Below are 72,089 nucleotides of genomic sequence, written 5' to 3'. Positions count from 1 at the left end.
AACTTACAAAATAAACTCTAATCAACTCAACTAGGCATAAAACATAACAAAAAACATAATATGGAAGGAATAAAAATATATAAATTACACTCTTATCAAATTCCCCCACACTTAGCTTTTGCACGTCCTCGGGCAAACTAATTCAAACACTGAAAAAACTACACTCAAGTCATATCAAGAACACCATCATGATGCATAAGTAACACTATTTAATCCTTGCATATTCATACCTAACTTAGGAAGCAACAAAATAAAATAAAGTATAGTTAAGGACATTCATCTCTCTTCATTATTTTCCACAATTACTCTCAATCAGTTAATGCAAACAAGGAAACTAATCACAACCAAGTCATGTACAACTCCCCTCTCAACTTTTTCCTCAACTATTTCTCTTTACTACAACAAACTGGGTAGCAAACTATAATTTTTTTTTTCTTGTTTTTTTTTTTCTGTTTTGAAAAAAATGAGTGCATTTTATGCTCCATCTCATTTCATGGTTGTGTTTATGAGTGAATGCGTCTTACGCTCCATCTCGACTCATCACATACCTTTCTTTTTTTTTTTTTTCTTTTTCCTATTTGCTTAAACCCAAATTTAGGACTACCTTAAGAGAAACAATTTTTCTTTTTTTTCTTTTAAGGGTTGTTATACACTCCTCAATCATGCTTCGTCACCAACTTCACACAACTTATCAACCTTACTAACCTAACTACTAAATTGTATATAGGGTAAGCAAGGGTCGATCCCATAGGGAATGATTCGATTAAATCCTATAGTCTATGCCAATAACCACAACAAAGACAACAGGAAAATAAAATAAAATCCTAAACAGTAAACACAACAGCAGAATAATGAAAGGGGTTGTAATCAATGCAATCTAAAGTGAAACAAATAAATCTCCAATGGTAGAAAATATCAAATTAAAAACAACCAGTTCTCGATTCAAGATCCACCTAAACATGCGTTGGACATGAACTAACCGTAACATTATTCTATCTCGTTATTGTTGAATTATTTACCCTAGGACACAACAAGCTCTGTTACCCGAATTTTCCCTTAATTGTCACTGCTGAAATAAGCTCTACAACTAGATCCTAACCCTTGAACAACCTAGAATAAGCTCACTAAGTTTAATTCAATAGCAGCCTTAAGAATTAGGAAAATAGATCAATCCAAGCAACAATCATGCAAGATCGGATTATTTAACGTAGGTTATGTTATTCAAGGTGACAGATTGAAAACTTGTCTGTAATCATCTATCATCATGTGTTACTCATTGAATAGAAATAGGACAATTATGTATCACAATTCCTAATTCTAACAGATAAAATTCTGACTAAACAATTTAGCAGGCCATTACTAAATCACCCAAACAAAATTCATAAACAATTAAAACAGAATAACATAAACAATTCTAATAAGAACGAGATTAAGAACAATGTTACTGAAGTTAAGTTACACCAATGACATGAATTCAGGCTTCAAAATCCCCTTGAACTGAAGAAGAAAGATCAGCCACACATATTGACGTACAAAGTAAAAAAAAACTAAAAACTAAACTCTAGTGCTATTCTCCGTTGAAGCTAACAACTCATAAATAAATAATGTGTTTTTTTCCTTAATTCTGCCAGGAATCACGGAAATTACTTTCCTAGATCTTTGCTAAACAATATACTTCCAAAACTATCAAAATCTTATCAAGTCTGGAAAACAGAATTCGTAATCCAGCTTGCACCAGGATTCTCACATTGTAATAGAACTTTTCTGGGCTTGGTCACTTCATAATATTTGTAGTCCTGGATGTGTAGATGAATTTGGGCTTTTGAATCACCTGCTTTCGATATCTGAAGCTCCAGTTAGGCCCATTCGAATACTCAATACTCAGCCAGGAAATCCTTCCATGAATAGGATTCTAGGTCCGGTTTTGCAACAAGTAATGAGGGCCCAAACGAACTCAGATTCTCTCCCATAATACTTTCTTGGAATGCTTGATTTGTCTACTTTATTTTTCTGAAGAACACTTTTGCAATTGAGAAATTTGACTCCATGGAAAACCTGAAAAATGCAGCACTGGTCAGAATAACAAAAATCTGGAATTTCCTAATCTTTCTCAATTATTTCATAAAGTCTATCCAAGTATGCCAAACTTACAAAATAAACTCTAATCAACTCAACTACGCATAAAACATAACAAAAAAACATAATATGGAAGGAATAAAAAATATATAAATTGCACTCTTATCAAATTCCTGCACACTTAGCTTTTTGCACGTCCTCGGGCAAACTAATTCAAACACTAAAAAAAAAACTACATTCAAGTCATATCAAGAACACCATCATGATGCATAAGCAACAATATTTTATCCATGCATATTCATACCTGACTTAGGAAGCAACAAAATAAAATAAAGTAGAGTTAAGGACATTCATCTCTCTTCATCATTTTCCACAATTACTCTCAATCAGTCAATGCGAACAAGGGAACTAATCACAACCAATTCATGTACAACTCACCTCTCAACTTTTTTCTCAACTGTTTCTCTTTTCTACTACAAACTGAGTAGCAAACTAGGGAAATTTTTTTTTTATATATATTTTTCTGTTTTGAACAAATGAGTGCATTTTACGCTCCATCTCGACCCATCACATACCTTTTTTTTTTTTTTTCCCTATTTACTTAAACCCAAATTTAGGACTAGCTTAAGAGAAACAATTTTTTTCTTTTTTCTTTTTTTAGGGGTTGTTATACACTCATCAATCATGCTTCGTCACCAAGTTCACACAACTTATCAAGACATATTGTTTCAAAACTGCAAAGATTCAAATCTGATTAACTCTATTTTATGAAATATTGCTAACATCCTAAGTCAAGGAATATGCTCAAAAACAAGGTCAAGTTACTATTTCATGCATCACTAGACGTTCAAAAACATGACTTAAAGCATAAACCTTCCTGAAAACAAAAACGCCTTTTTTTTTTTTAAACATGCACCTAAAGCCTAACTTCTCCCCCACACTTAAAACTTACATTGTCCCCAATGTAAAACCCAAATGTAGAGACAGGCAAATAAAACAAAAAGAAAAAAAAAATATGGGAAAACTAAAAAAAAACTAAAGTCAAGGGAAAAGAAAATCAAATCTGAATTCTTGGGTTGCCTCCCAAGCAGCGCCTTTGGTTAAAGTCGTTAGCCCGACTCCTTCAATTCTTCACTGGGCTCTATCTCTCATTTCTCCTTTGATTCCATATGTTTGGTAAGGGCAACCTCTAACTCATCTGCATTATTTAGCTCAAAGATCTCTTGTGCTATGGAATCAACAGAACCAACAACATCAATAGCAAAAATAGATTGAACATCAGTTGGGTATTTCATGGCATCAAAAATATTAAAACGAATTACTTCACCATCAAATTCCATTGTGAGGGTACCATCATAAACATTTATTTTTGTCTGAGCTATATTTAGGAATGGTCTTCCCAGTAAGATAGGTGTGGGGTCAAGAGAAGGAGAATCATCCATATCCAGAATGTAGAAATCAGCAGGAAACACTAACTCATTAACCTGCACAAGAACATCTTCAACTACCCCTTCAAGGTATGCATTAGTGTGATCAGCCAATTGGATAATAATGCCAGTATCTTTCATAGGACCTAGATTTAATGAAGCATAAATAGATCGTGGCATAACATTAATCGAAGCTCCTAAATCTAACATAGCTCTCTCAATTCTGGTGTTGCCTATCTTACAAGGAATTGTAAACATATTTGGATCCTTGCACTTGGCAGGAAGTTTTCTTCGGAAAACTGCTGACACATTTTCTCCCATTATTATCTTCTCATCACCGTTCAACTTCCGCTTATTGGTGCATAGCTCCTAAAGAAATTTTGCATACCTTGGCACTTGCTTAATTGCATCCAACAGAGGTATATTCACTTCCACCTTGCAAAACATCTCCAAAATTTCTTTATCCTTCTCTTCTTTCTTTGACTTCGCGAATCTGCTAAGAAAAGGTAAAGTATGAGATTGAAGTTGAATTGAAGGGTTAGGAATTACCTTTGATTCAGTTGTAGCCTCTTCTTTCTCAATTTTATCTTCAATTTTTGCTTCCTTTGCTACATTTGGAATGTTCAACTTTGGTTCTTCCACTCTCTTGCCACTTCTTAGCGTCACTGCATTCACATTTTCCTTTGGATTCACCACTGTTTGAGAAGGCAACTTCCCTCCAACTTGAGCCTCTAAACGACTTATAGAGTTGCCATTTGACCCATCTGATTCCCCAGACTTTGAATACTAGATCTTGTATCTTGTTGAAACTGTTTGGTATTCAAAGCAAGGGACTTAACTATATCTTCCGAGGATGAGTTTGAACTTTGTGAAGCAGGTTGCTTCGGTTGGAAACCTTGTTGTTGTTGTTGTCTATTCTGGAAGAAATTATGTCCACCTCTTACTTGTCTATTTCCTTCATAACTAAAATTTGGATGATCCCTCCAACCTGGATTGTACGTGTTCGAGTAAGGATCATAATGCCTCGGTTGTCCAGGAAAGTTTCCTGCTGCATTAACCTACTTAGCCCCTTCCTTTTAAAGTGTTAGGCACATGTACGTTTGGTGTCCCATTGTCAAAAATATCCCACAAGCTTTTACCTGTTGTGCATTCCCTACAGCCAACTGTCTAACAAGGGAGGTAAGATCAGATAGTTGTTGTTCAATGGAAGATGTACTTACCTCATTCACCCTTTTGGGTGGTGCATCATGTCTTGTACCAAACTGTTAGGAATTGGTAGCCATGTTTGAGATTAACTGTTTGGTAGCTCAGGAGTTTTATCCACCAACGCACCTCCACTTGCTGCATCTATCATGTTTCTTTCCATAGGCAGCAATCCTTCATAGAGATACTGAATTAACAACTGATCACTTATTTGGTGGTGAGGACAGCTTGCACATAGCTTCTTGAATCGCTCCCAATATTCATACAATGTCTCCCCATTATATTGCCTTATACCACATATCTCTTTCCTGATGGTGGCAGCTTTGGAGGTTAGGAAATATCTTTCTAAAAACAGCCTTTTCATCTCATTCCATGTTGCGACTGTCCCCGATGGTAGATAATAGAGCCAATCCTTTGCATCATCCCCCAATGAAAAAGGAAAAGCTCGCAACTAATCTGCTCCTCTGTCACCCCCATTGGTTTCACGCTTGAACAGACTACGTGGAACTCTTTTAGATGTTTATTTGGATTTTCACCTGCACAACCACGAAATATAGGCAACAAGTGAATTAGACCAAACTTAAGTTCAAAAGCAACATCTAAAGTAGGGTATTGAATACACAAAGGTTGCTGATTAAAATCAAGAGCAGCCAACTCCTTTAATGTTCTGCCAGTAGCCATCTCTTCTTCTATTTCTAAATATGGATCACTAGACAAACTGTGGGATGCTGAACCAAGGGCTATATTGAGACCAGGAGATGAAGAACTTGCTTGACGTGCCTCTTTTCGCAACCTCTGTAAACTGCGTTCGATTTCTGGATCAAATTCCAACTCTCTTGTAGAGTTGGATTGAGTTATAAACCACTAAAATCACCAAATTAAGCCTAAATAAATAAAAACTAATTAAAAATTAAAAAATAATGTTTTTTTCTTGACAGAAACTAAAATTGGCCAAAAACAGTACTAAATGATCGAATTTGACAACGAGATGGTGGGGCTAGAAAATCTTTTCTAGACTTGCTCAGAATTTTGTTTTCTTCGAAATGGGCACTCGCAGCACTCCTAATTCAACCAAAATTTCTCTTATGAATAGTACTACTGTTCATTCAGAACAGTACTACTGTTCACAAATTTTTTTTCTTTTTCAAGAACCTAAAAAAAAAAATCACAGTTGAACAATTGAAATAAAAAAAAACAAAAAAAACACAACTAAACACTAATTAAATGAAATAACACCAGAACATAGAACATAAAAAATAATCGACAAAGAACATTCCCCGGCAACAGCGCCAAAATTTGGTAGCGTGCCGTATGCTCCAAATTAATAACCTTACTGACCTAACTACTAAATTGCATATAGGGTAAGCAAGGGTTGATCGCACAGGGAATGATTCGATTAATTCCGATATTCTATCCAATAACCACAACGAAAACAACAGAAAAATAAAATAAAATAAAATCATAAACAGTAAACATGACAACAAAATAATGAAAGGGGTTGTAGAAAATGGAATCTAAAGTGAAATGAATAAATCTCCAGTGGTAGAAAATATCAGATTAAAAACAACCAGTTCTCAGTTCAAGATCCACCTAAACATGCATTGGACATGAACTAAGCGTAACATTATTCTATCTCGTTATTATGGAATTATTGACCCTAGAAAACAACAGGCTCTGTTACCCGAATTTTCCCTTAATAGTCACTACTGAAATAAGCTCTTCAATGAGATCCTAACCCTTGAACAACCTAGAATAAGCTCTCTAAGTTTAATTCAATGGCAGCCTTAAGAATTTGGAAAATAGATCAATCCAAGCAATAATCACGCAAGATCGGATTATTTAACTTAGGTTATGTTATTCAAGGTGACAGACTGAAAACTTGTCCGTAATCATCTATCATCACGTGTTACTCATTGAATAGAAAGAGGACAATTGCGTATCGCAATTCCTAATTCTAACAGATAAAATTTCGATTACACAATTTAGCAGGCCATTACTAAATCACCCAAACAAGAATCATAAACAATTAAAACAGAATAACATAAACAATTCCAATAAGAACGAGATTGAGAACAATGTTACTGAAGTTAAGTTACACCAACGACATGAATTCAAGCTTCAAAATCCCCTTGAACTGAAGAAGAAAGATCAGCCGCACATATTGACGTAGAAGGTAAAAAACTAAGAAAAACTCCACTGCCGTCTTCTCCCGTTTAACCTAACAACTCCTAAATAAATAATGTGTTTTTTTCTTTAATTCTCTCCCATGAAAAGCGAAAATTACTTCCCTAGATCTTTGCTAAACGATCGACTTCCAAAACTATCAAAATCTTATCAGATATGGAAAATAGAATTCGTAATCCAGCTTGCACCAGGATTCTTGTAATGTAAAAGAACTATTCTAGGCTTGGTCACTTAATAAAAGTTTTAGTCCTGGATGTGTAGATGAATTTGGGCTTTTGAATCACTTGCTTTTGATAGCTGAAGCTCCAGTTAGGCCCACTCGAATTCTCAATACTCAGCCAAGAAATCCTTCCGCGAATAGGATTCTAGGTCCGGTTTTGCAACAACTAATGAGGGGCCAAACAAACTCAGATTCTTGCCCATAATACCTTCCTAGAAGGCTTGATTCGTCTACTTTACTTTTTCTGAAGAACACTTTTGCAATCGAGATATTTGACTCTATGAAAAACCTGAAAAACGTAACACTAGTCAGAATAACAAAAATATGGAATTTCCTAATCTTTTCTCAATTATTTCATAAAGTCTATCCAAATATGCCAAACTTACAAAATAAACTCTAATCAACTCAACTAGGCATAAAACATAACAAAAAACATAATATGGAAGGAATAAAAACTCCCCGAAAACGGCGCCAAAATTTGGTGGCTTGTCGAATGCGCCAAATTAATTAACCTTACTAACCTAACTACTAATTTGTATATAGGGTGAGCAAGGGTTGATTCCACAGGGAATGGTTCGATTAAATCCTATATTCTATGCCAATAACCACAATGAAGACAACAGGAAAATAAAATAAAATCCTAGACAGTAAATACGACAGCAGAATAATGAAAGGGCTTGTAATCAATGCAATCTAAAGTGAAACAAATAAATCTCCAATGGTAGAAAATATCAAATTAGAAACAACCAGTTCTCGGTTCAAGATCCACCTAAACATGCATTGGATATGAACTAACTATAACACTATTCTATCTCGTTATTATGGAATTATTGACCCTAGGAAACAACAAGCTCTGTTACTCGAATTTTCCCTTAATAGTCACTACTAAAATAAGCTCTTTAACTAGATCCTAACCCTTGAATAACCTAGAATAAGCTCTCTAAATTTAATTCAATGGCAGCCTTAAGCATTAGGAAAATAGATTAATCCAAGCAACAATCACGCAAGATCGGATTATTTAACTTAGGTTATGTTATTCAAGGTGACAGACTGAAAACTTGTCCATAATCTTCTATCATCATGTGTTACTCATTGAATAGAAATAGGACAATTACGTATCACAATTCCTAATTCTAACAGATAAAATTCTAATTAAACAATTTAACAGGCCATTACTAAATCACCCAAACAAAATTCATAAACAATTAAAACAAAATAACATAAACAATTCCAATGAGAACGAGATTAAGAACAATGTTACTGAAGTTAAGTTACAACAATGACATGAATTCAGGCTTCAAAATCCCCTTGAACTGAAGAAGAAAGATCAGCTGCACATATTGACGTAGAAGGTAAAAAAAACTAAGAAAAACTCCACTGCCGTCTTCCCCCTCTTTAACCTAACAACTCATAAATAAATGACATATTTTTTTTCCTCAATTCTACCATAGGAAAAACAAAAATTACTTTCCTAGACCTTTCCTAAAAGATAGACTTCCAAAACTGTCAATCCTTATAAGATATGGAAAACAGAATTCGTAATCCAGCTTGCAATAGGATTCTCGCAATGTAAAAGAACTTTTCTGGGCTTGGTCACTTCATAAAAGTTGTAGTCCTGGATGTGTAGATGAATTTGGGCTTTTGAATCACCTGTTGTCGATATCTGAATCTCCAGTTAGGCCCATTCGAAAACTCAATACTCAACCAAGAAATCCTTCCGCGAATATGATTCCAGGTTCGGTTTTGCAACAACTAATGATGTCCCAAACAAACTCAGATTCTCACCCATAATACCTTCCTGGGAAGTTAGATTCATCTACTTTACTTTTTCTGAAGAATACTTTTGCAATCAAGAAATCTAACTCCATGAAAACCTTGAAAAATGTAGCACTGGTTAGAATAACAAAAAATCTGGAATTTCCTAATCTTTTCTCAATTATTTCCTAAAGTTTATCCAAATATGCCAAACCTACAAAATAAACTCTAATCAACTCAACTAGGCATAAAACATAACAAAAAACATAATATGGAAGGAATAAAAATATATAAATTACACTCTTATCACAAACTTTTTATGAATCCCCAGCTCATCGCAAAACTGCTTGAATTTCTCATTGTCGAATTGTTTTCCATTATTAGAGATGAGTGTATGAGGAATCCTGTAACGGCACATTATATTCTTGAAGACAAAGTCATTGAGCTTTTTGGTAGTGATCACGGTTAAAGGCTCAACTTCTACCCACTCAGTGAAATAATCCACTGCGACCACTGCATACTTGATGCCCCCTTTACCAGTCGGCATGGGCCCGATGAGATCAATTCCCCACATAGAGAATGGCCAAGGAGTGCTCATTGTTGTTAGCTGGTGGGAAGGAGCTCGTGGAACATTTGAGAACCTCTAGCACTTATCACACTTCTTCACAAAGTTGATCGTGTCCTTGTGAAGTAGAGGCCAATAATATCCCTGACAGACAATTTTATTGGTGAGAGACCATGCGGCAGTGTGATTACTGCAGATCCGTTTATGTATCTCCCACATGATGTAGTATGTTTCATCGTCGATTACACATTGGAGGAGATGAGTGCTAAACCCTCGCTTGTTCAACTGATTCCCGATAAGTGTGTAACGAGTAGCTCTAGTTTACAGGATTTTTGCCTCAGTTTTATCACTGGGCAGAGTCTCATCCCAAAGATACTGAATAATTGGAGTCATCTAGAAAGTAGATTCGGCTGTAGCTATGACTTGCTCGGGCAAGCTGATGCTGGGAACCTCCATGTATCAAACTAAAATACTGTCCGGGACATCAGAGTCCAGCGAGGAGGCTATTTTTGCCAAAGCATCCGCAATATAATTACTATCTCTTGGAATTTAATTGATCATATAATGCTTGAAAGGCTCGAGCTCGACCTTAGCTTTCCTTAGATAGTTGATCATGTTCTCTTCTTTAGCTTGATATTCTCCCAAGATCTAATTAATGACCAGCTGGGAGTCGCTATAGATGTCGATTATTTTCGACCCCATTTCTCTTGTTAATCGTAAACCAGCAAGTAGAGATTCATATTTGGTCTCATTATTCGTAGCTTTGAATCTAAACCTAAGGATTCCATGCATTCGAGTCCCTTCGGGACTAAGGAGTAGAATACCAGCTTCGACTCTTCTTCTGTTCGAAGGCCCATCAACATAGAGGTTCCAAGTTGATAAGTTTCGAACAGTTTCCTGGTTGGCTGTTCAGGTTCTCAATCTGGCTAATAAGAGAACTCCGAAATAAAATTAGCAACAGCCTGCCCTTTGACTGTTGTCATAGGTCCGTAATGTAGATCGAATTGGCTTAATTCCATAACCCATTTAAGTAACTTACCCGAAGCCTCCAGCTTCTGAAGAACTTGCCTGAGTGGATAGTTGGTTAGAACATGGATGGTATGGGCATGGAAATAAGGTCGTAGCTTCCTGAAAGTGATCAGCAGGACATAGGCTAATCGTTCCATCTCTAGATATTGTGTCTTAACATCCAGAAGTCGCTTGCTTGTATAATACCTGGCCATTGAACTCTGCCCTCTTCCCGAATGAGAGTTGTGCTGACCATAGACTGGGAGACGAACAGGTAGATAAATAAGATCTCCTTGGGAAGAGGCTTAGATAGAAGAGGCCGCTTTTTGAGATGTTCTTTTATGCTTTGGAAGCCTCACTTACATTCCGAAGTCCATTCAAACTTCTTCTTGGCCCTCAGTATATTAAAGAACGGTAAGCAATGATCTGTTACTCTGGATATGAAGCGAATGAGAGCCGTTATCTTCCCATTCAAGCTCTGAACTTGCTTTCGATTTGCGGGACTTGCCATATCTAGGAGAGCTCGGATCTTTTCAAGGTTGATCTCAATCCCTAGATGGTTAACCATATACCCTAGGAATTTCCCTGAGGATACTCTGAACGAACATTTAAGAGGATTAAGCTTCATTCTATACCTTCGGAGTACGTCGAACATCTCAGCGCGATGTGCTATGTGATCTGAAGCGACATGCGACTTAACCAGCATGTCATCGACATAGACTTCCATTGATTTCCTGATCTACTTGAAAAACATACGGTTAACCAAACGCTGGTAGGTTGTCCCAGTGTTCCTTAGACCAAAGGGCATGACCTTATAACAGTACATTCCCCGATCTGTGATGAACGAGGTATGCTCCTTGTTGGGCTCATACATCAGGATCTAATTATACCCTGAGTAGGTGTCCATGAAGCTTAACAGCTCGTGCCTAGAGGTGGCATCGACGAGCTGATCAATCCTAGGCAAAGGGAAACTATCCTTCGACAGGATTGGTTGAGGTCAGAGAAATCAAAGCAAGTTCGTCACTTGCTGTTGGGTTTCTTCACCAAAACTGGATTGGCAACCCAACTCAGGTAATGAGCTTCCCGAATGAACCCGTTTGAGAGGAGCTTATCCACCTCAACTTTAAGGGTAGCATAGCGCTCCGGGTCCATGGCTCTTCTCTTCTAACGAACCAGTTTGACTACGCTGTTGATGTTAAGTACATGACATATTATATTTGGGCTGATCCCGACCATATCAACATGAGTCCATGCAAAAACATCGATATTCTATCTGAGGAAGCTCGTTAAATTTGTAGTAAGTTATGGGCTGAGATTACTCCTGATTCTCAACACTCGCGTCGACTCATTCTGGTCGACAGAGACTCAACCAACCCACTATGGGAATACTCCTCCTGAACATGAGGATCTATGCAATCTTCCACTAGACCTGGCTATGGCTCGATCTTGCTAATCGTCATTGCCTGCTCGGGAATGCCCACAGGCTTCCCTTTCCCTTTGCATGCCATCTACACTGCCTTTAAATAGTAGTCACGAGACTCGCTCTGAGACCCTTTCATTTTCCCACTCCCCGTCAGAGTGGGAAACTTCATCTTCAGATGATAAATTGAGGTGACGGCCTTGAAACTTCATAGTAGAGGTCATCCCAGAATGTCATAAAAGCGGACAGACAGACTACCACTAAGAATTTCGTCATTTTAGTCACTTTGTTGGTCCCACCCAAAGTGATGGAAAGTGCGATTGTTCCCTTGGAATCATATGATCCCTAGTAAAACCATAGAGAGGGATATAGGCAAGCTTCAAATCTGCCTCGTCTAACTGCATCTTCTCAAAAACTCGTTGAAATAAGATGTTCATAGCGTTGCCATTGCTCACCAATATCCTGTGGATTTCGCACCGACCTATTTCAAGCGCAATGATGAGTACATCCTCATAGGGATGATGCAATCGCACCACGTCTTTCTCTGAGAAGGTAATCTCTTCTTCTCTGTGAACCTTAGCAAGTCGCAATGCCATGCTTATCACACTCACGGGGTCATGGCGAGCCTCTAGAGCGTACCTTTCTTGAGCACCTCGAGAATTCACCGCGAGGTGTAGTCCTCCAAAGATGATCCCCATGAAGTAGAGACTCTTATGACCACGGTGTTTCTTCCCATGTTCCTCTTTATCTTTCTCTCAAACGGGAGTCGGACCATCAACATACTCCTTGAAATGTCCCTGCTTGATGTGATCTTCAATTGCTTGCTTGAGAGCCCGACACTTATCAGTGTGGTGCCCATTATCCTGATGATAATGGCAATATTTCTTCATGTTTCTTACTGAAGGGGGATTGTTCATGGGCATCAGCTCTCCGAGCAGGCTGACCTCTTCTAACTTGTCTAGAACAGCCGATACTGACGTGTTCAAAAGAGTACACTGATTCTTGTCATGATCGCGACGAGGAACCTGGGCATAGGATTTCTTGGGCTCAAACCACTGCTTCTTTCCCTTTCACTGATCGTTATTAGCCCACCTGCGATCAGCTTTTTTACTACCCTTCACCTGGTTAGGAACACTGGTCGAATGATCGAGGTTGTGGTGATTGAGAGCGGCCATGGAATTCTCTATTCGGAGGTACTTCTCTATAAGGTCGTAGAAGTGGGTAAGGGAAATGTTGTCCTCGAATTGTAGCTTCTTCCACAGGTCGGTCTGCGGGCGAACTCCCACAATAATGAGAATCCGAATAGATTATTCAAGTGTGTTAGCCACCTTGTGCAGCTCCCTGTGGAACCTGTCAATGTAGGACTGGAGGGATTCATTCTTTTTCTGCTGTATGTTGCTCAAATAGCTTAACGACATTGAGAACTTCCTATTCGCTTGGAAGTGTCTCAAGAATAACGAGCTCATCTGTTGTCATGAGTTAATAGATCCTGGTGGAAGCGATCTAAACCAGCGCTTGGCGTGGGCAGTTAGGGTCACTGCCAAATAGCAACATTTGGCCAAGTTGGAAACTTGGTAAAGCTCCATGAGGTCGTTAAACCCATAAAGGTGATCCTGCGGATCAGAATTCCCATTGAATGCTCGTATATCAGGCTTTCTAAATAGTTAGAATAACTTTTTGCAACGTGGGTTCGACCCTTACGATTATGGTTGAGGAAAGACTGTAGATCGTACTCTTTCTCGCCTTGGCTGAAGGCTCCAGCATATCTTGAAACATGTTGATTGGAGCCGTGTGAAGGCAATGAAAGGTTCGGGAAGTTAGCCCAACCTTCGTGGTGGTCAGAACCGACATGCAGTTGCTGGTTTCCCTGCTTGCACTCTTGTGGGGCTGCCCATGCGATGTGGTATGGGACGGTTCATGATGGGACATGTCAACAAGTCGTAACGCCACAAGTATTCTACCTGTTTTGCAACCGGTATTTGCTAGTCCCTTAGAGCCCTTCGGCCTATTATCTGCCACTTATTTTCCCTTGTCTTTACGCGTTGTAGTGCACGCGGCATGGGCCTTCGCCCATTTCTGTGCTTTAGTGCGACTGACAGGCATTTTTGGCAATGGCACCGCTTGTTAGACTCTAGTGGTACGACCTGATCTAAACGGTCTAACCTTCGATTAACCATTTGGAGAGTATTATTTAACCTCTCCAGGTAATCCATCACAACTGAGTCAAGTTATGAGCTTGAGGGGATGTCCGTCGCGGTATTATGCTGAATCGGGGGCTCTTCGGGAGAAGTGTCATCTTGTACCCGAGGGACCTCCTCGTTGTTGGAGCTAGCTCACTCGGTTTTGAAACCACGGGTCATTTGCTAGCGAACAGACTCGATTGATCAGAGATTCTTGATGAAGAGCGGATAGTAAATCAGGCCCTCCTTCTAGCATCAAACTGTTGATGCTCGATTTTAACACTAACTATTCGCACGTACAAAGCGCTAAGCAAACTTAGAAATTACATGTGAATTGGAAAATGAAACAAATAAAAGGGAGATGATTTTTAAAGTGGTTCGGATGCTCAAAGCGAATCCTATGTCAACTGTCTTTTTATTTATGAAAGGTTACAATCAGGTCGCATGTAGCGATCAGAGAGAACAGAGATATAGAGAGGGAGAGAGAAAGAGAGAGTTTATATTATCAAGATTGGAATCCCCCAAAAATAAGAGGGGAGCTATTTATTTATAGTAAGAGGTTTCTAGGTAATGATCACGGGTCTGCCAACGAGCGGGTGTCGTACAGTTTCTACCTTGCTTCCCATTGGCCAGTTGTACGGAAGATATCTTTAAATTACACAGGGCTTGAGCAGGTGGGTGACTCCTAGCCACTCACTCACTCACCAAGCCTTTACCTGCCAAATTGATGACAGCCTTACTTCTTCTGTCCTTGGACAACGTGCTAGCGCTTGGACGTCATAATGTCTTCCTGAACTCTGATTAGTCCTCGCTGGTGCACGCCTGTGTCAACCCTGATTTTTTAGGCATAACAGCAATCAACCAAAACCATATATCATTGAATAGTTTGGGGTCATGCTTGTAGACAGGACTCAGGAGTAAGAGTTTGATAATAAGATGAGTCGACATTTTGAAAAGAAACGACGTTCGGTGTAATACACGATGACCAATGACATCCTTCAAATGGAAACAAACTCCATCGTTCTGGTGGCGACCTAACACGTCGTGGTCTTGATGGTAAATATTAAGTAGATCCATGACAAATCCTACAAATAGGGCCTTTGTATAATTACCAACACACTGAGTATTGAACATATATTTACCAAAAGGACAACATGTAGTTCAATTCACATGTCGTGGATACAAAAGGCGTCGTTTTGATTGCTCAAAAACGACCTTGTTTTAATATGGGAGACAAAACACCGTTGTTCAAGGAGGTGATCCGTCATCATTTGCATCCCCTTAAATACGTAATGGTAAATATTAATTAGATCCACGAGAAATCTTAAAAATAGGGGTTTTTTTTTTAAAAAAAAAAATTTACTAACATGGTGAGGGGTGAACAATATTTACCAAAAGGACAAGATGTAGTTTGATTATTGACGACACGTTGTCTAATAGAAAAGAACGACATTGTTTTCCTTTGTATCACACGACTTCGTTTATTGTGGAAACAAGATACGCTGTCGTTTAAATTTTTTGATTGTAAATATTAATTAGATCCATAAGAAGTCCTTAAAGTAGCAGCTTTTATGATATTCACCAAGACTTTGTGGAGCGAAAAGAAATTTATCAAACGCACGACTTGTAGTCCGATTACTAACTGACTTGTCGTTTTGTAATGTATAATGATGTCGTTTAGTGACCTAAAACGATGTCGTTCTTTGAATGAAAAAGACAATGTTTCTTATTAGAAAACGACGTCATGTTTCTTATCAGAACGACAACATTTACTACTACATAAACGGCATCATTTTCTTTGTTAAAATGTAGTCATTTTGGTTATAACAGCCTCTTTTGGTTAAAAAGATCCTATTTTTAGGTATCTGAATGGACCTAAAGGAAATTTACCATATTTCGTGGTCCTACGACTACTTTGCCACTGTAACGACCTGTGTCATAGTTTGTTCTGGAGAAGGAGATGGAGATTCTGGATTACATTCCTTCAACATCAGAAACGCACCAAATCTAAGCTTAGCCAAGGACTTGTATTTGACAGCCGTTTCAAATATCACAGACAAAGCTGTAATCGAAAAGCTCTACCGGCACTTGCCAGATGATGAAGATACCAGGTCTAAGATCGCCGGAAATGTGGCCAAAAAATCAACTGCCGCCGCCGCTGCCGCTGTTCTAGAGGGACTTAAATTCGTCCCTGATGTGGTGTACTTTTCGTATTACTAATTAATTTGTTTTTTTTATTTTTTTATTATATGTTTGTTTTAATCAAAATTCATTTGAGCTTATATGGAATATGGGTAATCTTTTTATAAGTAGGATTTTTCGTTGAGAAATGACAACTTTTAAAATAGTGATAATTAACTGATGTTGTTTCTCTATTACATGTAACCCTAAAATTCCATACTGTCCAAATTATGTACTGAAATTTTCAAACAAAAAGGATAATGTGTTAGTAACCATTTTGTTAATATTCTAAATTGGATTGCTACTGCATTTGAGGTGGATTGACAGTATATAACATTGTTTATGATCACTCAGTAATGGCTAGAAGTCCAAGGACCATAAATAAGATTTGCGGGATGAAGAATGGAGAAGGAACTTGGTGATTATAGATAATTACTTGAGCCCAATCAGGGAACTAGATTCTATCAAAAACGGGAAGACGTGATCAGAATTTTCACGATGACAGAATTTGTGGGTAAGCATTTGTTGGATGATCTAATAGTTTCTGGCCAACGAAATGGTCTCCAAGCAACTGTTTGGGTCCATGCTTTATGTGATTATGTTTTCTTGTGCTTGAGATGCTGCTATGTCTTAATAATATGTAATCTCCTGTGTTCTTGCTTTAACTCAACTGTACTGAGGATGGTACATATTTGTCGAGAAAAGACAAAGTATTTTGAATGAACCTATCATCTTATGTTATAAAGTCAACATACCCTAACTTATCATCTTATGTTAACATAGGATATGTTTGGTTATGCAAAACTGTCTAGAATTGATCTTTCAAAGAGATTGCTTCTCAGATTAAAAGCAATCTGCAAATAAACTGGCAGAAATGGAATAAGGTCATTTTGTTGATTTTCGCCAAGTTGGAGTTTTATTAAAGAACTCGTGTTCATAATAAAGTCGGGTATCGGACCACTGAGATAAATGTATTGTAAGTTTGTCGCTAGGAATGGAACCTTGAAAATAACTCCGACTGAGATTCAAACTTTTGAGATTAACTAATACATCCAAAGAAGAATGTAAAATAAACTTATGAGTTTACTACAAAATGAGATGACACATGATATCAATAAAATAGCTGGTTATGAAACTGATTAGATAAGTATTTCTTGTTCTAAAATAATTAAATTAGTTGAGCCCGTATTTTCGGCCCATTCCTTGTGCCCGCTGGCATTAAGCCAGCCCAATTTAAATCTCCAACCTTAAGTCGCATAAACCGACGGCGCTTTGAAGTGCAAACCCTAATATAAAACTTCTCAAATATGCTTAAACAACGAGCGGCTACAATGCTACGTAAACATTTCTCTCGCCTTAACTCTTCACTTCACTACTCAAATTTCTCGACTCCAAAAGCCCCCAATACGAAGAGCTTTATTATTAACTGCAACACCCAGATAACCTTAAATGGAAGAAACGGAAACATCAAAGAAGCTGAATCAATATTCAATCGCATGATCTGCAAAAGTACAGTTTCCTGGACTGCAATGCTCACTGCGTACGGGCAGAATGGCCTAATTGAAAAGGCCGAGAAACTGTTCGATGAAATTCCTCAAAGAAACACCGCTTCGTATAATGCGATGATCACTGCTTACATTAAGAACAATTGTGATGTTGATAAAGCATATCAATTGTTTGAGAGGATGCCACAGCGTAATGAGGTGTCTTACGCGGCGATGGTCACGGGTTTTGTTCGGAGTGGGAAGTTTGATAAGGCGGAGATGTTGTATGTTAATATGCCTGCTAAGTTGCGTGACCCGGTTTGTTCAAATGCTTTGATTGGTGGGTATTTTAAGACGGGAAGATTTGAAGAGGCAGTTAAGGTTTTTAAGGGTATGGTAGTGAGAGATGTGGTTTCTTGGAGCTTAATTGTTGATGGGTATTGTAAGGAGGGAAGGGTTGTTGAGGCTAGAGAAGTTTTTGATATGATGCCGGAGAAAAATGTGGTTACTTGGACGACAATGATTGACGGATATATGAAAGTTAAATGTTTTGAAGATGGGTTTGGCTTGTTTTTGAGTATGAGAAGAGGAGTTGTGGCGGTCAATTCGACTACGTTGACTGTAATGTTTGAGGCTTGTGGTAGTTTTTGTCGACAGTGGGAGGGACTGCAGATGCATGGGTTATTTTTGCGCTTGGGATTTGACTTTGATATCTTTCTAGGAAATTCTATTATTACAATGTATTGTAGATTCGGTATGGTTCATGAAGCTAATAAAATGTTTTGCTTAATGAATAAGAAAGATGTGGTTTCTTGGAATGCGTTAATTGCAGGTTATGTTCACAATGATGAAATTGAAGAAGCTTGTAGACTTTTTGAAATGATGCCAGGGAAGGATATAGTTTCTTGGACAACTATGATTGCTGGATTTTCTAACGAAGGGAATATTGAGAGATCCATTGAGTTGTTCAGAATGATGCCACAGAAAGATCATATAGCTTGGACTGCTGTCATTTCAGGTTTTCTTAATAATGGGGAGTATGAGGAGGCTTTCCGCTGGTTTATTGAGATGCTTCAAAAGGGAATAAGGCCAAACGAGATGACTTTCAGCGCTGTCCTCAGTGCTTCAGCTGGTTTGGCGACATTAAATCAAGGGTCACAGATTCATGGTTATGTGGTAAAACTGGATATGGAATTTTTTTTGTCTATTCAAAATTCCTTAGTTTCAATGTATTCAAAGTGTGGGAGTTTGACTGATGCGTATAGGATATTTTTAAATATCAAGGCACCAAATATTTTTTCTTTTAACGCAATGATTACTGGCTTTGCACAGAATGGCTTCGGGGATGAAGCTCTTTATTTGTTTAGGAAGATGGAAAATGAAGGGCTAGAGCCAAATCAAGTCACCTTTCTTGGTGTTCTATCAGCTTGCGCACATGTAGGATTAGTAGATGAAGGATTAAACTATTTTAAATCCATGAAATCTTTATATAATATTGAACCAGGGCCTGACCACTATGCATGCATGGTTGATATCCTTGGTCGAGCTGGATCACTTGATGATGCTATTGATTTGATCTACAAGTGATGCTATTGATTTGATCTATTCAATGCCTTTTAAGCCACATGCTGGGGTCTGGGGGGCTCTTCTTGGTGCTAGCAGAACCCATTTACGTCTTGATCTTGCAAAGCTTGCAGCACAACAACTTATTGAGTTACAGCCTGATAATGCGACCCCTTATGTGGTCTTGTCTAGCTTATATTCTATCATGGGAAAAAAGAAAGATGGGGACCGGGTAAGAATGGCTAAGAAATCAAAAGGGATAAGGAAGAGTCCAGGTTGCAGCTGGATTATTGTTAAAGACAGAGTTCATTTGTTTCTTGCTGGAGAAAAATGCCACATGAACTTGGAAGAGATTGAAGATACACTAAAGATAATTTCAAAGGAAATGAGAGAGTCGGATTGCCCTAGGTATGACTGGTTTCCTTTGACCAATGTGTCATAAAATTTTTGAGGTCTTTGCCATCATTTTCTTTTTCTTGGTGAAGATGTATGGAAGCCATATATCTTAATCATTGGACGGAAGGAGTTTGTCAAGTTGAAGTAAATGCTTTTCTGAGGTTCTGCCTTCTCAATGCATTTTGATGGCTAGAAGATTGTGTTCAATAGGATTTGTCAGTTAATAGAGATGGCTTTTGGTTTATTTATAAGTTATCTTTTAGATTGAGAGGGCTATGTTTACTTTTAAGCTGCCAGCGAGAGTGTGATGTGATATTCAGGTAAATTCCAAATTGCAGGGATTTTTGCACCAGTCAGAAGCATTATTGCGTAACCTGTATGTACCGTGCCTCGTTTCTCTTCTTAATACTTGAACCCCTGTTATTATATTTGGCTAGAGGGTCCTTGTTCCTGAATTTATCATGAGTAAACTGCACATCCTTTTTTAATAAAGTATATCTTTATACTCTACCAGGATAAGGTCACTTGAAGCTTGATGCCTGGCATCTCTTCCATCAAACCTTCAAAGGGGGTTTTTCTCTTCGTCTTCTATTCTTTACTTCACTCAGTGTAGATTAAAAGGTTTTATACTATTGCTTGACATTTAACCATCCTGTGTCATTTTGTTCTTCCCAGTTTTCTTTACTCATGCCCGTCAAAATATTACAGTGAAAAATCCAGCACTAACGTTTCTTTCTTTTTGTCAGGTTTTTGATAAATTTTCTTTAATATTGCATGCCCTGTACAAAAAGAATTATTTTTCAAATCTTAGTGAAGAATGTTTTCTCAACTTTTCTTCTTTGAACATTTTCCTCTTGCTATTCCTAATTAATAGATATGGTGGATTTTCAATTGTTGTATTTAAATTTATATATTCTTTATGTATGGTTAGAAAAAGAATTACCTGAGAGCGTCTTATCATGTATTAATTTTTTTGTCATTGGAAAGTGACCTTCCATCTGTTAGATCAACTTAATAAGACCCTAGTATTGAATTTTGTGAAAATTGGGATTCTGCCGATATCATATTTCTTTATTTTCTTTTGATCTTGAGAGAAACAGCTCCAATTTTGGGTGCTAATTTTCTCTGTGTATGGTTTTATCAACAGTATTGTACCTTTTATGAGCTTTGCATTTATTGACTCTGCCAAATCTTTTATTGATGCTCCTTTTTCCATGATATTCTATAACTGACCTATCTTTGTTATTTGCGGTTGCTTTTTGCAGATTATCTCTAGTTAAAGAAGTTGTATTTATCTGCTTACAATGACAATTGCAATCAATCAAGGTCTGTTAATACCCTTAACGTTGTATGCTCAGTAAATTTTAGAAGTATTTAAAGTTACAATTGGTATTATTGCTATTCTCACATGGAAAGAAAGGAAATGAGACATGGAGAACGCATCAATCAATATACTGGATTCTGGAACAAATATGTATAAAAGTATAGTAAGTTTCTCTTCCTTAAAGTCTCGGAACAAACTTGTATAATTTTTACTTACAATAGGTTTATTATTCCCACAATCTTATTCTATACCATTTATGTAGGTTGGGATCACAATTTAAGAAATGTCAATATCGTGCCTGATAGGGTACAAGCACTTGGGGGAAAACCAAAATGAAGAAAATCAACAAGTTTTGCCACAGCTTTTATTTATATATAAAAAAACAGTTGCTGCATAACTTAACATCCCCCAAAACCACCACCACAGCCACCACTGCTTTCACCACCACCCCTGAAACTGCCACCACCACCACTTGCACAGCTGCCTCCCCCTCCGCCATTGCTTAAGCAAAGCTGCAGTAGCTGTAGTGGTTACAGCAGCTAGTGCCACTCCAGCTTGTTCTGCCATCTTTTGCGCCACTACTGCCCTGAAATTGAATCCTTTTAACTTCAGGGTATGTACGGTAAGGTGCACTGTTAGCTCTATTATTCACAGGTGTGGGAAGTTTAACATCTTTCTTTTTGCGGCCTACTTTGCAGAGACAAAATATAAGTAGAATTGCTGTAACCGCATAGCCGCAGGCAATCAATGCAATAGCATATGCCTTCATCTTTCATCTGGTACAGAAACAAAGACTCTCAGGGCTTGCATTTATGGAAGCAATTGCGGTGCAAATATTGTAATGGAGGGAGTTTTGCGGAAGCCTACTTGGGAAATTGGAGAACCGCGGGAGGTTTGACTGGAGTTTTGCTTGTGGACTTTGTTGTGCCAAATGAATTTGCTGAGCAAATTTGTAAGTCAACTGACAATTATTATTATTTTATTTATTTCTTTATTTCTTTTGATATATAAGGAAACTTCAAAGAGAAGAAATTATCCATAGGTGCTTCATGGTATTAATTCTATTATTCTTATGTTTTCTTTTTTTATTTATTTCATAAGGAATTCTATTTATTTCATGTTTTCTTTTTTTATTGACAATAGGTCACTGATTGTCCAGCTGCTCCAATCGAATTTTTATATATCGTTTTACTTTTCTCTCTTAGAGTTCCTACAAATTAAGTTTTAAAAATAAGTTTGATTTTAACAAAATTGTTACATTTGATATAAATAAATAAAAAATGGGAAGAGAATAAGAAGGGAAGGGTAAATTTTAGAATTACATATGCTACATATGCAAATTAAATAATTAAACTCTTGTAGATAAAAGAGATGTAAAATAACCCTTTGTTTCGACTTCTTATACATAATTATTCATTCTTGTCAGATCAATTTGTATATATAAATCTGTTATAAGAAGTTTGTATATCTTGTTTTATTCTACAACTATTTAGGTGCGTTTGGTTCGGAGAATATTTTATTGTTCAAAAGATAGGATTACCTCCGAAATATATTACCTTGAAGATTACGGGAGAATGTTATACTAATATGGTTGATTAGATTAGTGGGTATAAATAATTAAGATGTTTGGTTGGGGAAAATAAAATATTATCAATAGAGGCTTTTACTGAATTGCCCTTCCTTTTTAATAATAATATTATTATTATATTGTTATTATTATTATTTAAATAAACTCCTTTAACCCCCTATATTTGAGAATTTAGCTAAAACACTCTCAACAACAAAGTTTAAATTTTAATGAAATACCTCCAGCCACCTAAGACCACCATCGACTGCAAGCCACTGGCGTTAGTCATCAAATGGCACACGACCGACGAGATAAGGCTAGTCGTGTGCCGTTTTGGCTGTTTTTAGCTAGATCGAAGGCCGAAAATAGCTAGATCATTGTGGACTTGGTTGAAAACGGCCAGATTGAAGGCCGAAAACAACTTGATCGTCATGGATCTGGTTGAAAATGGCCACAAATGATCGATCTATTCTAGTCGTTTCTATCCAGATCCACGGGGATCTGGCTTTTTTCGGCCTTCAATCTAGTCGGAAATAACCAAATCAGTGCACGATCGGCGAGATCTCGTCTGTCGTGCGTCAATATGGTGACTATTTCCGATGGCCAACGGTGGTGGTTGGTGGTTGGCAATGGCCTTGGTGGTTGGGGAATTTTATTTTAACTTTTAAACTTTTTGTGGCTATAGTGTTTTACTAAATTCTAAAATGTTAGGGGTTTAAGTTTTGTTATTTGGTAGACATTTGAGAACAATTGTGTCCAGAATGGTATTTAATTAAGGGAAAATTAGGTATAAAATTAATACCACCCCTTGATGAGGTAATTTGATTACTCCCTATTTAACCTACAGTAATCACTATTGGTATTGAAAGATTACCGAAATTTTTTATTACTTGACAACCAAACAAAAGAATGTCTAGAATTAAAGATAGATTATCGAAGTTATCTTTCCAAAACCCTAACCAAACACATCTTTTGTATTGATCAACATTCCGTTGAATTATGATCTTTAAATATAGATTTATTAGACACTTATACATGAATATTCATAAGTATTTCAACAGTGTATGTGAAAGTGAAACTTTCTACAAAAATTACATTACTCATTTTAAAGTAAAATGGGAGTAGAAAGAGGAAAATGAAAGAACAAAATTATCGTAGATATTATTTATAGAATGCCCATATTGGATTTATTATAAACAAGGTTTTAAAACCCAAACCAGACCGGTTAGTTCAACTGGGAACTAGCCCTTTCTCCGGTTCGGGGACACTCTAAACCTAATTTCAAAAATTATGTGGATTGACCCGGGTTTGAACCGACGTAATAGTACGTAACCGCCAGGTCAATCGGACCGATGGCTAAACGAGTCAATAAAATCCCTAAAAACAAAACCTCTATTTCACTTCTAATTCTTCAAAATTCTTCGTTCCTTCCGTCCTTTGATCGACCTACTCAAGCTGCTCTGCTTCTCGACTCCACCGTCTACGCATTTGTCGTCTCCACCGTCTGCGCATTTATTGTCAGCCGCACTTCACTCGACCTTCGCTCGTCGATATTATTGTTAAGGTAGTCTATAAATGTTGCCAAATCTTGTTTAGATTTCGTCTCACTTGAACCTTTACAATTTAGCTTGGTTTGATGATCTAACCTACTGGAAATTGTGATATTGGAACTAGACCTGGGCATTTGGGAATGGTCCCAAAAACCCGGCCCAAAGGACTGGTCCTAGGACCGATCCCTTGATTAAGCCCTCTTCCAAGGCCTAATTTTAAAACAGTCCTTTGTAAAATATCCAAAAACTCTTGATAATTTTAAATTGACAAAAATATTAAGGGTTAAATTGATAGTTTACAAAAAAAAAAAAAAAAACAATTAATACAGTACATGGCCGTTGGCTGCCAACGGTCCTACACTATAAATAATCCCTCACACTTCCAATTTTTTTCACACCAACTCTTAATCTCTCATTCTCTAAATCTCTCTACTCCAATCTTATTCTTATTCATATTTTCTTCAATTCAATTTATATTTATATTTATAATTTATAATTTATTCATATTATTCAATTTTTTCTATTTTTCAATATCATCTCTTATTCATATTATTATTTAATTTTTTTAATTTTAATTATTTATTATTTTTATCATAAATTCATAATGGAATGGTCAAATGAGTTTTACGTCCCATCAATCGAAGAAATGAAAAGGTTCAATCCATTTTCCCCATATCCAAAGGCAGCAGCTGCAATTCAACAACAATCACATTCAGCCGGGACGAGGTGCAACCAAACACAAGTGAGCTGCGACTCCATATCCCAACACCCCCGACCATCAAAGAGGGTCGTGTCCGATGTATGGCGACACTTCACTAAATCAAAACGGGAAAGGCAAATAGGGAAAGGGAAGAATCGTGCGGGTATGTAATTTCTGTGGAACCGTTATCGGCGCTAAGAATGAGACTTCGACGATGCGACGACATTTGGAGAAGAAGCACCCCTAAATAATGAAGCTGTTTGGTTTATCTTCAACTAAACCAAGTAAGCAAATTCAAACTCAACTTAATTTTAATCCACAATCCTCAACTTTGTCAATATGACAATACAATACACTCCAAGCACGAGAGGAAATAACAAAATACATAGTTGCTACAGACTCTCCCCTTTCTTTATCTAAAAATCCTTTTTTTATTAATTTCATTAAAACTATTTTTTGTTCCAACATATACCCCTGTTAGTAGAAGTACAAGTAGAAGAGACATACTAAAACTTCGTAACCAAATAAATATTCAACTTTAAAATGAATTTCAAAATTTTAGGAATATATCTATTGCACTTACTTCAAATATATGAGCTTGTAGATCAAAAAACAACTTTTATTAACTATCACAATACAGTACTTAGATCATGGTTGGGGTTTACAACAAAAAATGATAGGTTTTAGACCATTATATACTGCATATAATGATGACACTATTTATTTTACAATACTTGAAGTTTTGCAAAAATATGTATTAACTGATAAAGTTGTAGTGCTAACGCTAGATAATGCAACTGCTAACACCGCGACTATGTCTTTATTTGAAAAGAGATTGGATCCGCGTGGTGAAGACAAATTTTTTTCATCAGAGATGTGCTTGCCACATCATCAATTTGATTGTTAAAGCAGATTTAAAAGCTATAAATTCGAATATTGAAAAGGTGCACGCGGCTATCGGATTCATCGTTGCAGTAGCAATAAAAGATTGCAAGAATACATCAAATATTGTAAGCAAAAGGATCCACTGGTTCGACCTTTGAAGTTATATACAGAGATGCCTATCTGTTGGAACTCCACCTACTTGATGTTGGAAAAAGTTTTGTCAAACGCAAGACAAATTACAGATTTCGTCAACCGGAAGAATCTGCAGGAAGTTGTCAACTATGATAATTGGACGGTTTGTGAACTTTTTTATTCATTTCTTAAAGTTTTTTATGATGCTACTAATATATTAAGTGGTATTTATTATCCTACTACTAATTTAGCGATATATATTTTACTTCAAATTTCTAAAACTTTTACTAAATATAGATATAATGATGTCTTAATGAAAATTGTTTCAAAGATGGAAAAAATACGAGAAATATTAGTTAGATATTCGATTCTTATATGGATTAGGCCTTGTTGTAAATCCTAGATTTAAATTACGCGTATTTAATTGTATAGTTACTGAGATAAGCCAGCATTTAGGACATGATTATACGTATTATTTGATTAACTTTAAGCAAAAATTGGAAAGCCTTTGTTTTTTTTTTTTTTTTTTTTTTTTTTTGTATCAGAGCAGGTACAATGGAACTAGAACATCTAGTAGAGATGACCAACATGACCTTAATGAAGACAACTATCAAAAATCGAGCATGTGGACGTATATGGAACATGACGGCGGAAGTAGCAGCTCCAGTGTGTACATACATGGACCAAATGAGCTGAATCGCTACCTACAAATGGACATGTCCTACATGACGAAGAAGAAGAAACGTCAGATGGATGTGCTTCAACGGTGGAAGCAACATCAAAGTCGATTCCCCATTGTAGCCCAAATGGCACGTGACATTTTATCTGTACTAGTTTCTACAATTGCATCCGAGTTAGCATTCTCAACGAGTGGCCGGTTTGTTAAAGACAAAAGATGCTCTTTAACCAATGAGATGATTGAAGTGATAACGTGTTTACAAGATTGGACTCATGTAGAGAGAAGACTACAGCAACAGTATGAAGATCCTGAACTACTCAAACTCTTTAGAAACACAAATTTAAACGATGTAAATATTGTTGAAGATGAATAATTTAATAAAAATAAATTTATTTAATTGTTTATTTGTGAAGTGTGAATGTATGATTGTGTGAATATTACATTTGTGTTAAAACTAATTAATTAAATTATCTCTTTAAAGTTTAAATTTAAATCCCTATATTTATAAATTATTATTTATTATAATTAAACATTAATTAATTTATTATTTTTTTAAATTAATTAAAAATTTACTGATCTCGCTAGGTGGAAATAAATTTTCCAAGCCCCTAAAAATTACATAAACCCCCCTACATAATTCTTTTTGGCCCCCTAAATATTAAAAAAAAAATTGGGGGGTGAAAAATAATTTTTCAGGCTCATAAGACCGGTCCTAGGGGCCCAAGACCAGTCTTAGGGACCGGTCCAGGTCTTGAAATTTTTCATGGGCTTGGGATCGATCCTAGGCCCGTGAGTGACTAGTCCCAATCAGGCCCAGACCCAGGCCCAGTTGGGACTAGTCCCTGCCTAGGTCTAATTGGAACTGATATTTTCTAGTATTCGGCTTTGTTTAAGTGTCATTTTTTTATCGAAATGTGATATTGAACTTCGTCATTTACGCATATACGATACCTATTTGTTTCTGGCTTACATTTACATAATGCAATCTTATGTTTACCTTGAATGACTTTCTACCCATTTAGTTCTTTTAGTCTTTCCGAAATGAAGGTTGTGTTGTTGCTAGAATCAGTGGAGGTTTATATTAATTAATTTAAATTTGCATCTCAAAGCCATCTATAAGGATGAGAAATTTGGTGTAAATTTTGATATGATTTTGTTTAGTATTTCTGTCCAATCTTTCTATGCAATATAATAATATGAAATTTGTTCAATTATATATATTTTCAATGAACCAAAATATCTATGGTTGTTTTTGGACATAATCTATGAAAATTAAATTTGTTACCAAAGAGTTGTATATTCTGATTGTATCTCTACTCTTTGTTCTTTGAATTTCAGATCCAAAGAGAACAAACGACTATTCATCATGATGGAACACCCGTTCCAAGAAATTATGACACCGTTCCAACTGCTCATTCATCATTCTGGAATTTTTAAAATTTTATTATGTCAACATGACATCACCAATCCAACCCTCCATCCGATCGATCAAACCGCCCAACCCAAGGACTGGCCTTTTGATTGGGTCAAGGCCTAGGTCGAGTATTAAAACATTGATTATAAATAGAGGCACTTTAGCCCTATACATTTTAGAACTTTATTTTGGAACAATTTATATGTGAAAAGTTGCCAGTCAAAATATTCAAACATCCACCACCACCACCGAGGGGTGTAAACAAGCTAAGCTAAGCCGAGCTAAGTATTGGGCTGCTCGAGCTCAACTCAGCTGCTACAGTGTAGAGCTCAACCTCGAGCTTGGTACAAAAAAGGCAAGCTTGAGCTCAAGCTCGGTCGAAGCTCGAGCAAGTGTTCACAAGAGCTGCCTAAAATTCGGTCGTTTCTGGCGTGACTGTTTGTTCTCAAGCCAAATTCTAGTCGTTTTGACATGCAAAATCCCACTTGTCACCACCATCAGCATCAACGTCTTCTTCTTATCAAAACCCCTTACACCCCAACCTTTTGGCAGTGGCTGGGTGGGTGAGGTTTTTCGTCAAATAGGTGGAGTGCGACGTGAAAAGGCAAGTGTGTGAAAGGGGTGGATATGGCAGAAAACTCCCAAATCTTCTACAAACAAAATCAGTCAATCGCTTCTATCAAAAACAAACATCAAACAATACAAAAACAAGCATCAAACTTCCACAAATCAACAGCATAACTACTTCTCCCCAGCCAAACATGCAAGCAATCAACACTTCTCTAGCCAACGGTGGCAAAAGCAGGCGGGATGGGTGAGATGGTGAGGATCGACAAGTGAGGGATGATAGGGGGTAGATGGGGGTGGCTGTAGACAGTGGAGTGGCTAGGTGCAATTAGTTATAGTCATGAGGCTTCGCGACGCGAAGGAGAAGAGAGTCGTTAGGGCTGCGACTCGACGAAAAAGACATCAAAGGTGGGTTCGGGTTTAAGGTTTAGGGTTTCGGATTTCTTTGTCATTTTTATAAACTGATAAATTACATATACCCCCATAATGGTTGCAAAACTAACATATATCCCCTTCGGAAATTCGAGCTCACTGAAACTCGCCAGTTGGTTGAATCGAGTATCAGGAAGCTAGAACTCGACTTGAATTCAGCATGTGAGTCGCTCGCGAACGACTCGACTTGACTTCAGCAGGCAAGTCGCTCACGAACAGCTCGGCTCGGCTGACACCTTTACCACCACAACCAACACCACCACCACATCCGTTGCCACCATCACAACCACTACTAATACTAGCAAGAGCAGCTCCTACAAAATAAACAGTCCATCATCTTTTGTGCCATTGCTTTTGGTTATTTACTCTCCCTTTTCCACATCACCTTCAATTGTCAATATGTTGTACAGACAACAAGGATTGGGACTATACAAACACAAGAAGCTAAACTATAAGAGCGATGGCCAGGCTTTCATCTTTCTTTGAAACTTTACAGGTAAATATGAAAAAAAAAAAAAAAAAAAAAGGAATCTTTAAGAATATAAACAATAGAGCTAAGCGAAAAACAAAACAAAAAACGAAAAAAGAAATAAAATCTTCTTGTTTTGTCTTTAGGATAATTGGTTATACGCGATATTACTCAAATGGGAAACTAAATCCTATTAAGATAGATAAATTAAATTATATTAGGATATGAAAACATAATCTCAATTCAAAATAGGTACAATATAATATTTTTCCAAGAGGGAATTATATTTTCTATTTTTAATAGGAAAGGATGAATATCAATTTAACAACACTAATTGACCATGTTTTTTTCGATAATACTAGATGTACAAACTAAATTATTGATAATTTGTATTGTCGGACTTCAAATTTTAGATATTAGATCTTTTAAATGGTTGAGATTCATTTTATTAGCAAATTTGAGGGTCTAAGTGACAATTTGCGCTAAAGCTTCCACATAATTTTGATAATATATGAACTTTTATACAAACTCATCTATATGAACGGAAGTATTTTAATATGATTATGAAACTTTAAATTAGAGATAAATAAAAATAAACTAAAGTGGATAATGTGACAAGCATAACAAAAGTTTCTATGTCTAATTATATATATTCTAATAATGTTACATATACAAACTTTCTATACAAATGATTCTTTACAAACTAATAGGACAATCTTTTTTTATATATAATATCTTTTGTTTTGCTTAATTTATCTTTAATGTAAGTCATCCAATCATGTTATTACACTTCAAATTGTACTATATTAGTCTTATCTTTAAATGTAACTTATCCGGTCATATTATAACAAAGACTCTCAGAGTTTGCATTTATGGAAGAAGATTGCGTGGCCCGGAAGGTAGCTGTATAAATATTCTAATGGAGGGAGTTTTGCATAAGCTTGATTACTTGAGGAATCTTGAGAACCGCGGGAGGTTTGACTGGAGTTTTTCTTGTGGACCTTGTTGTTTCAAATGAAATGGCTGATGAGCAAGGCGAAGCTTAAAACTCCACAACTTTAGCAATTTAATCCTACATTCTTACAACCATTAGTATTTTAAAATTTATTTTGATATATAAACTTCAAAAGAATGTATTACAAATTCATTAACACAAACTAATATGGCATAATAACGTGCATTACTTAAAAATAAAGGTAAATTAAATAAAAATAACAGAGATGATATGTGAAATATATATGCATAGTTAACATATCTGTATGTGCGGAATAATTTTATATAATTAGTTTATATATGTAACATTACTAACATTATTCATTATCTACAAATGATTTATGGTGTTAATTTGTTATTCAGGTTTTTTTTTTTTTTTTTTTTTTTGGGTGACAATAGGTCACTAATCTCCGATTAGTCGAATTGAATTTTTGTATATTTATCCTTGTTTTTTCTCTCCAAAAGTTTCTACAAATTAAGTTAGAAAACTAATCACAAAGGTCCTTACATATAAACTTCTGTAGTGGAAGAAAAGCAAGATATACATTTAAAATAAGTAGTTAAAGACACTTTTTCCCCTGAGGTTGGGGTAATAACATTTTAACCCAGTAGAATGTTTTACGAACGTATGCACCCCTATTATTTGTATCTGACAACTATTTTTGTATTAAGAGACTGTATTACATTTTTGTCTTAATTAATAAAATAAAATAGTAATTAAAATACTTATCTCCGTGATTATGTTTTACTCTTTCTTCTTCAACATCACAACACCGATTCTTACATGCTTTAATCGCACACCAACCAAAGCTCAAATACACCACATCAACTGGATCATATAAACACAAAATGAACAGACTAAAATTGCCAAATAACTAAAATCTTTTCAACAATCCAATCTAGGTTTCATCTACACCCATCAAATGTAATCAACACCATTCACCATATATAAACCCTTAATAGAATCAAACATAATGCTAATATTTGGAAAACCAAAATAAGATATTCATCCCAAGACACCGGAAGCCACCACCCTCGCCACTCCCAACATCGCTGGTTAGCGACTCGGTCGCCGTCATTGAAGTCGAAATTTTCCGATCCATAAGTTCTCTAGAGAAGCCTTGACCTAATAAACCCACTCCAGGGCCTTCACACATGCATGATCCAAATACAAAAATCCTCCACCATGGGATGAGAGAGAGAGAGGTGGTTCTTGAGAGTTGAGAAAGGAATGGGAGAGAAGAAAAGAGAGATTGACCAATGACTGATGAAGATACCGTGCAAAAGTAAAGAGCCTGATGAGGGCTTGCATTTATGGAAGAAGATACCGTGGCCTAGAAGGTGGCATTATTCTAATGGAGGAAGTTTTAACCAGAGTTTATATATCTTGTTGAATTTGTTGTTCCAAATGAATTTGTAGAGCAAAATTGTGAGTCAACTATGTCAAACGCATACTTAGAGTTTAAGAAGACTCAAGTATTTTAGCAATTTCATCCGATAACCCCATTGGCAATAGTATTTTTAAATTCTTTCGATATATAAGGAAGCTTTAAAGAAATATATCATCCCGAGGCGATTTATGGTATTAATTGCATTATTTATATCAATTTAAATTATCCAAATAATATTATGAAACATCAGATTGTATGAATTTCAAATTTTGTTTGCATAAGGGGTTTAACCTAAAATTAAGGTACTTAGTCTTGGACACGTTTGCCTGTCAAGTATGTTACATATACAAACTAATATGGCAAACCTCTTTTATTACCATATCATTTATCTATAGTTATTGAAAATGTATAGAATTGACATTTTTATATGCATTCCTCCCTTCATTTTATGCCACTTTAATATGTATAAAGTAGTTTGTGAAAAGAGAAATCTGTATATCTAGTAATATTCTTGCGGTCACAATAATGCATTCTAACAATGAAAAAAGATGTTATTAAGAGAGATATCTTTGCTTTAAATTGATTTGAAACTTGAGCAAAATCAAGAATTTAATGAGGACGATAAGCACTTTTTTTTTTTAATTCGAATTTTGGTTTATTAGATCTAATAAATAATGACAAAAAATTTTACAATTTTCAGTATAAAAAAATTGGAATTGATTTTTTTTTTTTTTTTTTTTAATCGTTGTTCACATCATCTAATGACATATGAGACTAACTGTAGACGTAATAGTTATTTTAAGAAAGTGTGCATAAATTTTATATAAAAATTAGAACACGTTTAATGTAACTGCAAGATGATCATAGATATGCTTAGGTAGTTAGGTATATAGAGAGAGGTTAGCGTACGTCAATCTAAAAATGTGACTTGAAATTTTTAAACATAAAAATTTATTGCATTGCTGGGAGAGGCACGTCAGACCTATACATTTTGAACCATTATTTCAGAACAATATATATATCGTCACACTAATTGTGAAAATAGTTGACAATCAAGTTCCTCAACCGCTAACATCCACCACCGCCATCTCAACCTCCACCACCAAAACCTCCACCACCAACACCTCCACCAACACCAAAACCTCCACCACCAACACCTCCACCAACACCAAAACCTCCACCACCAAAAGCTCTACCCCTACTACTAATACTTGGAATAGCAGCTCCTGCAGCTAAACAACTCCTCCCAAAATAACCATTCCCCCATCTTTTGTGCCACTGCTTTTGGTTTTTGTCTCTCCTTTTTCTACATCAACATGAGTTTGCTGAGGCGGAGGAATTGTCACCCGAGGCACAGGAGTTGTCACACTGGGCGCCCTAGCCGTGGGATATTGATGAGTTTCCTTCTTTTTGCGGCCTCTGTTGCACAGACAAAGTAGAATTATAAACACTACGATTGCAGAAAAGCAAGAAGCTATAACCATAAGAGCGATAGCGGAGGCTTTCATCCTAAGTATTTCTCGAAGCTATCGAAAAGTAAATATGAAGAACTCCTATTATGAACATATATTTTCTTAATCTTATATCAATAATGCTACAGACACCGATATTTTTACACAGAAATCTTGTACTGGCCTACGTGTCCCGTGATTCACACCAACAAACCAGACATGTTTCACGTTATTAAATTTTTTTCTAGTGAACGGTCATTCATCAAATATGAACGGCCGTTTACTTACATGGACTCTCATCCATATTATATGGACAGGGGTCCATTTATTACGGACAGGCGTCCCCATTTAAATGATACCCGTCCATCGTAAAATAGAATAAAATATTTTTATAAAAATTAGAGACGGCCGTTCATTAGTTATAGACAACTGTCCCTAAATATTGGACAGGCGTTCATATTTTAATGAACGTCTGTGCATTAACAATTCTTTTTAAAAAATTAAAAAATATTTAGGGATGGCCGTTTATCAGTTATGGATGACCGTCCCTTAATTTTGGAATCACGTCCATAATATAAATATAAAAATTAAATAAAACTTTGGACACCCGTCCATAACTTGTGGACGGGCGTCCCTAACTGATGAGCCAGCTCTGCAGCTTCTTCTGGAGATGCATCTTTAAGAAATCCATCCAAACCCAATTTCTGCAACTGATCTTTGTATTTGTCAAATTTGGATAGACCATTCAGACGCTGCTCCTCCATCTCCTCCCACATCTGCATGCCCTTCTCCATGCTGTCCTCAACCTTGTTATAAAGCTCCAGGACCTCCTAGGATGGCCCCCTCTCTAAATCAATCTTGCTCCTAATTGCATGGTACCAGCAATGCTTTGCTTGCTCAAACTGTTGTTGCCCAAGTGCAAGAAGACCATCATCGTCTGCCATGATCAACGGCAAGGATCCATGGACTAAGTCGCAAGATTTCACGGTTCCTTCGAAGTGGGTATCGTTTGATACCAGAGTTGCATATCGGCTTTACAAGGTGAAAAAAAATTTTGGTCACTTTGAGATGAACGATTCGGGAGTCACAGATATCATTCATATGGGGACGGTAATGGCGGGTTGTGATGTGATAGCTGTAAGAAGCTGCGTGGAGATTGAATGAGAGTGGATATACCTCGTGGGAGAGCTTCATGGTAAACCAGTTATTCCTATAGGGCTGTTGCCACCCACATTTCACGATAGCAGAGACACTAATGAAGATAACACCTGGTTTACAATTAGCGAGTGGTTAGGGAAACGGAAGAGAAAGATAGTTATTTATGTTGTCTTTGGAAGCGAGTTGAATTTGAGTCAAAATGAGTTGACTGAGTTGGCTTTGGGGCTTGAGCTATCCGGATTACCTTTCTTTTGGGCGCTGAGAAATCGGGATGAAACGATAGTTCTTCCAGATGGGTTCGAGGAAAGAGTGAAGGGAAGAGGAGTAGTCTCGACGAGTTGGGCACCTCAGCTCAAGATATTAGCTCATGAATCGGTGGGAGCATTCTTGACTCACTGTGGATTTAGTTCAATTACATAGTCGTTTTACTTTGGACATCCATTGGTTTTGCTACCTTTCTCCATGGACCAAGGGTTGATTGCTAGAGTGTTTATCGAGAAGAAGGCGGGGATAGAGATAGTGAGAAATGAGGCCAGAATTCTCAGGTTCAAGAGCATGTTTTTCATTCAAACTTCCGTTTGTATTTTCCTTCTCTACCCTTGCATCAGGCATGGGCACACTAGCTTAAGGCTCGTTCCATTAGAAATTTCTCCTAAAGCTTGAAAGCAAGGGGATGTCACTGTGTCAATTCTCAAAGATGGAGGCGAAGCCGTTAACGAGTCTGACCGATCTATGAATCGAGTTTGATCCCCGCTCTTACTAAATCCAGCTAGTAGCTAGTGCAGTTACTGAACTCAGGAATCCCTTCAGCAAGGGCAGACGTCTTACCATAAACAGAAGATCGATATCGCCCTATTTGAGATACTGATTCAAGTTCTAGTACTTCCTCAGAGGGATTGAACTAGCCTTTTGACTAAATAGATATGTGCATAGAGAGGTAATCCTTCACTACAGGAAAAAAGGAGAGCTACTTTCCAGCAGAAGTAAAGGAATAAGCAAATCGGATGTAGTGACTCAAATTTGATTTACTTTCCGTAAGCCTGTTAGTGCAACTCGTCTGGAAGAGATTCTAAGCCTCCACCTGGGAATACTGATACAATAGGGTGAATAGCAGGAATGGAACTATCTCACTTCCTCCTTGCTCGGGTTCTTTGACATCGACTCAGTTGCTAGGAAGAATGCGGGCTTAGGGCTTAAAGCCAATAGAACGAGATAAATATACCTCTAGCGTACCGAACTTGTGAAAAGCATGATTTAAGATATGCACGAGCAGAAGTAGCTGCTTAATCCTATACATCTGGCATAGATTGGATCCGACCGACTAAAGCACTACTCTCTTGTTCTTTGATTTTTAACCTTTGGCTTGAATTCTTTCTAAAGGTGGATCTAAGGGCCCATCTTGACTGCATTATTCTTTTGAGTGCATTCCCCCTTCTTATCAGCCCAAGCTAGAGTGCTCTTTGCCCTTAAGATCCATGTCGATTGCTCTCGTGCCTTTGTATTCCGCTTTGTAACTATGATAGACCATTCTTCATTGTGAGGGAAGCTAGCTTTCCTTTCTAGCCTTTATTTGTGATTGACAAAGTCGTCCATAGACTTGATCCCCTCTACTTCCATGCTCTCTCTATTCAGTCTATTTGCTGGATTGACTCGTTTCTTTTCTTTCAGTCAAATTTAATGCATTCTTTCATTGCCTGTGTATCAAACTTCAAATCGCCACTTTTCACCTTATACAAGCATATACACGGAAGTCAGTGGCGGAGGTGTTGAAGTTGGTGATAGTTGATGAAGAAGGAAGAATTTACAAAAAGAAAGCAAAGGAATTGGGGGTTTTATTTGCAGATGAAAAATTTCACGATCAGTACGTTCACAAATTTGCTGAGTTTCTTCAGAATCATAAACAAGTTTCTGATAAATGAAGATGAAGATCATCATGTATTGTTGGCATTATGCTCCCAATTGCATGGTACCAGCAAAGCTTTGAAGATGGTACACGAGAATCCATACTTGTTCTGGTTAACATTGCCTACGAGTGGGCAAAAAATGAGTACATTAAGGCAGGAATCAGGTATGAAGAAGCTCTGAAGATTAAACTAGACTTCTATTAAGGTCTTCTTGCACTTGGGCAACAACAGTTTGAGCAAGCAAAGCTTTGCTAGTACCATGCAATTGGGAGCAAGATTGATTTAGAGAGTGGGCCATCCCAGGAGGTCCTGGAGCTTTATAACAAGGCTGAGGACAGCATGGAGAAGGGCATGCAGATGTGGGAGGAGATGGAGGAGCAGCGTCTGAATGGTCTATCCAAATTTGACAAATACAAAGATTAGTTGCAGAAATTGGGTTTGGATGGATTGCTTAAAGATGCATCTCCAGAAGAAGCTGCAGAGCTGGCTCATCAGTTAGGGACGCCTGTCCACAAGTTATGGACGGGCATTCAAAGTTTTTTTTAATTTTTATATTTATATTATGGACAGGCGTCCCTTATTTGCAGACGTCCATCCAAAATTAAGGGACGGCCGTCCATAACTGATGAACGGCCGTTCCTAAATATTTTTTAATTTTTTAAAAAGAATTGTTAATGGACAAAAATTTAATAAAGTGAAACGTGTCTGGTTTGCTAGTGTGAATCACGGGACACGTACGCCGGTACAAGATTTCGGTGTAAAAATATCGGTGTCCGTAGCATTATTGTTCCTAGGGGTGTGTTTGTTTTATTATTTTGAGTAGTTTTTTGAAAAAGTTGAGTTGACTTATTATTATGAGAATAGGATTTGAATTTGAAAATGTGTTTGGTAAGATTATTTTTTAATCTCTTACATTTGTTAATTTAATTAAACACCCCCTACAATAAAAGTTTTAAAATTTACAAAAACACTCCTACTCACCCCATTAAATATCGGCAGTGGTAGTCGACTATCGGGAATATGTGGGTGAGTGGGAGTGTTTTTATTAATTTATAAAATTTTATTATTATAGGTATTTTGTTAAATTAACAAACTTAAGGGGCTAAAAAATCTAAATATTTTAAATTGATTAGAATATGGTTAGATTTTGAAAATAGTAAAATAAACATCTATTTTAAATAGAATATTTTAGGAAATTCGAAATAAACACGGGTATTTTTCCTTAATCCATGTTCCTTGGTTTTTGAGTAAGACAAAAGTCTATTATAATAGCTTCCTTGACCTTTTAAATTCCTTGATCAGAGAAAGAGGTGATGATTTATTATAGTATATAATCCTTCAAATTTTTTGATGTGATGTTGTGAACATTGACTTTTAGTATCTCTTTACAGCTTCTTAGATAATATTTAAATCTTACGGAATTTAATTAAATTAGACGTGGGCTCTTGCTTGGCGTGGGTATATTTATTTAATATTTTTTAAATAAATTTATTCTAACAAAATAAACTAATTATATTAAGCCATAATAATTATTAAATTTTATAAGTAAATATAAATTTTATATATATATAAAATTGTGTTAAGATAAAATTAATAATTGTACATGTATAATTATTAATATCAATTATAAGTATATGTCATTAAATCATTCATCCAACTTGAAAAAATCACCTCAATATTATATATTCTAATTTTATTTTATTTTATTTTTACAGACATGTCTTTGATATTCGGTGTCAGTATTTTGTAATGAATTGTGTATGATATTTAAAATCACTTAAATATTATCAAGATCAACTATTTAAACTTAAAATTTATACTGACCTTTCGCAAATTCTGTAACTTATATATTCATTTTCAAGTTGCGTTGCGCGGGTATGTTTATTATATATATATATATATTTTTTTACATTATTATTAGTTTTTTTGTGTTTTGAATATATATTTTCTATATTGAAGTTCATTTTATATTGAATTGATAATTAAAAAATCAATAAATAAAATATCCACAAATTGAAGTCAAAGTCTATATCATCATGGTTCTTCTCAAATATGTCACCATTTGAAATCTGCAACCAAAGTTTTAAACTTTGTCAAGAAAAGCAAAAAAATTTGCAGGATAACCCATTGGGTATTATTAATAAGTCTATGAATCAATCAAAGAAAGAGAAACCTTATTGAAAAATGTGACTTTTAAGCAATAGACTTTTAGAGCCAAACAAAAAAACTGATTTTGATTGTTAAGAAGAGAAAATGAATTATTTTTATTATTATTATTTTAGAAATTTAAAAAAAAAAAAAAAAGTTAAGAATGTGGAAAAGAGAACTCACATAGAAAGCAACAACAACTCCAACAATATAATCTGACGACAACTTAATTGAAACATTTAAGAAGTCATGAAGATAAAAGTCTTGTGACACAAATCTATTTGTTGCAATTAGAATTGACCATCACCTATAACCAAAAAAGCATTTGATGATAGTATCCTAAAGAAATACGATATTTGTAAAACCCACAATAGCCACAAATCAAACAACAAAATCAATCCAAAAATCAACAAAAAGAGATAGAACAAATACAATTAAAACTACATATCAATATTTGTTTTCATTTGTCATCACTGAAATTGTATTTGTTTTATGTGGATGACGATAAAATGAATGGCTCAGCAGCAGGTCTATAGTTATCATAATTCATCGTATGATGCATCAAATTAAAGTCCTATCTTTCTAGTTTCCAAAAATTCAAACCGCTTATCAATTGGATTTTTATTGAGCAAGTTATGGCTAATTTAATACTAACTGTTTAGTGGAAATCGAGAAACAAGGAAAACTGAAATATGTGTGATAATAAAAGGAATGGTTCGATAATGGGGTTACAGTTATCCAAATTCAATGTATAATATATCAAGTTAAATCCTTGTCTGTCTAGTTTCTAAAGATTCAAACCTTTCATCAATTGGATTTTTATCGAGCAAGTTATGGTCAATTTATTACTGACTATTCAATGGAAACCAAAATGTATGTGATGATAAAATGAATGGTTTGTAAGTGGAGCTACAATTATCAAAATTAAGCATATAATATATCAAATTATAGCCCTATCTGTCTAGTTTCTAAATATTTAAACCTCTCATCAATTGCATTTTTATTGAGAAAGTTATCGTTAATTAACTATTGATTGTTCAGTGGAAACCAAAATGTATGTGATGATAAAAAGAATTATTTGATTGTGGGCTTATAGTTATCCAAATTAAGCGTATAATATATCAAATTAAAGTCTCGTCTGTCTAGTTTCTAAATATTTAAACCTCTCATCAATTGGAGTTTTATTGAGCAAGTTATGGTCAATTTACTACTGATTGTTCAGTAGAAACCTAAATGTGTGTGATGATAAAATGAATGGTTTACTAAAGCTACATGGTTCAGCATCAAACATCAGTTGATATTTGTTAAATAAATAAAATTAGTTATATTCAGCAACAACCTCTTTTCATGATATATGTATGTAACATAAAAATATATCAACAAAAAGAGATAAAACAATTACAATTAAAACTACATATCAATATTTGTTTTCCTTTAAGGATAATAATGATGGTTTGCCAAATTATAAATGGTTTAATAGAGCTACATGGTTCGGCAACAAACATCATATTGATATTTGTGATACAAATAAAATTTGTTATATTCAGCAACAACCTGTTTTCGATATATGTATGTAACATAAAAAAAATATCAACAAAAAGAGATAAAATAAATACAATTAAAACTGCATATCAACATTTGTTTTCCTTTGTCATCGCTAAAATTGATTTGGTTTTATGTGTGTGATAATAAAATGAATGGTTTTGCTACAGGTCTATAGTTATCCAAATTCATTATATAATATATCAAATTAAAGCTCTATCTTTCTAGTTTCCAAAGATTCAAACCGTTCATCAATTGGATTTTCATTGAGTAAGTTATGGTCAATTTACTACTAATTATTCAATGGAAATCGAGAAACATGGGAAACCGAAGTGTGTGTGATGATAAAAGAAATGGTTCGAAAGTGAGGCTACATTTATCCAAATTAAGCGTATAATATATCAAATCAAATACCTATCTGTCTAGTTTCTAAATATTCAAACTTCTCATCAATTGGAGTTTTATTGAGCAAGTTATAGTCAATTTACTACTGACTATTCAGTAGAAACTGAAATGTGTGATGATAAAAGGAATGGTTCAGCAGTGGGGCTATAGTTATCCAAATTAAGTGTATAATATACCAAATTAAATTCTTGTATGTCTAGATTTTAAAGATTCAAACCTCTCATCAATTGGAGTTTTATTGAGCAAGTTATGGTCAATTTACTACTAAGTATTTAGTGGAAACTAAAATATGTGTAATGATAAAAAGAATGGTTTGGAAATGGGGCTACAGTTATCTAAATTAAGCATATAATATATCCAAACAAATCCCTATCTATCTAGTTTTCAAAGATTTAAACTGCTCATTAATTGGAGTTGTATTGAGCAAGTTATGGCTAATTTACTACTGACTGTTCAATGGAAATCGAGAAACAGGAGAAACTAAAATGTGTGTGATGATAAAAGGAACGGTTCAATAGTGGGGCTACAGTTATCCAAATTAAGCGTATAATATATCAATTTAAAGCATGTTTGTCTAGTTTCTACAGATTCAAACCTCTCATCAATTGGATTTTTATTGAGCAAGTTATGGCAATTTACTACTGACTATTCAATGGAAGTCGAAATGTGTGTAGTGATGAAAGGAATAATTCGGCAATGGGGATACAATTATCCAAATTAAGCATATAATATAAAAAATTAAAGCACTGTCTGTCTAGTTTCTAAAGATTCAATTCTCTCATCAATTGGATTTTTATTGAGCAAGTTATGGTCAATTTACTACTGATTGTTCAGTGGAAACCGAAATGCGTTTGTTAAATAAATGAAATTAGTTATATTCAACAACAACCTCTTTTCTTGATATATTATGTAACATAAAAAGATATCAACAAAAAGAGATAGAACGATTACAATTAAAACTGCATATCAATATTTGTTTTCCTTTAAGGATAATAATGATGGTTTGACATATTATAAATGGTTTAATAAAGCTACATGGTTCAACAACAAACATCATATTGATATTTTTGATACAAATAAAATTTGTTATATTCACAACAACCTGTTTTCGATATATGTATGTAACATAAAAAAAATATCAACAAAAAGAGATAAAACAAATACAATTAAAACTGCATATCAACATTTGTTTTCCTTTGTCATCACTAAAATTAAATTGGATTTATGTGTGTGATGATAAAATGGATAGTTTATCGTATAATATATCAAATTAAAGCTCTATCTTTCTAATTTCCAAAGATTCAAACCGTTCATCAATTGAATTTTTATTGAGTAAGTTATGACCAATTTACTACTAATTATTCAATGGAAATCGAGAAACAGGGGAAACCGAAATGTGTGTGATGATAAAAGGAATGGTTCGAAAGTAGGGCTACAGTTATCCAAATTAAGCGTATAATATACCAAATTAAAGCCATTGCTATATAGTTTTTAAAGATTCAAACATCTCATCAATTGGAGTTTTATTGAGCAAATTATGGTCAATTTATTACTGATTGTTCAATGGAAACCAAAATTTGTGTAATGATAAAAGGAATGGTTTGGCAGTAGAGCTATAATTATCCAAATTAACTGTATAATATACCAAATTAAATCTCTATCTGTTTAGTTTTTAAATATTCAAACCTCCCATCAATTAGAATTTTATTGAGCAAGTTATGGTCAATTTACTTTTGACTGTTCTATGGAACCCAAAATATATGTGATGATAAAAGGAATGGTTCGGCCGTGGGGCTACAATTATCCAAATTAAGCGTATAACATATCAAATTAAATCTTTATCTGTTTAGTTTCTAAATATTCAAACCTCTAATCAATTGGAGTTTTATTGAGCAAGTTATGGTCAATTTACTACCGATTGTTCAATGGAAACCGAAATGTGTGTGATGATAAAAGGAATGGTTTGAAAGTAGGGCTACAGTTATCTAAATTAAGTGTATAATATATCAATTCAAAGCCCTGTCGGTCTAGTTTCTAAAGATGTAAACATCTCTTCAATTGGATTTTTATTAAGCAATTTATGGTCAATTTACTACTGATTGTTCAATGGAAGCCGAAATGTATGTGATGATGAAAGGAATGGTTCGGCAGTGGGGCTAGAGTTATCAAAATTAAGTGTATAATATATAAAATTAAAGCACTGTCTGTCTAGTTTCTAAAGATTCAATCCTTCCATCAATTGGATTTTTATTGAGCAAGTTATGGTCAATTTACTACTTATTGTTCAGTGGAAACTGAAATGCGTGTGATGATAAAATGAATGGTTTACTTGACCCAAATTTAAGGGATTATCATATTAGGACTAATAAGAAATATTTCAAATAACACCTATTAATTGGAAAATGGAATCAGCCAAAATTAATTCATTTAACATATATACTCACACATCAGCAAGACATAAACAATTAATCATTCATGTAACAAATTAAAATACATGAATGTTTTTATAGAAAATATATTCAACACAAATGAACTGTTTCTACTAATATAGATATGACACATACTCACAGTTCGACTGACAATAAGATCATCCTCGATTTGATCTTAATAAAGACATGAACATTTCCTTGGAAACAAACATAACAAAATTTAATCGATCTTTATGTCAAGATTGTTAAGGAACAATTATTCTTTTGTATAACAACTGTTACCTGAAAACGAAATCAACAAAAGTTAATTAATCTTCATATTAAAATTGTTAAGGAATACACTTACCGTTCGGCAGGACTAACACAATTAGTCATTCAAATAGATTGACCGAACAAAAACAATCATTCAACCAAATAATAACCGTTAAAATAGTTAAGAGACATACTTACAATTTCGTATTAAAATAGTTAGAAGATATACTTACAGTTCAAAATAACAAATCAAAATAACTACTCATTTCACAATGTCAATCGGACATCCTTCCTCTATTCATGCCAATTCATGAATCTTTGACTTATTAATAACAACAAAAAATAAATAAATAAAAAATCATCGATTAACAAAATCATGAACAACAGACTTATTATTGACACAAACTAATATGACCTATAAACAATTAACAAAATATCAGACGTATTGTTGACATCAACTAAAATATTGCAATAATACACAACTGAACATACGCCCCTTTTATAACCCCTTTTTTAGACCTTTCGAATGTCAACACAATTGAATACGAAGAAAGGTTTGCAATATCAATACAATGCACTTACATAATTATTAATAAACATGTATGCTTTTACTACCAATGCAATACACCTATGTAATCCAATCTTTATGTCTATTTATTTAGACTTTGGAATACCAATACAGCAATTAATATTTTTTACATCATCACCAATAAAATTCAACCACATGGCAATCACAAATCTAAGGTGTTATTATGGTTAGACCTTTAGAATGCCAATGCAATGCACCTATATAATCCAATCTTTATGTCTATTTATTTAGACTCTGGAATACCAATGCAGTAATTAATATTGTCTACATTATGACCAATAAAATTCAACCGCATTGAATTCACAAATCCAAGGTGTCATTATGGTTAGACTTTTAGAATGACAATGCAATGCACCTATATAATTAGTATTATTATTAATTATTAATACAACCAATGCAATGCATCTATGTAATCCAATCTTTATGTCTATTTATATAGACTTTGGAATACTAATGTAGCAATTAATATTGTCTACATCATCACTAATAAAATTCAACCACATGGCAATCACAAATCCAAGGTGTCATTGTGGTTGGAACTTTAGAATGTTGATGCAATGCACCTGTATTATTATTATTATTATTATTATAGATGGAGCAATAAATACCAACCCAACGTGTCAAGATAGAGTAATTTGATTGGTTTGTCAATCCAATATGTCACAATTGAGCAAATCTAGAGCTTCCAAAATGTGCCACCCATGTGTCGATCAACCTATATGGGTATTCAGCTTCAATATATATATATATATAATATATATATATATTATAATTATATAATATATATATATAGATATATATATATATATATATATATTGGGTCTTACATTATGTGAAATATTAAATTATGAAAAACTATTCTAAACAATATAAGATAGGATTAAATCAAATAGGATAGGATTCTGAGAATGTGCTTAATATAATATCTGAAAATTATATCCGAGTTGAATAAAAATATCGAATAGTTGTTTGGTATATTTTTGGAAAATATCTAGATTATTTTTTAACTTCATACATTTATTAATTCAGCTAAACCCCTCCCAAAATAAAAGTTTATAAATTAATAAAAACACCCCCACCCACCCAACTAACTACCGCAAGCCGGCCACCACCATCGGAATGTGGTCGAAAGTTGTTGGAATGGTGCACGACCGGTTGGATCTGGTCGGTTGTGTGCCAATCTAGCCTTTTCCATCCAGATCCATCGCGGATCTGGTCAAAACGGCCAGATCTCTTGCCGTAGATCTAGTTGTTTCCGGCCAAATCCATGGTAGATCTGGCCAGATTGACACACAATCAACCAAATCCAGTTGGTCGTGCGTCGTTCTGGCGTCGGCCATTTTATTGAGTGAAACAAACAAGCCCTTAGTTATTGGGCCATTTCATTCAGAAAATTAATGCAACTCAAATAAGATTCAAATATGATTTTTTGCCTGGAGTTGGAAAAGTGGGTGGGACTTATTTTCTATTATCCTATTTTATTCAACTTAAAACAATTTTACAATTACCTTTCACAATAAAAGAGTATAAATTAACAAAAACACCCCTACCTACCCAAGTCACTATCGGCCACCAGAAACCGCTGCCGATTGGTGTCATGCATAATCAGTCAGATCTGGCTAGTTGTGTGCCGATCTGGCCGTTTTTGGCCACTGTCCGACGATGGTGGTCAGCTGTCCACAGTCAGTTGGGTGGGTGGTGGTGTTTTCGTTAATTTATAAATTTTTATTGTGGGGGGAGTTTAGCTAATTAACAAATGTAGGGGTTAAAAAATAATCTAAATATTTTCATAAAATGTTTTCCAAAAATGTACCAAACAACTATTCTATATTTTTATCCAACTCTAATATAATTTTCAAATATTATACCAAACACATTCTCAAACTCCTATCATATTTGATTTAATCATATCCTATCTTATTCAGAATAGTTTTTCAAAATATCATATTTCAAATAATGTACCAAACAGACCATGTCTGTTTGGTACATTACTTGAAAAATGTTATTCTGAAAAACTATTTTAAGTTAAGTTGAGTTTGGTTAAATCGAATTGGATCAGATTCTGAAAATTTATTTGGTAAAATATCTAAAAAGTATATTAACAGTCTGATAAAATGTTGAATAGTTGTTTGGTAAATTTTTTTAAAATATTTTAGATTATATTTTTAACCTCCTATATTTGTTAATTTAGCTAAACACCCTCTACAGTAAAAGTTTAAAAATTAACTAATGCACCCTAGCCACCCAAGAGGACAACTGGCCGTCAGCCAACATTGCCAAACGTGCATCATTCCAGCCATGGCGACCAACAGTGATTGCTGGCAGACAGTGGTGGTCTTAAGTGTATTAATTTTCAGATTAGAATGAGTGAAAGGTAATTATTTTTAGTTGAATGGAGTTGGAAAAATGTTTTAAGTTGAATCAAATAGGATAATAGAAAACAAGTCTCACCCACTTTTTATTTTGAGACAAAAAATTTCTATTTTTTTAAAAAAATTATCTACTAAATAAACAAACACATATTTTGTTTTTTAATCTAAATAAGACAATAGAAAAATGATTTAAAATATTTTAACAAATAGGGCGGTGACCTTTTTTTTTTTTTTTAAAGTGATTGTACCCCAAATCCTGGAATGATACCATCAGTAGATGTTTTTGTTTTTAAATATAATTTCAGACTTTTTCCTCGGACACCCCCTGAAACAGGAATACTGACACGTGGCCCCACGAACTCGGGAACTAGCCACTTGGAACCCTCTGTCGTGAGTTGTTTTTGTTTATTTAGATAGCAGACCGGAGTTGACCAAGTAAGAGATCAAGAAGATACCGCTGATTGACAAAAAACATAATTCCATCATTGCAAAGGCTGAATGTTGATGTGACATTAGAAGAGAAATTAAAATATCGTGACAGGTAATATGGAGGGAAATCAAAATCACTTATCAAAAAAAAGAGGGAAATCAAAATTCGGTGGACATTTGTGCCCTTAAAATGTGAACGAGAATTACAAAAATACCCTTAAGACTAACTGTTTGAACATAATTTTGCAACTTAAAAAATTGTGAAATTACAAAAAACTCAAAGCATTTGACTGCTGGTTCAATTGAAGTAGCCGTTGGCCAAGGAAGTATTTAAGCATCATGCACAATAGCACAAGGGATAGCATAATACTCACATGCACAATAGCACAAGGGATAGCATAATACTCACCATGTCGGGGACCCGGCCTGACCTGAACGGGGTAGAGTTTCCTCAAGTTGTTTGGGGTTCGGGTTAGGGACGAGCTGAAAATCAGTCCCCAAATTCGAGGACGAAATTGGTCCCACCCTAGCCCCAAATTGTCTTCACCCTGACTTCCTTGACCCGGCCTATATATTATTATTATTATTATTATTATTTGTAGTAAGGTTTAGTTTTAACCGTTTAATCTTATATTAATTATAATAGTTGAAAAAGTCATAAATTATATAAGAACAAATTATAATTGTGTGAGTATTTTATGAAACCATATACAAATGGGTAATAAATAATAATAGATTAAATATAATAATCATTATAAATATTTGTAATACAGAATAAAAATGTTACATATATATATATATATATATATATATATATATAATGCATATATATTATGTTTAATATGTACATTATAAATTTAATTTCTTTTTGGATGATATAAATTATAATTTAGAGAAAATGATAAGATAGCTCAAGAATGCAAAACCCCAAAATAGGGATTTCGGAGATTCCTCGAACTCTCCGTTTGGAGATCGGGCCTAATTCAGGGATTCCCTGACTTGGCCCGTGCCCATTCCTACATGCACCAGTAAGGTTATGAAAAATTGCATTGAGTAGGCAAAACAAACCATTTGCAAATTAGGCAACCTCATTCAAACACTCTTATCACAACAACATTCATCCATCCATCTACAATGTCTTATTCAACATGGATTGTAACTATTCTGAAGCGAAACAGTGGTAAAAGACTTCAAATAAAGTTAATATTCATATTGTATTGCACCTGAAAAGAATATACATTTTAACTGCTTAATGTTTGCTGTCATTACAAATGGATTTCGGTTCGGTTGCTGAGTATCCGGTTTCTGAACTGAATTTGCTGCGTCAAATCCTACAAAGCAATTGAAAATCATTTTTAGATTCAATACACATCACAAAAAACAAAGTAATTCAAGAGTCGACAAAGCAAAATAAAACAAGACAAGTAGTAAGCTTGAAAACTTATGGTGACAAACAAAAGGAAAACTCAGTTTAGAGCATCAAAATGAGGCTTGGAAACAAGCCAAATTCACACAAATCTAGAGGGGAATTAACAACAAAGACGCAAACAAGAGCTGAAAAACAACCAAAATCAATCCAAATATTCAAGTTTGCGTGGCTAAGTGGCCATGAAGATTGAAGAGACTTACAAGAATTCTATTTTTTTTGGCAACCACGGCATGGGTGGTCGCATGATCAAGTAAGTTGCTTAAAAGAATTTCAACATTTAATATCGAAGAACAACTGATGGGTACCTAAACACAAAATTTTTTCATTTGCGCATTCTATCGAACATATGATCTACCACATCAAAAGTTTATGTATATGGAGAGAGGTTAGGGTACGTCAATTAAAAAATGTGACTTAAATTTTTAAACATAAAAATTTATTGCATTGCTAAGAGAGGCACGTCAGGATTGTACATTTTGAACCGTTATTTCAGAACAATATATATAATGTCATACTAATTGTGAAAATAATTGACGATCAAGTTCCTCGACCGCTAACATCAACCACCACAACCTCCACCACCGCACCCACCACCACCACAACCCCCACCGCCACCGCCACAACCACTACTAATACTTGCAATAGCAGCTCCAGTAGCTAAACCAACAGCTCCTCCCAAAATAATCATTCCACCATCTTTTGTGCCACTGCTTTTGGTTTTTGCCTGTCCTTTTTCTACATCAACATGAGTTCGCTGAGGCGGAGGAATTGTCACACTAGGCGCCCTAGCCGTGGGATATTGATGAGTTTCCTTCTTTTTGCGGCCTCTGTTGCACAGACAACGTAGAATTAAAAGGACTGCAATTGCAGAAAAGCAAGAAGCTATAACTATGAGAGCAATAGCGTAGGCTTTCATCCCAAGTATTTCTTGAAGATATCGAAAAGTAAATATGAAGAACTCTTGTTATGAACATATGTATTCTTAATCTTATATATATACATACATTACACAGACTGTATTTAATTTCCAGATGAATTAAAGGGAAATTTACATCTTAGTTACCTTGCAATTTTGAGGAAAGATGCATGAAGCATGGCGAAAGTTTAGTGGGTTGACAGTTGACTTCATAATTTCATGTGAATTTCTTCAATACACCGTTGCATTTCTTCAATAGACAAATTAAACTAAAGTCCTTAATCCATGTTCCTTAGCAGCTTCCTTGACCTTTTAAATTACTTGATGAGAGAGAGTATAATCCTTCAAATTCTTTGATGTCAACATTTGACTTTTAGCTCATTATCTCTTTGCAGTTTCCTACATAATTTTTAAATTAATTATAATTTATTACATATTTATAAATAAAGAAGACTTTGTCAAATGAATAAAATAAATGATAACAAGAATTGATTGTGAACTGGAGTCGTCAACAAGCAATAGAAATAATGACAACTACTTTAAGGCCCGCACAATGGCATTGTGCGGGTTGATTTCGTAATTGGATTTGGACATATTGTTTATCTTTTGATCTTGTTTATTTAGTTATGAATTTAATTTTGACGTTATTTAATGTTGCATTAATGATTAATATTTTATATTAATTTTATGTGAAAAAGCAATATTTTATTATAGGCATTTTTTTGATACATTGGATAAAAGATTTTAATATTCTATTAATAAATAATATTTTATTTTAATTGCATATTAATTTTATATGAAAAGCAATATTTTATTGGATGTATTTTTTGATATACTGGATAAAAGAATTAATAATAGTAATTTTTTTCATTGTTATACATTTATATATACTTATTATTTAATCCAATTTGCTAAAATTAATTATAGTGGATATATATTGTCAAATATAATTAATTAAAAATGCTATTATTAATTATAGTGTTTTTTGAATTGGACACTTTTGGACTAACTTTAGCTTGTTATTTTTTTTTTTTTTTTGGATCAGATAGTTAATGCTCCATCAGTTATTGGGCCTGGCAAATTTGTTACTGTTGTATGAATTGTTTGGCCGGGTTTTATTTCAAATTTGTTTACTATTTAATTAGGGTATTTTTCAGTACATTGTCATCGTCTCTATCTCGTCGTCTTATATCTATTTTTTTTTTTTATTTCAACTACCGCTTTTTGTTTGTTTAAAGCTTCTATAGTATTTAAACAATATTTTGTAAGAATGTAAGTGATATTTATTTTTTCCCTTTTTATTTTTTTGTTTGGAACTCTTTGTTTTTGTTCTTTTTTTATTGTTTCATTTGTTTATCTATGGTTTATATTATATTGTGTAGCATTGTTTGATATACGTTGGATAATGACAATGAAGATTAAGTATTTGTTTGGGCTTTTATAGTTTTGCAAGATTGATTTTTGAAATTTGATTGTAGCATGGAGATCTGAAATAAAGGGTTGAAGAAAGTGAAGCTTTATTTGGTTTTTTTTTCTCTTTTTAGTTATTATACTGTTGTTCATATTATATTGTAAAGGTGTGTTTGATATGTATCGGATAATGAGAGTGATGATTAAGTACATGTTTGGGCTTTTATAGTTTTGCAAGATTAATTTTATATTTGGCTTTTGTTTTTGTTCGGGTATTGTTGATAGCATGTCAACCTCAATCAAGCGTCCAAGAAAGGAAAGTGCCCTGTTAATGTTAATGCTAGACGCTCTGTTCGTTTTCAAAAAACAGATCTTGAAAAGCAAAATGAAGATATTCAACGTTTAATTGATTATGTTGTTTATAGTGAAAGTGAAGAAGAAGATCAATGACCAGGATATGTGATTACGGAGAGTTCTCAGTCCAATAGGAAAAAGAAAACTCTGGAACAAAAATCTGATTACTTGATTAAACTAATAGAAAGTAAACAAAGCAAGCTTACTTCTCATGATAATTGATAATTCTTGTACCTATCAATTCAAATACAGAAGTTTATATTTTAGTTTGCAAAAAGAGCTATTATTAGCATAGTTGTAAAAGTATTGCTTTTTATATGGATTTTCATTATTGTATTGATTTAATTGTTTTATTTATTTATTTGGTGTTGTTTTGTTAAACAGATTGAAATTTTAACTCAGGAGAACCATAAACTTGCTTTAAAGCTGGAAAACTTGCCTGGTAAAATTGAAGTGGTATGTTTGTTATGGCTTTTATATTTGTCTGATTTATTGAATTGTTTTTATTCGGGATTCATGTTTTTTAATTAGTGTTGTTTGGAAGGTGTTTTGAATATATGTTCTTTGCATAACATATATGTGTTTGTTTATATTATAGACCATCGTACTTAACCGTCAGATTTCTATAATAGGGAACAACAAAACGGTTGTCAATTTTGACACTTTTTTTCTCAATAAATGCTCCAGTATCTCGCTTTCATCATCTACAGTTGTTGCATTCACAAATTTCTTTGGAAAATGTTTTTTGCATTTCCCTTTCTCCATGCAAGGTGAACTTGTATTTAAATTTCCACATGGACCATGGATATTGTAGGTCCCAACAGTTGCATAAGCAAGAGGATCCTTTTCTTTATCTAGTAATGCAGCAGATATCATCCTATCAATCTTCGATGGCAAAGGATTCTTATATTCACTGTAGAGGAAAATCAATACATGTGCATGTGGAAGACCTCTTTTCTGGAATTCAATAGTATAAATAACTGGGAAATATAATAGAATATTGTCAGTAATTGTTGATATATTGTAAATTTCATATTATAAATCATAAATGAATAAATGGTTTAAAAGAAAATATAGATATTATTTATAACAGTACTTACTTGCCAGAGTTTCACGAAAATATTTATCCTTCTTTATCTCTTTCATCATTTTAAGCAATTTCATCTCGAACACTCTACAAACAGTAGTTACTCTTCCTTTTTCATCACATTGACCAATAGCATTCGGTATATATTGTATCTCCGGCCACTTTGGATTACATGTGAATGTCAAAAAAATATCAGGATATCCATGATATCTACAAGTTGCCATAGCATCTTGATAATTCTGAATACGATATCGTGGGCTGCCAGTGTGAGAGGACGGCAGCAATGTACACTTGCCTATATTCTCTGTATTAATATCCCCTTTTGAAATAGCATCCATCAATCCCTATACAAATCACTTCTTAATTTTTTATTATTTTTTCTTATCCAACGAAACCTTTCCTCTTTAATAGCCATATATGCACCTACAATGTATTGTTGCAATCGTCTGCCAGATTTCATCAAAATGTGTCCTTCATTCAATCTATACTGCAATCAAAAGGCATAAAATTGTCTCATAGTCAGTTTATGCCTTATAAAAGTTTCTCTATCGCCTGATTCTCTATGCTTAATGCGAACCCTATATCCATCCTCTCCATATGGAAACAAAATTGGATAACTTAATGCCATAAAACTAGAATGTAAGTCAATAATTCTTTGTAAACCATTCTTTCAATGATAAACAATAACATCCTTTCCAACATCTAACAGTCCAACATCACCAACAATTATTCCTGCAATTTTAGATGCAGCTGACAAATTATACTATCTTCCATCTTTTTCTCTATGGATTTTTAACTGCAAGTGGAGTTCAGGAATATTATTTGATTCAATATAGTCCTTAGCAAACCGAAAACTTTTAACCAACTCATTGTTCCTATCAAGCATCAATTCTTCGATCAATTCCTTGTCAACACTATTGTAAGTTGCTTGCCTTCCCATACAATTCAATCTGTGACTGATTTCACATTGTGTATCATAGATGTAAAGCTGTGCAAAAGTAGGTTTCTTTCCAACAGGTGGAAGCAATGTCCCTATACGGTGATAATTTTGCCCATAAAGTCTGAAAACATATGGACCACTATTTTTGTTAATATCAATATCAATCTCCCCTCCCATTAATGTAAATGAGAATATTGAGTTGTATATTTTTATCTTGTTTCTGCATATTTTTCCTTTAGAACCACTGTTTACATCCAATAATTCTTTCAACAGTTCAGGTGGTTCTTTCAATAGTGGTAATTCAATTTTCCCATCCATATAGCATAACGAAAATATAGGAGAAGATATATTTCTGCTCTTAATTGTACACTCTTCATACCACAGGATTGCCCCACAATGCTTGCAATTGTAAGATGGTACACCAAAGTTCAATGGTTCCAAATCCACTGACAATAGAAATAACACTAATTTTAAACAAATATCAAAGATAACGATATTGTTACACAAATGAACAAACTGTAATAATTTGTTATGTAAATATATGTCTAAAGTTTATAACTTACTGTTACATATTTATGAAAGAGTAAGCTTTAATTTAGATTTTTTTCTTACATAATAATCAGCACCTGCAAAATTTTATATATAGTCAATCAGATTTCTCAAGAAAATGAGAAGAACATAATTATATAACAACATAATTTTCCTTACCTCTCTTTCTTTTTAATATAGATATTATGTGTCTTCTGTTTTCTTTGTATATGCGATCATTATTTTCATAAGGGCCTAAGCAAATTTGCGAACCTACATTTGTTTCCAACTTAGATTTTGTTTCATTATTTGATACATCTACCTTTGTTTCCGACACCGATTTGGTTTCATTATTCTATACGTCTACACTTGTTTCCAACACAAATTCTGTTTCATTATTCGATGCGTTTCCTGAAATTAAAAATAACAATACTATTATTGTCATACTATTACAAAAGGGATAGGAAAACAATAATTGATTTATATAATGATTTATTATATATCTCTTTTTCTCTTCGATCCAGACATTTTGTCATTCGTACTATCACTAGTTTCAGTTCTACCAGCTTTTGCGGCTCTTAGTTGTTTCAATACAATAATTCTCAATTTCCTATTTTCCTTACACACTCTTCTTCTCAATTCAACAACAGTTATATTTCCAGAATCAAATTCCAATTTATAACTTTCTATCATTTTAAAATATAACTGTATGCTTGCTGAAACTCCATCAGCAGTCTCCATACTATGATTTTCCACATCAGCAAACAAAATTAGACTTGAACAATTAATATTCACTCTGTCTATTTTTTTTTATAACACAATTATACACCCATGCTGATAATAATTTAATACAGGGAAGAAAGTGAACATACATCATATCTTTTAGGATTGCAAAAAAAAATTGGTTCGGCAACAGCTTATGACATTTTTATATTTCTGTATTATGGTTCTGCATACTTATAAAAATAAATTTATAAGTGATTATTATATAGTTATATTTAATTTATCGTTCGGCAAATAATATAGATATAATAATATACATCAATTATATTTAAATCATAGGTCAGTATTACCTTAACACAATTCTAAGGATCTAATACATTGTTCGGTATCCAACATATCAAAAAATAATAATACACCAAATAAATGGATGGACATTGAAAATGTTAATTAACAAATCTATTATGATCAAAACAAAAATTATAGTTCGGTAAATGGTTTACTACAACTCTATAGAAGAATTATAGTCGAGTTTTTTTTCATATTTTCATATATTGGTGAACATATTACAATCCTATAACCTAACCAACATAATTCTATGACCAATATAGAAAATTGCATAATACAATGATATACCAAAAAAAAAAAAAAAATGCTCCATTACCTATAAAAAGAAAAATATTGCAATAATAAATTTCAAATTATCATCGTTGATTGTATATACCTACATCAAATAAAAACAAAAAGATATTTACAACACATGGACATTAATGAAAAACACATAACAATCATCTATAAATGGTTATATATATTGCAAATTTAAAAGGTAATACATACAGTATTTAAGTATTAAATTGTTAAAAGAATCAAGACCATTACATTACCTTTACCAGCAAATATATTGTAGCTACGAAGAATAATTTTTATCTTGTTCTATAGATATAATAAGACCAAACGATCAGGAAAAGAAAAAAACAATTATCTATCAATCTATTATTGATTACATAAATATATTTATATGTATACGAAGTACATTAATTACAATAATTCAATGTATGAATCACTAAACATTTAATTTTTGCAATAGTACAACGTATCAATCACTTCATATTAACATAAATACTTTGAATGTTTTCTATTAATTTCACATAACAATAAAAACAAACAATTTTTGCAATAGTACAATGTATCAACCACTTCATATTCACATAAATACCTTGAATGTTTTCTATTAACTTCACATAACAAAAATAATTAACACATACAACGTATACGTTCAATTAAGAAGCATTAACTGAAAGCAAATCAAAGAGACCAGATACAATATACCAATCGATTAATATCCAATAATTTATTAAAAAAACATTACAATAATAGGAACCTCGTGTAAATCCTTTGATATTCAGATAAATATTTATATATCAATTAATTTAAAAAATATTTTGTTAACAATACTTCATTAATGACATAATTAAATTCATTACATAAATAAAACATTAAAGTATCAAATATGTAATTAATATATAGTCAATACAACAATTATCAACGATATAGTTGAAAATTTAAGAATGTTTATAATACCTGAGCTTAATCATATGCAATATGAAGGATTTTGTAGGATCATTAATCTAGGTTTAAGAGAAGGACATTGTAATCATTAATGAGGATTTAAGAAAACAATTTTCGAAGTTTTAAAAACTTGAACATATAGATCGATAAATTGAATTTTAATTTGTTTGTGAACGCAAATAAAAGAAAAAAATTGCTATGTATAAATCACTAACATATTCTTCTGACAATATATACCTTTATTAAGTATAATAATGTTTGGAAATTTGTAAAATCTACAATTCAATAAAGCGTCGCCGTTTAGATTCTTGCTATGTATTTAAAATAATTTTGGGGATTTGGGGTATTTGTTCTTGTTCTATGTATTGCGGATTCATTCAATGTCTTTAAAACCAATTCGTAGGTAAGTGAAGTTATTTCTTATTCCACTGCTTTTTAATATCATTTCTCTTCTTGACAATGTCTCTTTTGGAAATTAGCAGCACCATTTCTGATGAAAAAGTTCTAAACTTCCAAAAAGAATACAATATCTCTGACGATTATGATTTATTGCCTTGTGATTCGCTTGGTTTTATATATTCACTATTCCTCCTTCTGGGTATTTTACCTTTTTTGAAATATTTTTCCAATCTGGCTTAGTTCCTCCATTTTCTCAATTTGTAGAAGAAGTAATGATGGCTTATAACATAGTGTCGGGCCAGCTCCATCCAAATGGTTGGAAAATTGTTATGGCTTTTGAAGTTATTTGCTTGATGAATATAATCGAACCAATCTTTTCTTTTTTTAACTATTTTTATGCAATTAAAAAGAGACCCAATAGTCCCTTTTACTTTATCAATAGTAGGAAGGGTCAAGTGTTGTTAACAAGTTTGAGCAATAAGTTGTGAGGGTGGAATGATAGGTACTTTTTATTGGGTTGTAAGAAAGGCTGGTGTGGATTACCTACTGGGTGGTCAGAAAAAAAAAAAAAAAAAAAAAAAAAAGACAATATTAAGGGAAATGAAATTGCAATCAAAAGATTGGAACTTCTTATTCAGAAACAATAGACTTTTGACATTTACGATATGCTGAGCAAATACTTGGATTTTAATCCAAAAAGCAGCATTATGAATTTTAATATAATTGCATCTTATTTTGGGTAGAAATTTATTGTTTTTGATTTTGTTGATGAAAATTATATTTGTGAAAACAGGTCCAATTGCAACAGCTGCAGTAACAATTTCTCCAACCACTTTGATTGTTTGTGCACATCCTGCACCATCTACATCTGAAAAAATATATTCACCAATTGAACCAAATGATGAAGATGTAGAAGAGAGTCAATTGTTAAAGAGAAGGAAGCGTAAGAACACTAGCAAGGAAGTAAATATAGTTCCTAATTGTGGAAAGAATTTGAAGAATATACAAGCAACCGATCTGGATGGACTTGCACCAGATGAGGTAACTTTGTTGATAAAAAATATATCATTTGTTTCACTTTATTTTTTTGAGGATCACATAATTTTTTAATTGTTTTTGTCTTGTTTTATTAACAGAATTTGTATAGGTTGCTCGAAGGCGAGGGTCTGACAATATCATTCTTAAACTGCAGAAAAAGAAAAAAAAAAATCTAAACATTCAAAAGGAAAAACTTACAACTAAAAACAACTATCTACAGAACAAATATGCAGAAGTCATAATTGAAGTAAAGGATCATGAGGAGATAGTTAAAGTTGCTAGACAAAATTGTGAAAAAATTCATGAAGAAGTTTGTCTTCTTAAAAGATAGGAAAAAAAATTGATTGACTCCAATACTAAAATAGAATCTGCTATTGCTCAAGCTGAAGCAGACAAGATTGAAGCTTGTGGTTTACTAACTCAAATGTTCTTCGAAACTCAAACAGCCTGTGTCAACGAATTTAAGTTGCGGTTTCCAAATGAAAATCCTACTTTCTTGGAGGAATTAAAATTGCAAGCAGAACAGACAAATCAGGTTGTTGTTGACACTAATCCAGATGTTGTTGATACTTGATCTATTGTATTCAAATACTGACCATTTGTAAATATTTTATCTATTTTTAGAACAATGTTTATAAACATATGTAAATATTTAATGTGTTTTTGCAACAATGTTTACAATATGTTTTAAAATATATATTACTTCTGACCAAAAGTACTGTTAAAATATTTTTTTTAAACCCTGTTTCGTTTCAATATAAAAATAATTATATAAGAATGTTAAAAAATTATTATTGAATGTGGTCATGAATAACATTTGTGCAAACTAATGTTTACACATTTTATCACAACTTTTGCTTTTTCTTTTCATTCCTATGATAATTTTGCTTAGCAGATGTACTTTGTTCAATCCTATCTTTTTTTCAGTTCACTTCATTCTTCTTTTCGAACTGTTGTATTTGTCTTCTTGAAAGTTGATTTGTCTGTTGCCATGTCATGGTCACAATGCTCAACACCACGTTTAGTAAGATTTGCCACTAATACTTGTAATTCACCTTCTCCTTCACTTTTTTGGTCTGTGCCATCCTCTCCACCTGTTGCCTGTTGTTTAATACAACCTGTTCATGTTACTTGAATAATCTAGACAAATTAACAAATTCATATCAAAGTCTATACTAAAATTGTCCAATTCCTATAGTTTGTATTCATTCTCCAGTATATGATTGATTGGAAATACTTTCACTAAAGTATAAGATTGATATCTTTCCTTGAGGTTTGAATGTCCCAACCTGATCTTGAAAACAAATGTCTGGCCACACAGTTCATACAAACGTTTCGGGATTGTTCCTGGGTCATTTTCTTGTTGTTCAGCAATTGAGAGCAAGATAGTCCAATCAATTTCTGGGCTATTGAATAAAAAAATAAAAAAATTGTTTTTGCACTTTCATTTCTATCTTGTACCTATTGTAACATTAACAATAATTCCATAAACAATTGAATTGTAATCTAAAATTTACTAAGGGAAAAAAAAAAATATACATACCTCATCTAAGGGAATTTCAATTCTTTTCTGCATTTCTGACAATACAAATTCTCTAAGATCTTTTTCTTGCAAAAATTGCAAGACAAATAGCACCAACCAAATCTAGAATCAACTTCACTTAGCATTGCCTTTATTGTGAAATCAGTGACATATTCAAATTAATTTTTTATATAAAAAATAAAGTTCTAATGACCTATTCAAATGAATTTCTTATATATAAAAAAGGTTGTAATAATCAATTTAATTACATAGTAAATATTGTACCTGATCATCATTGTTATACCACATCAGATCGGTAATATGCTTCAATGTCACTCTATTCTTAAACATCTCCTTTTCTACTAGTACTTCATTGAAAATTCTCTTTTGCAATTGAACAACTGACATATTTTGGTTTCTATAATAACAACAATGCATAAGATATCAATGTTGTACAACATTTAATATTATAGTATACAATTTCTGGATATATTACATTTCTTGCAGGGAATGCACTTCCTCAATATCGAGATTTACATAAATTCTTGATTTCGAAGTTGTATTTAGAAATAATCGCCTTGCATGTTACAAAAAAAAAAGTTAATTATTCACAATATAATAATTTTCTATAATATCTTTAAATACCTTGAAACACCACATTTTTTGATGTAACAATCATAACAATAGCCTTGCCATTTTCCATTTGCACAACTTCATTGATTTCATCACAGATTTTTCCCCACAAAGATATAGTAATTGTTTCTTTGAAATTATTAGCGATGTTAGTTATATCAATTGATAGCATGATGTACCAATATTGAAAAAAAAAAAAATTACTGTTCAGTCTGCAATCTGCAGTCTAATGTCTCTTTTATTATTCTTTGTTGATACAATTTCTTCAGTTTCTCCTATTCCATTCAGTATACCAATCACATCTGCATATCATTATTTATGTTAAATATAATATATAACTTCATTTTTCATATATTTGAAGTATCTATAAGTAAAAGTAAATATACCTTACAACAAAGAAGTATCATGTGATCTATTTTCAAGATTATGAATACCAAAAAATTTAAGATAAAACTTTGGAATGGCTACTCTTGGTTCTTTGATCTCCTTCAAAGATGTGGTCATCAAAAATTGTATACGATATGTGCCTTCCACAGGTCTGTAAGAAGCAGCACATCCTATAACCCTTACATTTCTGATGAGATATATACAGCCTTCATGAATCTGGCTTCTAAACTTAGGAACCCTATTTTTTGGTATAGTTCCATGCATCACATTGCTCTGTAAAACCAATGCAAATGAAAATTGTTAACAAATATGTGTAATTTATAAATAATAAAACTTTTAACTAATATAAATATTTATATTTTGTACCTGTTCATCCATAAAAACCATATCAATGCTAAACACATCATTATTCATTTCAAAATTAATACATTCCCAACATCTTATTACTTTGACAACGATTTTTTTAATCATCACATGATTGGTTAAGATCTTTCAGCGAACAATAAGACATTGCAATGAATTGCTTGCAGGGGAAAAAAACAATTATCAATAACGTATAGTAATGGGGCAGCATCGTTCGACAATTGAATTTTTACCATATAATCAAAAACTACATGTTTTGTTGTGTCCAGTTCCTGTGACATAAAAGCAAATATACCAATGATACATTATGGTTCGACTGCCGAACCGTAACTATAATATTAATCATTATAGTTCGCTCTTGTAAATTTTGTTCGACAACATCGCTATGGTTCGACATATAAATATTAACTTGTTATATATGTAATTATAATTCAGTCAACTGGATTTTTAATGAAAATAAACAAATAAAAAGAGTCATTACCTTCACAAGGATATATAAGCAGCAGTTTTGTTTCTTCTAAAAAACGTATATACCTAAACCAAATTTGAGGAAAAAGTAGTTGTTATATCAATAATAAACCAACATAATTCGCTTGTGCGATGCCACTGTAAACATACTATTGGTCCATTATGGTTCAACTGTCGAACCATAAATTATAACATAAATCATTACACTTCGGCCACTCATGATGCTCCACATGATTTGCCGTGTGGAGTTCTTGTGACATAATCACAAACATACTAACGGTTCATCATGGTTCGCCTTTCGAATCATAACTTATAATATAAATCATTATAAATGAAAAAAATATTAAAAATAAACTGGAACTAGCAACAACATCACATATAAACATATAAAAATTACAATATCGAATAACTTCCCCTTCACCAAGATATATAAGCATTAGCAGCTTTGTTCCTTTCCACAAATTGTATATACCTAAAAGAAAACCATGAAGAGGTGGCAGAAAATGTTGATTGAAAGCATGTAAAGAGTTGGATTAATAAAATTCAAAACTTTTCAAATAAAGCTTGAAAACATTATACCTTCTCCTTTGCTTAAGTTTGATGAAGCCAAGATTCAAAATGATGAATCATCCACTAACACCACCTTGAGAGAGTGAGAGAGTGGCCAAACCTAAGAGAGAGAGATTGTTTTTCTTTTGAGTGAACAAAATAAATCCTTAACCTAAAATGCAACCATTTGCATTTATATATACATGGGCCATTTTGTAATTAGTTGTTTTTCACTTCTATGCCCCAATAAAATATTATTTTAAAAGGAGCCCAAGTATTTATTATTTTACCCTTTGAATAATCTATATTATTCAAGGGCCCATGTAAACTAAACTAGTTTACATTAACAACCCACAAGTTTACCCTTTTGCCCTTTAACTATTAAAAGGTTATTTTAGTTCATCTCATTTATCTTAATGCTTTAAGATATAATAATTAAATACAATTAATTATTACTTGACCATTTTAACCCTTAAAATGTCAAAAATAATTTTCTATGTAACTATTACCAAAGAAATCTTGTCATTACCCTCGGAAGGTGCTAGCCCTCTTCGGATAATCATTTCTCTCTCTTATTNAATCATTATAGTTCGCTCTTGTAGATTTTGTCCAACAACATCGCTATGGTTCAGGATATAAACATGAACTTGTTAGATATGTAATTATAATTCGGTCACCTGGATTTTTAATGAAAATAAACAAATAAAAACAGTCATTACCTTCACATGGATATATAAGCAGCAGCTTTGTTTCTTCTAAAAATCATATATACCTAAATCAAATTTGAGGAAAAAGTAGTTGTTATATCAATAATAAACCAACATAATTCGGCAAGTGAATTGTATGTTGAAAATTATAAACTATAGTTGAATAATCAATAAGTGCTCTGCATAATTTGCCCTGGTACTCTACATAGTTTGCCGTGGTGCTCTACCTGATTCGCCATGTGGAATTCTTGTGACATAATCACAAAAATACTAATGGTTCATTACAGCTCGGCTACCGAACCATAACTTATAATATAAATCATTATAGTTCAGCCTTGTAGATTCTATGTGACACCACTGTAAACATACTAATGGTCCATTATGGTTCGACTGTCGAACCATAATTTATAACATAAATCATTATACTTCGGCCGCTCATGGTGCTCTACATGATTCTCTGTGTGGAGTTCCTGTGACATAATCACAAACATACTAACATTTCATTATGGTTCGCCTATCGAACCATAACTTATAATATAAATCATTATAAATGAAAAAATATTAAAAATAAACTGGAACTGGCAAGAACCTCACATATAAACATATAAAAATTACAATATCGAATAACTTTACATTTCACCAAGATATATATAAGCAGCAACTTTGTTCCTTCCGCAAATTGTATATACCTAAATGAAATTTTAGGAAAAAGTAACTGGCATGAACATATGAAAAAATATAAACAATAACCGGCAAGAACATGACATATAAACATATAAAAATTACAATATCGAATAACTATAACTCTGTTTCTTGCTCAGCTTCTTGCTGGTAATAATGTACCAAATTACACAAATAATTACGTATATATACTATATACATCCAATTAAACTATACAACTCTTCACATTCTCATAAATATATGTAACCGTTTATATTAAAGAGCAACATACAACACATACAATGTAACAAAATTAAAACTTATCAAACAATTCATATTCACAAACCCCTTAAATTCACATAAATGCATTGTGAATAACATACAACGTATAAGACTCCTTACGTTCACATAAATTTATAAACAAACAACAATCAATAAAATGAGTGTATAAGGTTATGTAAATGTAAATGACAATATTTATTGTCAATATGAAACAAACAACAATCAATAAGATTATTACTATCTATCATTAATAACAAACAATATCAAACACCAATTACATGAAGCCAAACATACCATAAAATACAACTCAACAATTTATTCCACATCATCACCAATAACATCCAGTTAAATGTAAATAATTTATATCATCACCAATCAAATGCAGCCATGTGTTGGGCAATCAACTGCAGACCTGTCAAAATGAAAGAATTATAGCTCCTCTAAATAGCAATCATATAGCCTATGGCTCAGGGTTATATATATATAATGACATGATTTAACAATTTTAATTTTCCTATATTTATCAACATTAGTTTTAAATGCTATAAACCAATGTAACACGAAAAGTAAATAATTTATTCCTTTGATTTGATTTGATTTTATTATTTTTTGTATTTTTATTAATTATATTTCATTATTTCAATGAAGTTTATACGCTAATGTGTATATTAAAAAATATTGAATTGATTAGCTATGTTATTTATTAAAAAGTATATAACAGAAAAATAAAATTGAAAAGCAATCCAAATAAAATTTGAAGCATAATATTACTGTAAAAAAGTCTAATTAATTTTTTTTTATCTTAAACCATAAATGTCATCGTCACATACACGTTGATCTAGAAAGTGTAAATCAATGTATAAATAGAATTTTGTTACAACAAATTGAATAATATCATTCCAAATCATATCTCAAACTGTACCCAAATCCAAGTATTAATAAAATCTGATCATAACATCCTTTTACAGTTTTCAAATATTAATTTTTTTTAAAAATATAATAGAAAAAAATAGAAGCATTCCCAACAACCTCCCTGAGGTTTGTTTAGCTAAACGTGGCAACTAATAAACCAACAAGAAGAGAAAATAAGTTGTAAATTGCTTTAGTGAACCCAAATCGAGGGTTTACAACAATTTCCTCCTCAAGGTTGAAGAAAATAACGAATTAGGGATGGGCATGGGCCGGGGTGAGGTGAGGTTAGGGGCCCCAACCCCTAAAGGGATTTCCCGAGCCCAGCCCATCCCCGAGACAGGGATGTTGGGAAATTCTCATCCCTGACTCGCGGGGATGTGGTGACTCCCATTGCTGTCTCGACCCATCCTATTTCTTCTTCTTTCTTCAGGGGGCGTTTGGTTCAAGAATATTTGGATCACTGAAAAGATAGATTACTTTGGAAGATTACTGAGAATTTTTAGAAAAATGTGTTTGGTTAGTTGGTAGGTATGTTATATTAATATGTTTGGTTATGAGGAATAAATTGGTGGGTATATTATTTAAATTACCAAATTGTCCCCTTTTTAAATATTAATATAATATTATTTTTATTATTAATTTTTGAATAACTTCTTTTAACCCCCAATATTTCAGATTTAGTTAAAATACCCCCGCTTATATAAAACTTTAATTTATTACGAAATCACCCTCATCACCTGCCGCCACCGCAGACCACCGTCGGAAGTCTCCGAAAGTCCCCATCAGCAGCTGACCGTGACCAAGAGGCTTCGATATGGCCTTTTCCGGCCATATTGATGGCTGAAAACGGCCATATCATGACAAATCTGGCCGCTAACGGGTCCATGGCCATTTTCGGCCATATTGATGGCCGAAAACAGCCATATCGAAGCCTCCCGAAGTCTCCCACCGAGTCTCGTTCTCCGGTGATTTTCCGGCGGCAGCCCATGGTGGTTGGCCGCTGTCGGCGGTGGTGGCTGGGTGGCAGTGGTGGTGGTAGCTGAGTGGCAGTGGTGGTCTGTAAATTATTTTAAATATAAGGGTATTATTGTCTAAAATTTTAATTAAACAGGGGTAAAATTGAAATAGGATATTAATGTAAATTTGTTTTAAAGTAGGGGTATTATTGTCCAAAATTTTTATTAATAAGGGATAAAATTGTAACAAAAAAAGATAACCCTGATAATCTCAGAATACCTAAAAAAATAGAGGTAATCAGATTACCTCCGATATTACTGATAGTAACCACTATTGGTATTTGAAGATTACCGGTATCTTATATTACTTGATAATCAAACATGATAATTAAATAATATAAGATGACATTATCCCAGTAATCCCTAAAAACCCCCAACCAAACGTCCCCTCAAAGGTATGACCCACCTTAGGTCCCACAAGAACTTTGCTTCTGTTACTTTAACTGCTGCTTCTTTACCTTTTGGTTGTTCAAAGCTGAATAATGCAAGAGGCTTTGCGCTCGGTTTGGCCCATTTGTGGTGGCAGCTTCTAATGATTACTATGCCACTATTGGGGTTCCCATATCTGCCAGTAGAAAAGAGATTAAAGCGGCTTAGTGAAAATTAGTTCGTCAGATACTTGATTGAATTGCTTTGTTCTCTTTTACTTATTGGGTGGCTTGTCTGGTTTGCTGAAAAACTGGAGGAAAGGGAAATTTTAATTGGGTCTTTGAAAGGAATGTAATAGGTTTGGTGTTTATGTCTTTTTTCCTATCTTCCTCATTGGTGATATGTTTGGTTGCTGAGAAAAATAGGAAAATTTGCGTAATTTCTACTTACCTCAAAATCACTATTTCTCAAAATGAGCGTGGGGTGGGGTGAGTCCATGCCCACCTCCGTCCCCAAGATCGGGGAATTTCATTGGGCCCGGGGGCCCATCCCAACCCCCGACTGTTTTGCGGAATCTCCATCTCATTTGGGTTGGGGCGGGTCGGGTCTCCGACGAAGCGAGCCAAACGCCTATTCCTATAACAAATACACTAGGGTTTTGGATAATAACAATTATACCCAAAAAATTAATTATTTTATCAGTAAAGACTAGGCATGGCAATGGGGTGGGGATCTCATTCACCATACCCATCCCTGTCCTAAAAATCACTCCCCACTCCCGCCCCATCCCTGTTACGGAAATGACAGAAATTCCCCTTCCCTACCCCATAGGGAATGTTGGAGGCCCGTCCCTGTCTCGTTAATTTTATATAAACATAAATTAATTTGAGCATTACCAAACATAGTTAATTCTCGTCCACATGACAAACACTTAAATTAATCGTTTAAACATAGTTAATTCTTGTCCACTTGACAAATACTTAAATTAATTGTTTAAACATAGTTAATTTTACATAAACATAAATTTGAATATTTCCCTGGATTCTCCTTATGAAAACATAATATGAGTTTATATAGGTAAGATAATTATGAAATTAGGTGAAATATATAGGTATTAGTGAAATATATATATATAACTTTATATATTATATATGAGGCGAGGCGGGGGAAAGGCATCACCCACTCCCGCCCTATCCCTGAGGACGGGGATGAAAACGCCCTTCGCCCTTGCCCCTATCCTCGAAAAAACCGAGGTTTCCCTGCCCCATATGGGGCAAGCTGGGATAGGTCCTCGAAATTTCGGGGAGGATTGCCATGCCCAGTAAAGACTATAATATCTTTTATCTAATTATATATTCTTTTCAATTTGTATTTTAACTGTATAAAAATAAATAAATAAAACTAAAAAGAATCTAAAACTTTGTTTCAAAAAGACTTTGGTATCCTTTATCTTATTATACTTCCCTTTACAATTTTCTTAGTATGTAATTTAATTAAATTTAGGTTTTTGGACTTCTCGTTTACTTTATAAATTGAACAGTAATTTAACTATTCATATTTTAATTATAATTTATTCTATAAAATTGATTGACAAATATAAAATTTGAAGTAATATAACCCAAAAGAATAGGCAAAGGGTACTATGGTAAAATAATTAATTTTTTTGAGAGATAATACTACCTTTACAACCAAATTTTATAAACTTTCTCTCAGATAATAATACGTTTACAACTTAATCTGACAATCTGACATAATAACTCCTAACTAATCAGTTTTTAGTTAATTTGTAATAGTTCCTAAGATTGAATTATAATTTTATTACTACTGAAATCTTTGCGGTGTGTTTTACTTTCTTCAAACTTTGAAGAGCAAATTATTGTAAACCCCCGAAACGATATCATAGTTTATAACAATACGAGCCAACTCTCGCTACCTTACCCTCTGAACCCGTTTTTGCTTTAATTTATATATATATATATTCATCATCAAATATCAAAATCCCTCCAATTCATTAATCATAACTCATTTTGGGACCCATTTTACACTCATCTTTTAATCCTTTTTTCAAACCCTAGCCCGCTCTCTCTCCGCCGTACAATTTTTCTTCCGGTCACCGGTCTTATACGGGAATTCGACCGTTTCATGATCTCCGTGTGATCGTTACACTTTACACTTTACTTTTTAATTTGTGGTTCTTGGATCCGAATATTTTGTTGTTTGGCTTCGGATTCGGGTTGAGAAATGAGTAATCAGAAGAAGAGGAACTTTCAAATAGAGGCGTTCAAACACCGTGTGGTGGTGGATCCGAAGTACGCCGAGAAGACGTGGAAGATTCTGGAGCATGCGATTCATGAGATTTATAATCACAACGCTAGTGGCCTCAGTTTTGAAGAGCTTTATAGGTCAGCTTTCGTTCTTTCTCTTTTACGTTTTATGATCGACTTACTATCACTCTGTTTCTTAGGTTTCGATTGTATTTCTAATGCTAAAATTCATTTTCTTTATTGGATGATATGCTTGATTTTAGTGTACATGTGCAATTAAGGAATGTAACGTATCATCAACGTGCTAATATATGAAGTTGAGGAAGTATTTCAGTTATTTTTGTGTTGATGATATTTGGGATAATGTAAAGTTTCTATTGGAGTGCAGAATTGCTTGATTGCTTTGAATTTTTCTACTGAATAAGGCAATAGTATTTAGGAATATGGTGATGTGGTGCAAATTTGGTGGAAATGGTTAGTGTGTCGTAGGATAAATCTGGTGCAGTAGTTTTTTTGTTTGTGCTGTCTGAGAAACCCCATGTTTAATTGTCTTAATCGAGCTAATCTTCTTATGATGATCTGGTGCGATTCATGAGTTGTTGTTTCATGGTTTTATTTTGCTCATATTATTTTGAAATCACCGTGTGTGTTAACTAGGCTTTTCTGATTTCTAAGGATGCATTCATTATTGTTTTTGTGTATTAGTAAATTAAAAAATGAATACAAGAAATGTAATTCTGTATTTTCAAAATTTGAGAATGCATTTATCATCATTCTTTGAAAACAGTGTTTGTAACTGAAACCATTGAAATATATGTCTACTAGTAATAGTACAATATCAGTTTAATGATAAATATAAAACATGGTAGTTTTAAATTTTATGTGCGAAAAATAAATAAAGGCAACAATTCTAATTCTAAACTAGTGCTAAATTAAAATAAAATTAAATCAAAGGTATAAGTTATTTAATTTTATGCTTAATACATAATAAAATTATAATGTTAAAATTTTAAATGAAGGTAAATCTAGGGAAAAAACGCCCCAATGAATTACTTATTAAGGGTCCTAATTTGATACTTGGGTATTTTCTTTTTTGTAAATATTATACATTATCCCTTAATAAGCCGTATTATATATCTTTTTTATTCACTCTTTCTGTTAGATCCCACAATATGTTTCTAGAGAAGAGAAAGAGATAGATAGGAGAGAGGATAGATAACCTGCACTAAGACTAAGCTCAAGCCTAGAGAACAGGTAGAGGATCTTTAAATTGTGTTCTGCTTGTTTTCTATTTCATAGTCATGGAAGTAAGAAAATGTTTTTCCATTTTGTGTTTCTAGAAAACGGAAATGATAGAGAATTGGTTGCTCAAGTTTTACGAGATGATAGAACAAAGAAAATGAATCTAAACTTGATAACGACTGGGCCCTAATTATTTCTTGTGTTATATCTCTCTTTGCTAAATTGTTGGATTGCATTTGCTTATTCAGTTCTATAGTTCTCTGTTGTTACAGTATCACTACACAGCATATATGATGGTATTATTGTTGGAAATTGTCAGTGCTGCTAGTTGTTAGACATTTTGATTCGAGCCAAATAAGGGTGCTTATGTACTAATTTTTCTTATGTGGGTATTGCATAACTTGGTAGGTGAGAAGCTTTGTTTATGCTGATATGCTGATAGATTCTGAGCTTTTTCATTATCTATAATCTGATATATGTCTCTTATGAACTGTTTGAAATTTGTTTGTCAATGTGGTAAAAGTTAAGTGAGGTTTGTTTTGGTTCTTTAGACATGCTGTTATGATGGCTGACATTTTTGAGATCATCCTGTGTTTTAACAGAGCTGTAAATGGTGTGTGGTTAGCAATTGTCAATCAAGGCACTGATTCACTATCATTTTCCATTGATTAGATGATACAGAGACGAGAGACAATATCTTAAGCAAGCAAATGGTGGATAGTGGAAGATATCTGTATTCATTAACATTCTTAACTGTCTTGGTTTAAAAAATGAAAAAAAAAAAAAAAAATCGTATTATATGATTAGATAGTCAAGATGATGACATGACTTGTTTGCAAGTTGGAGCATTATTGTTATGCTGAAAGTACATTAAGTCATACCATTTTCTTTGTTTGGTTGGTATGTAAATTGCTAATGCCTGAAGTTCTAGTGATGACTTAAAGGCTTTCCAGAAATATATTTTATTTCATTTCATTTCTGGTATAGGTTTTAATGGTTGGTGGTACCTCATGTTGTTTGCCCCTAACTCTTTGTCAGACCATAGGTTTCTTGGCCGTGGCTGTAAAATTAAAGCCAACATAGTCGTGGAATGGAATTTAATTGAATTTATTTTTGAGAAATGTTGTGCTCCCATCACAACAGCCTTAATGTGATAATGCATCATCAATGAGTGAGGACATCAATATCATTTTTGTTAGGTGCCCTAGTGAATATGTACATGTTTGAAAGAGATTGGGAATTACTTCACTGTATTATCATCTTCTCTTCTTTTAAATCTTAATTTTGATATCAACCTGGAAGGGGTACTAGAAATAAGAAACAGGAAAGGCATACAGTTCACTAATTTATTTCTGTATATACCTTCTTATAGTCTTATTTGTTTTTCAAGATTTATACTCTTCTTTTGTCCCTGCAAGTGTCCAAGGATAATTTGAATGTTTGTATTTTTTATCTCAATCAGATTTTTATAATCTCAATATTGTCCTTTTTTGTACTCATGTTTTCTGCATGAGCAAATTGAAGTCAAGATTTAAGCCGCGATGTTGCATTTTTATAATGTCTACCTGTTACTAATGTTATTTATTAACTTTAATCCAGAAATGCCTACAATATGGTGCTGCACAAATTTGGTGAGAAGCTGTATTCAGGACTTGTTATGACTATGACCTTGCATCTCAAAGAAATATCAAAATCCATTGAGGCTGCCCAGGGAGGTTTGTTTCTGGAAGAGCTGAACAGGAAATGGAATGATCATAATAAAGCATTGCAAATGATTCGAGATATATTGATGTACATGGACAGGACTTATATTCCAAGTACCCATAAAACCCCCGTTCATGAGCTTGGCTTGAACCTTTGGAGGGATAACATTATACACTCAAACAAAATTCAGACAAGGCTTTTGAATACACTTCTTGAGCTAGTGCATTTAGAAAGAACTGGTGAAGTCATAAACAGGGGGCTAATGAGGAATATAATTAAGATGCTAATGGACTTAGGTTCTTCTGTTTACCAAGAAGATTTTGAGAAGCCATTTCTTGAGGTTTCTGCTGAGTTTTATAAGGTTGAATCTCAGAAGTTCATCGAGTGCTGCGATTGTGGGGAATACCTGAAAAAGGCAGAGAGACGTCTAAATGAAGAAATGGAGAGAGTGACCCACTACTTGGATGCCAAGAGTGAGACGAAGATAACGAATGTGGTGGAGAAGGAGATGATTGCAAACCACATGCTGAGACTAGTACACATGGAGAACTCAGGCTTGGTAAATATGCTCCTTGATGATAAATATGAGGACTTGGGAAGAATGTACAATTTGTTTCGTAGGGTTCCTAATGGTCTCTCATTAATACGGGAAGTGATGACTTCTCACCTCAGGGAAACTGGTAAACAGCTAGTTACTGATCCAGAAAGATTGAAGGATCCTGTTGAATTTGTGCAGAGGTTGTTGGATGAAAAAGATAAGTATGATAACATTATCAATGCAGCATTTAACAATGATAAGACGTTCCAAAATGCTTTGAATTCCTCATTTGAATATTTCATTAATCTGAACCCTCGTTCTCCTGAGTTCATCTCATTGTTTGTGGATGACAAACTTCGTAAAGGTCTGAAGGGAGTTAGTGAGGAGGATGTGGAGACCATTCTTGACAAAGTAATGATGCTATTCCGGTACTTACAGGAAAAAGATGTATTTGAAAAGTACTACAAACAACATTTAGCTAAGCGACTTTTGTCGGGAAAAACTGTCTCTGATGATGCAGAGAGAAGTCTGATAGTCAAGCTTAAGACAGAATGTGGGTACCAATTTACTTCCAAATTAGAAGGTATGTTTACAGACATGAAGACCTCCCAAGACACAATGCAAGGGTTTTATGCAAGCCACCCTGAGCTAGGGGATAGCCGCACACTGGTTGTCCAGGTTTTGACAACAGGATCTTGGCCCACCCAACCCAGTGTTACTTGCAATCTGCCAGCTGAAATGTCAGCATTGTGTGAGAAATTTAGGTCATATTACCTTGGAACCCATACTGGAAGGAGACTGTCCTGGCAAACGAACATGGGCACAGCAGATATAAAAGCAATATTTGGGAAGGGTCAGAAGCATGAGCTGAATGTCTCAACGTACCAAATGTGTGTTCTCATGTTGTTTAACAATGCTGATCGACTTAGCTACAAGGAAATTGAGCAGGCCACAGAGATTCCTGCTTCAGACTTGAAGAGGTGTCTCCAATCTATGGCTTGTGTGAAGGGCAAGAACGTTCTTAGGAAAGAGCCTATGAGTAAGGACATTGGTGAGGATGATGCATTTTTTGTCAATGATAAGTTCTCAAGCAAATTCTATAAGGTAAAGATAGGAACTGTGGTTGCACAAAAAGAATCGGAACCTGAGAAACAGGAAACCCGGCAGAGAGTAGAGGAGGACAGAAAGCCACAGATTGAAGCCGCTATAGTTAGGGTGATGAAATCAAGGAGGGTTCTTGATCATAACAACATAATCACAGAGGTCACAAAGCAGTTGCAATCACGGTTCCTGGCGAACCCCACAGAGATTAAGAAACGAATTGAGTCCCTAATTGAAAGGGATTTCTTGGAGAGAGATAATGTGGACAGAAAATTGTATCGGTATCTTGCCTAAAAAATGGCAATTAGCAGATTACTTTTTCCTTGAGGGAAGTCTAGCATTGACAAATTGTACCTTAGTGGGTAAGTTGAAAATTGGTTTGCGACTTCTGCAAGCTCCATTTGATTTTAATGAATATCCGTTTATGTTTCTGCTTTTTTTTATCCTTTTGATTACACTGTTGTATAATTTTTTGGTTAATTGATATGCAACCATTGCTAAACTAATAATTTTGAGAATATCATGCCAGTGGTATCTT

The 72,089-nt window shown here is 33.9% G+C and overlaps 3 protein-coding genes and 1 pseudogene across 3 annotated transcripts; 3 read left to right on the top strand and 1 right to left on the bottom strand.

Moving 5' to 3' along the window:
• The first annotated feature begins 17,522 nt into the window (after positions 1-17,522).
• Positions 17,523-21,386, top strand: LOC116124676 (pentatricopeptide repeat-containing protein At1g53600, mitochondrial-like). The gene is given in 4 exon segments (XM_031410400.1): positions 17,523-19,287; positions 19,289-19,674; positions 20,928-21,149; positions 21,249-21,386. Coding segments are annotated over 3 exon segments (2,190 nt in total). The 5' UTR covers positions 17,523-17,526; the 3' UTR covers positions 20,971-21,149; positions 21,249-21,386.
• Positions 21,387-34,158: 12,772 nt separating this feature from the next.
• On the top strand, positions 34,159-36,701 carry LOC116124699 (annotated as a pseudogene).
• Positions 36,702-47,873: 11,172 nt separating this feature from the next.
• On the bottom strand, positions 47,874-49,019 carry LOC116124675 (acanthoscurrin-2-like). The gene is made up of 2 exons (XM_031410399.1): positions 48,937-49,019; positions 47,874-48,700 (listed from the first exon to the last, which is right to left on the bottom strand). Exons 1-2 carry the CDS (start codon positions 48,966-48,968, stop codon positions 48,433-48,435), a joined length of 300 nt encoding a protein of 99 aa, XP_031266259.1. The 5' UTR covers positions 48,969-49,019; the 3' UTR covers positions 47,874-48,432.
• Positions 49,020-66,770: 17,751 nt separating this feature from the next.
• Positions 66,771-71,993, top strand: LOC116124741 (cullin-3A). The gene is made up of 2 exons (XM_031410474.1): positions 66,771-67,104; positions 69,808-71,993. The coding sequence occupies exons 1-2, from the start codon at positions 66,944-66,946 to the stop codon at positions 71,843-71,845; spliced, it is 2,199 nt and encodes a 732-aa protein (XP_031266334.1). The 5' UTR covers positions 66,771-66,943; the 3' UTR covers positions 71,846-71,993.
• Positions 71,994-72,089: the final 96 nt, after the last annotated feature.

The sequence above is a fragment of the Pistacia vera genome, unplaced genomic scaffold, assembly GCF_008641045.1.
Source record: "Pistacia vera cultivar Batoury unplaced genomic scaffold, PisVer_v2 Contig155, whole genome shotgun sequence".
In the NCBI taxonomy this organism is placed as follows: Eukaryota; Viridiplantae; Streptophyta; class Magnoliopsida; order Sapindales; family Anacardiaceae; genus Pistacia; species Pistacia vera.
This window is presented reverse-complemented; position numbering and strand designations above follow the sequence as displayed.

Coding starts and splice junctions, on each gene's coding strand:
- LOC116124675 (XM_031410399.1), bottom strand. CDS start 48,968: ATGCTTCATGCATCTTTCCTCAAAATTGCAAG. Junction 48,701..48,936: donor TCTTTCCTCAAAATTGCAAG/GTAACTAAGATG, acceptor TCTGTGCAACAG/AGGCCGCAAAAAGAAGGAAA.
- LOC116124741 (XM_031410474.1), top strand. CDS start 66,944: ATGAGTAATCAGAAGAAGAGGAACTTTCAAATAGAGGCGTTCAAACAC. Junction 67,105..69,807: donor AGTTTTGAAGAGCTTTATAG/GTCAGCTTTCGT, acceptor ACTTTAATCCAG/AAATGCCTACAATATGGTGC.